The sequence below is a fragment of the Sciurus carolinensis genome, chromosome 11, assembly GCF_902686445.1.
Source record: "Sciurus carolinensis chromosome 11, mSciCar1.2, whole genome shotgun sequence".
In the NCBI taxonomy this organism is placed as follows: Eukaryota; Metazoa; Chordata; class Mammalia; order Rodentia; family Sciuridae; genus Sciurus; species Sciurus carolinensis.
The window spans coordinates 17,414,351-17,486,439 of NC_062223.1; the positions used below are offsets into that span (position 1 = coordinate 17,414,351).

General features: G+C 40.7%; 3 protein-coding genes across 3 annotated transcripts; 2 read left to right on the plus strand and 1 right to left on the minus strand.

Annotated features, from left to right (window-relative positions):
• Positions 1-4,163: 4,163 nt before the first annotated feature.
• LOC124959081 (uncharacterized) lies at positions 4,164-37,532 on the plus strand. Its single transcript, XM_047517724.1, is given in 9 exon segments — positions 4,164-4,500; positions 4,503-4,709; positions 4,712-4,793; positions 4,826-5,565; positions 18,988-19,329; positions 19,332-19,538; positions 19,541-19,622; positions 19,655-20,394; positions 37,408-37,532. Coding segments are annotated over 9 exon segments (2,862 nt in total).
• Positions 37,533-41,839: 4,307 nt separating this feature from the next.
• LOC124959082 (olfactory receptor 9I1-like) lies at positions 41,840-42,781 on the minus strand. The gene has a single exon (XM_047517725.1). The coding sequence runs from the start codon at positions 42,779-42,781 to the stop codon at positions 41,840-41,842; it is 942 nt and encodes a 313-aa protein (XP_047373681.1).
• Positions 42,782-59,663: 16,882 nt separating this feature from the next.
• On the plus strand, positions 59,664-60,605 carry LOC124959083 (olfactory receptor 9I1). The gene has a single exon (XM_047517726.1). It carries the CDS (start codon positions 59,664-59,666, stop codon positions 60,603-60,605), a length of 942 nt encoding a protein of 313 aa, XP_047373682.1.
• Positions 60,606-72,089: the final 11,484 nt, after the last annotated feature.

The window sequence follows — 72,089 nt, forward strand, 5'->3', positions numbered from 1 at the left end:
GGAGAAAACATCATTAAAAGGTGATCTGTGAGCAAAAATTTAGAGGCACCAAGACAGCAAGATATACAAATATCTAGGGGAATAGCATTGTAGGAGAGGACTGGGCAAGTGCAAAGGTCCTGAGGTTTAATAATGCCGAGTGTGTTCCAGGGACAGCAAGGCGTTCAGATTCTAGCAGAAGAATAAGCAGATGAAAAGGAACTATCTTAAAATCTACATTGTTACCTCATGTACATATATGACTGCATGATCGTTGTGATCCTACAATACATGTAATCAGAAATTAAGAGACTGCACTCCATTTATGTGTGATCTATCAAAATGTATGAATGCATTCTACTGTCATACAACAAATTAGAACAAATTAAATTTTTTTTAAAAAAATTCAATATGACACGCCATGCTGTTGGAACTTTTTGCTAATGAATCAAGGAAAGCTGTGAGAATTCTACAGAGCTGGGCTACATTGAGGATGTTTGGTATTTGCTGGAATTAAGTGTTTTTGAAGAGATGGAAAGGTACTCTGAGGTGGTCATTCCACATGATAGCTATATATCAAATGATCACTGCACTCTGTAAATTTATACAATTAAAATAATATTTTTTACAAAGAACCTGGAAGCAAGGTCCATGTTAAACAGAGGCATCTTCCACAGGACAAGTATAACCAAAACCTAACTGGGCAGTATAGGGACAGGGGTGGTCAAGGTGAACCGGATCAGATTCCTCCCCTGAAGCCTCCTTCACCTCTCCCTGGTCTGTCTCCTCTCTTCCTTGTTCTTTCCCGGCTCGTGACCTTCTGGTCGTCCACTGATGGTGAACTCTGCTCAGGGTGACCAGGCACCTGGGTCTTTGTTCCCACACTGGCCCGGCCCCATTCTTGACCAGCTAGCTGTGTGATCCCAGGTAAGTCTCTCAATCTCTGAGCTTTCACGCTCACCTCTATTTCTTTTCACTACTCCCCGCCACACGCACACAAAATATGGAGGTGATGGAGTTCAGTCACCTAAAGACAGGACGCTGGGGAGGTTTACTTTTGTGATTCCTTTCTTTTGCATCCCCCATGCAAGCAGAGGCAGGTGTGGGGATATTGTGGGTGGGCTCCCGGCTCCAGCACGGGATTCCACTCGGGTGTTCAGTCAGTGGCTGATCTAAGTCTCCAGGGAGAGTTGATGGCTGATCCTGGAGTTCCTTAGGTACAAATGGCACGCTGTAGGCTGAGGCTCCTCTTCAGTCCCCATTTCTTAAAACCACAGGCCCTGTTGAGCCATAAGAAGGTTGAACCTGAAGTTCCAGGTCTGCCTTGTCCCAGGAGGAATTGCCCATCTCCCAGGGTCATTTCCTCAGTCATAACGATGGATCACAGACGGCCACCCTCGTCACCTGTGACCTGGGAGAACAGATGCTTTGAAACCACCCACCCTTAACCCAGGGATGGCACAGTGGAAACCCATTCACCGCAGGGAAGACGAGGTCCCTTGTAGCCACCCGTTGGCCCTCTCTGGGGTCAGGAACGTCGTCAAGTTTCTCCCTTTAATCTCTAACCCAAGAGAAACCCTGGGGGGGAAATAAGAAGGACAAGAGCCTTTCCCAGAGAAGCACCTGGCAGGGTCCGCAGGCTGACATCGCCTTGCCAGCTCTCTGCGGCTGAGGAATGGTGGCAATTATTCTTAGCATCAGATGCATAAGCACTCTTATGACTTTCAAAATGTCCAGGCAAGAAAAAGGGAATGAACAAAAAAAGAAAAAAAAGAAAAAAAAAAAAGAAAGAAAAAGGGAAAGAACAAGGTTAAAGAGAAACTCCTTTGAGATAGGAGGACACAGGAAAGGGACAGGTGGGAGCCACCTACACACTCGGTCATTTTGTCATTCATTTTTCTATTGTGGCGGGTGCTCCAGTAGCCAGGACTGAAATGCATCCATAGAGAGAGACAGACAGATTTCTTGCTTCAGTAACTTTATAGGCTACCCTGAGAAGCAGGCCATCTATACAATCAATCGTTTCCAAACCATGACGGAAATCCAGAGGGGACGATTTCTAAGGAGGTGGCATTTAACCTCGACCTTGACACTGAAAATTTCAAACTTCCTGTTCTCCTTGCCCTGCCTAATTTTCCTGCATAGAAATGATCACCATCTGAAATAACATATAACTTAGTCTCTTCATTGTCTGTTCCCCTCTCTACTACATAAACTCTGACCAAGACTTCGCCCTCACTTTCTGTCCACCTCAGCCTTCCTCCTGAAGAAAAATGCACAGGAAAATTGATATGCTCTTATCAGAGTACCTTCGATGTTTCAGGACAACGTCATATCTACTGTGCCCTGAGAAGGTTTCTGTGAAGAACAGAGGTTATGTGAGTTTCCCATTCCGCTGAAGCAGGGACACAGGGGCAGGGGCTGGACGCTTACCCCAGGGTCATCCTCCTCACACCCACCAATCTTACAGAGATGAGTTAGAATCTCACAAGGCACATAGGAAGTACACAGAATGCAGAAGGTATTATTTCATTTTTCTTATGCTTTTCAGAAGGAAGATATTAAATTACCTTAGTACTAGGAGTTGGCACTGGGAACCATAATCTTCCTTTGCCTTTCCAGCTCCTTACAATGCCAGAAATTAAAATCACCCTTCACTTAGTGCCCTACCTTTTACAAAGACCCCAAAAGGTCTTTTTCCGATTTCCATAGTGTGACATAGCTGGCCTTGCTGATGCAAGACTCCCTGTCAAACCTTGCTCCAGATCAACCTATAGCATGTCTTCCTTAACCACATCCTCATACAGTCTCAAGTCAGCCTGGATGTTAACACCCTGACAACCCATCATTACAGGGATAATATTCCTATGGATCATTACAATAAACACATTCAAACAAAGCATAACACTTCTAGAAGATGAAAGCTGATTTTCTCAAAGAAGTGGAGACATTTTTACCAACGATAACTCATTACTACTAACTGGTGAAAATAATGGAATGTTAGCACATTACACAGCTACAAAGAGAATAATTGTTAGGAATCTTCAAGGACTCCTTCCTTTTCTTGTTTCTCTAAGATGTAACCCAAAAGTTCCCATGTAGTAATGACATGTGTAAATCTTAACCAAACCAGCATGATCAGGATGGAGTATCAAGTTGTCAATTAGCACCATCAGGTCAAGATCTGTATGTACCTTGAGCAAGTGAGTTGGAGCTCTGGGTGTCCAGGAGGCCTCACAGGTGAGAGAAAGAGAGCTCTGTGTGTCCAGGAAGTCTCCTAGCAATGCCATTTCAAGGAACCTTGAGGTTGGTATTGCCTACTGAAAAGGAAAGGAATCTCTGGTTAACAGTATAACTAAAGAGCTGGGACATTTCAGTTGCAAGTCACCCTAGACAACTTGAACAAGCTTGTACAACACAAAATAAATTTTATTATAAGAATATGTATATTCAAGGCAGGGCACAGTTGCACACTCCTGTAATCCCAGCAGCTCAGGAGGCTGAGGCAGGAGGAGAGCAAGATCAAACCAGCCTCAGCAACTTAGTGAGACACCAAGCAACCCTTCTCTTTATAAAACTATTTTTTAAAGGGGGCTAGGGATATGGCTGAGTGGTTGAGCACCCCTGGGTTCAGTCCCAAGTACCAAAATAAAAAAAAATGTATATTCAGAACTCAAGCCAGTGTTACAGTTGGACTGAGGAAGGACTGGAAACTGTGGGAAGTCAGGCAGCACTTTCTGTCCATCTATTATACAAATTCATTCTTTGCATATTCATTCTCTCTCTCTCTCTCTCTCTCTCTCTCTCTCTCTCTCTCTCTCTCTCATCTCCCTCTCTCCCGCCTTCTACCCATTCTGCTGTACAGAATATATAAATTCAAGCATCCAAGTTTAGATGTTTTTGGTTTAGTTGTACACATACCTCTTAACTCTCTTAATCTACTTTTAAATTCCCAGGAAATTATCCTAACTGGCTTAAACTGAGTTAAGAGAAACTTGTGATTCAACCCACTTGTGACCCTGGGTCACTTCCATATATTACAAAGTATCTGTGTGTGATTCCATCATGGTAAGCTAGAAGGGGAGTAAACACGCTGTGTTCAACATACAGCAAAGGGCCTTTTCTCAGTGGGTTTGCCACCAGAACACAGATGGCATGAAAACCATTGCTAAATCAAAGCTAAAATGGGAAAAGAAGAGACTCACATCAACATCATTGTCATCAGAGACATAGATTTAGATTCCGGGGAGTCCACCACTACTGTCCATCTGATCTACCAAGGTGGTGGAATCAACAAAAGAACCACTGAAAATTTTGAGAAGGAAGCTGCTGAGATGGGAAAGGGTTCCTTCAAGTATGCCCGGGTCTTGGATACCCTGAAAGCTGAGCGTGAGCATAATGTCGCCTTTGACATCTCCCTGTGGAAATTTGAGACCAGCAAGTTTTACGTGCCTATCATTGATGCAAAATCAGGACAAAGAGGCTTTATCCAAAGCCTGATTACAGGCCTTTCTCAGGCTGACTTGCTGTCCTGATTGTTGCTGCTGGTGTTGGTGAATTGAAGCTGGTATCTCCAAGAATGGGCAGACCCCTTCTGGCTTACACACTGGGTATGAAACAACTAACTGTTGGTGTTAGCAAAGTGGATTCCACTGAGCCATGCTACAGACGGAAGAGATACCAGGAAGTTGGCACCTACATTAGGAAAATTGACTACAACCCTAAGACAGTAGCATTGTGACAATTTCTGGTTGGAATGGTGACGACATGTTGGAGTCAAGTGCTAATCTGCCTGGGTTCAAGGGATGGAAAGTCACCCATAAAGATGGCAGTGCCTGTGGAACCAACTTGAAGCTTTAGATTGCATCCTGCCACCAACTTGTCCAACTGACAAGCCCTTGCGTCTGCCCCTCCAGGATGTCTACAAAATTGGTGGTATTGGTACTGTCCCTGTGGGCCAAGTGGAAACTGGTGTTCTCAAGCCTGGCATGGTGGTCACCTTTGCTCCAGTCAATGTCACAAGTGAAGTAAAGTCCATTGAAATGCACCCTGAAGCTCTGACTGAAGCTCTTCCTGGAGATAATGTGGACTTCAAGGTCAAGAATGTGTCTGTCAAAGATGTTCGTCATGGCAATGTTGCTGGTGACAGCAAAAACAACCCACCAATGGAAACAGCTGGTTTCACTGCTCAGGTGATTATCCTGAACCATCCAGGCCAAATCAGTGCTGGCTATGCCCCTGGACTGGATTGGCACACAGCTCACATTGCTTGCAAGTTTGCTCAGCTAAAAGAAAATATTGATTTCCATTCTGGTAAAAAGCTGGAAGATGGTCCTAAATTCTTAAAATCTGGTGATGATTCCACGTGCGTTGAGAGCTTCTCTGACTATCCTCCTCTGGGTCATTTTGCTCTTTGTGATATGAGGCCGACAGTTGCTGTGAGTGTCATCAAAGCAGTGAACAAGAAGGCTGCTGGAGCCAACAAGGCCACCAAGTCAGCCCAGAAAGCTCAGAAGTCTAAACAAATATTTCCCCTAACACCTGCCACCCCAGTCTTAATCAGGGTGGAGGAGTGGTCTCAGAACTGTTTGTCGGGGGTGATCCAAGATGGCGGCCTAGAGGGAGACTGCACCCCCAGTCGCTCCAGAACCCAGGAGTTAAGAAGGGGAGGCATTGAGAGACTCGGACTGAAATAGAGCCACGGGTGAGTCTGCCCACTGGGTAAAGCTCGGTCCGGGTGGCAGGCCCAGATAGAGGTGGCTTATCGGAGCTGGGCAGGGCAGCTAGAGTCATCCACAGGCAGCCCTGCGCACTCCGGCGGTGGGCCCCGCCCACACAGCCAGCTTCTCCAGGTTCTCAGGACGGAACTGGCCTGCTAGTGAGAGCCTTTCTGACCAGAACAAGCTCCGAGTCTCGGAGCCACTGCAGCGCAGCATACTCCGGCAACGAACCAGCGGAGAGCCTCGATCTGCAAGCAGCCTCTGGGATCAGGGCAGGGCACCCAGAGACCTCTTCAGGCGGCTCTGCCCACTCTGGCTGCAGGCTCTCTTCACGGGGCGATCCAAGATGGCGGCCTAGAGGGAGACTGCACCCCCAGTCGCTCCAGAACCCAGGAGTTAAGAAGGGGAGGCATTGAGAGACTCGGACTGAAATAGAGCCACGGGTGAGTCTGCCCACTGGGTAAAGCTCGGCCCGGGTGGCAGGCCCAGATAGAGGTGGCTTATCGGAGCCAGGCAGGGCAGCTAGAGTCTTCCTAAGGTAGCCTTCCACACTCCGGCAGTGGGCTCCTCCCACACGGCCAGCTGCATGGTGCAGGCCCACAGTGAGAGCATTTCCGCACAGAGCCAGTTCCAAACCGTGGAACCAGTAAGGGGCTAGGGGCAGTTTTCTTCGGATGAGCTGCTTTATCAGATTCCTCCAAGACATCAGGCTACTGAAGGCTGGGAGGTGATACACTGGAAATCTACCGGGACGCTATTAGCCAATAGCGGAAAACTGCAATATCTCAGGGTCCCACTGACAACTGACCAATATGAGAAAACAAGGGAAGAAAATGTCCCAAACAAACCTAGATACTACATCAATAAAACCCAATGACAGCACAGCAGAAGAAATGTCAGAAAGGGAGTTCAGAATGTACATAATTAAAACGATCAGGGAAGCTAATGAGGAGATGAAAGAGCAAATGCAGGCATTGAAGGAGGAGATGAAAGAGCAAATGCAGGCATTAAATGATCGCACCAATCAACAGTTAAAAGACCAAATACGGGAAGCAAGAGATCATTTCAATAAAGAGTTAGAGATACTGAAAAAAAACCAAACTGAAATCCTTGAAATGAAGGAAACAATAAACCAAGTTAAAAACTCCATAGAAAGCATAACCAATAGGATAGAACACCTGGAAGACAGAACCTCAGACATTGAAGACAAATTATTTAATCCTGAAAGCAAAGTTGGCCAAACAGAAAAGATGGTAAGAAATCATGAACAGAATCTACAAGAATTATGGGATATCATGAAAAGGCCAAATTTAAGAATTATTGGGATTGAGGAAGGCTTAGAGAAACAAACCAAAGGAATGAACAATCTATTCAATGAAATAATAACAGAAAATTTCCCAAATCTGAAGAATGAAATGGAAAACCAAGTACAAGAGGCTTATAGAACTCCAAACATACAAAATTACAACAGACCCACACCAAGGCACATTATTATGAAAATACCTAACATACAAAATAAAGACAGAATTTTAAAGGCCGCGAGAGAAAAGAATCAAATTACATTCAGAGGGAAACCAATAAGAATATCAGCAGATTTTTCAATCCAGACCCTAAAAGCTAGAAGGGCCTGGAACAACATATACCAAGCCCTGAAAGAAAACGGATGCCAACCAAGAATCTTATACCCAGCAAAACTTACCTTCAAATTTGACGATGAAATAAGATCCTTCCATGATAAACAAAAGCTAAAGGAATTTACAAAAAGAAAGCCAGCATTACAGAACATTCTCAGCAAAATATTCCATGAGGAAGAGATGAAAAACAACGATGCAAATCAGCAACAGGAGGCACTAACCTAAAGGAATAGCCAAATAAAGGAGAAACCAAATCATGTCAAAAACAAATATGAGTCAATTGACTGGGAATACAAATCATATCACAATAATAACCCTGAATGTTAATGGCCTGAATTCATCAATCAAAAGACACAGACTGGCAGATTGGATTAAAAAGAAAAATCCAACAATATGCTGCCTGCAAGAGACTCATCTCATAGAAAGAGACACCCATAGACTAAAGGTGAAAGGATGGGGAAAAACATACCATGCACACGGACACAGCAAAAAAGCTGGAGTATCCATCCTCATCTCAGATAATGTGGACTTCAAACCAAAACTAGTCAGAAGGGATAAAGAAGGACATTACATGCTGCTTAAGGGAAGCATAAATCAGCAAGACATAACAATCATAAATATCTATGCCCCGAACATTGGCTCATCCACGTACGTCAAACAAATCCTTCTCAATTCCAGAAATCAAATAGACCACAACACAATAATACTAGGCGATTTTAACACACCTCTCTCACCACTGGATAGATCGTCCAAACAAAAATTGAATAAAGAAACTATAGATCTCAACAACAAAATCAGCAATTTAACTTAACGGACATATATAGAATATACCATCCAACAAAGAACGAATACATTTTCTTCTCAGCAGCACATGGATCCTTCTCTAAAATAGACCATATTTTATGCCACAAAGCTACTGTTAGCAAATACAAGAAGATAGAGATACTACCTTGTACTCTATCAGATCATAATGGATTGAAATTAGAAATAAATGACAGAATAAAAAACAGAAACTTCTCCAATACCTGGAGACTAAATAATACACTATTATATGATGAATGGATAACAGAAGACATCAGGAGGGAAATAAAAAAATTCTTAGAAGTAAACGAGAACAAAGACACATCATATCAAAATCTCTGGGACACTATGAAAGCAGTACTTAGAGGAAGATTTATTTCATGGGGTGCATTCAAAAAAAGAAGTAGAAATCAACAAATAAACGACTTAACACTACAGCTCAAAGCACTAGAAAAAGAAGAGCAGACCAACACCAAAAGTAGTAGAAGACAGGAAATAGTTAAAATCAGAGCCGAAATCAACGAAATCGAAACAAAAGAAACAATCGGGAAAATTAACAAAATAAATAGTTGGTTCTTTGAAAAAATAAATAAAATTGATAAACCCTTAGCCACACTAACAAAGAGAAAGAGGGAGAAAACTCAAATTACTAAAATTCGGAATGAACAGGGAAACATCACAACAGACACGACTGAAATACAAAACATAATTAGAAGCTATTTCAAAAATCTATACTCCAACAAAACAGAAAACCTCGAAGACATCAACAAATTTCTAGAGACATATGAACTACCTAAACTGAACCAGGAGGACATACACAACTTAAATAAACCAATTTCAAGCAATGAAATAGAAGAGGTCATCAAAAGCCTACCAACAAAGAAAAGTCCAGGACCAGATGGGTTCTCAGCCGAGTTCTACAAAACCTTTAAAGAAGAGCTCATTCCAATACTCCTCAAACTATTCCATGAAATAGAAGAGGAGGGAACCCTACCAAACTCCTTCTATGAAGCCAATATCACCCTGATACCTAAACCAGACAGAGACACATCGAGGAAAAAAAATTTCAGACCAATATCCTTAATGAACATCGATGCAAAAATTCTCAACAAAATTTTAGCAAACCGCATACAAATATATATTAAAAAGATAGTGCACCACGATCAAGTGGGTTTTATTCCAGGGATGCAAGGTTGGTTCAACATTCAGAAATCAATAAATGTCATTCATCATATCAACAGACTTAAAGTTAAGAATCACATGATTATTTCAATAGATGCAGAAAAAGCATTCGATAAAATACAGCATCCCTTCATGCTCAAAACACTAGAAAAAATTGGGGTAGTGGGAACATTCCTAAACATTATAAAGGCCATCTACGCTAAGCCCATGGCTAATATCATTCTAAATGGTGAAAAACTGAAAGCGTTCCCCCTAAAAACTGGAACAAGGCAGGGATGCCCTCTTTCACCGCTTCTATTCAACATCGTCCTTGAGACTCTAGCCAGAGCAATCAGACAAACCAGGGAAATTAAAGGGATACGAATAGGAAAAGAAGAACTCAAACTATCCCTGTTCGCTGATGACATGATTATATATTTAGAGGAACCTGGAAATTCCACCAGAAAACTTTTAGAACTCATAAGTGAATTCAGTAAAGTAGCAGGTTACAAGATCAATGCTCATAAATCCAATGCATTTTTATACATAAGTGATGAATCTTCAGAAAGAGAAATTAGGAAAACTACCCCATTCACAATAGCATCGAAAAAAATAAAATACTTGGGAATCAATCTCACAAAAGAGATGAAAGACCTCTAGAATGAGAACTACAGAACACTAAAGAAAGAAATTCAAGAAAACCTTAGAAGATGGAAAGATCTCCCAAGTTCCTGGATAGGCAGAATTAATATCGTCAAAATGGCTATACTACCTAAAGTGCTATACAGATTCAATGCAATTCCAATTAAAATCCCAATGATGTACCTTGCAGAAATAGAGCAAGCAATTATGAAATTCATCTGGAAGAATAAAAAACCTAGAATAGCTAAAGCAATCCTCAGTAGCAAGAGCGAAGCAGGGGGTATTGCAATACCAGATCTTCAACTCTACTACAAAGCAATAGTAACAAAAACGGCATGGTATTGGTACCAAAATAGACAGGTAGATCAATGGTACAGAATAGAGGACATGGACACAAACCCAAATAAATACAATTTTCTCATACTAGACAAAGGTTCCAACAATATGCAATGGAGAAAAGATAGCCTCTTCAACAAATGGTGCTGGGAAAACTGGAAAACCATATGCAGTAGAATGAAATTAAACCCCTATCTCTCACCCTACACAAAACTCAACTCAAAATGGATCAAGGACCTCGGAATCAGACCAGAGACCCTGCATCTTATAGAAGAAAAAGTAGGTCCAAATCTTCAACTTGTTGGCTTAGGATCAGACTTTCTTAACAGGACTCCCATAGCACAAGAAATAAAAGCAAGAATCAACAACTGGGATAGATTCAAACTAAAAAGCTTTCTCTCAGGAAAGGAAACTATCAGCAATGCGAAGAAAGAGCCTACAGAGTGGGAGAATATCTTTGCCAACCATACCTCAGATAGAGCGCTAATTTCCAGAATCTATAAAGAACTCAAAAAGCTCTACACGAAGAATACAAATAATCCAATCAACAAATGGGCTAAGGAAATGAACAGACACTTCACAGAAGAAGATGTACAAGTAATCAACAGATATATGAAAAAATGTTCAACATCCCTAGTAATAAGGGAAATGCAAATCAAAACTACCCTAAGATTTCATCTCACCCCAATTAGAATGGCGATTATCAAGAATACAAGCAACAATAGGTGTTGGCGAGGATGTGGTGAAAAAGGAACACTCATACATTGCTGGTGGGGTTGCAAATTAGTGCAGCCACTCTGGAAAGCAGTGTGGAGATTCCTCAGAAAGCTTGGAACGGAAACACCATTTGACCCAGCTATCCCACTCCTTGGCCTATACCCAAAGGACTTAAAATCAGCATACTACAGAGATACAGCCACATCAATGTTCATTGCTGCTCAATTCACCATAGCCAGATTGTGGAACCAACCTAGATGCCCTTCAGTTGATGAATGGATAAAGAAACTGTGGCATATTTATACAATGGAATATTACTCCGCAATGAAGAATGATAAAATTATGGCATTTGTAGGCAAATGGTCGAAATTGGAGAATATCATGCTAAGTGAGATAAGCCAATCTCAAAAAACTAAAGGACGAATGATCTCGCTGATAAGCGGATGAGGACATATAATGGGGGGTGGGAGGGGCTAGCATTAGGTTTAGGGTTAGGTTTAGAGTTAGGCTAAGGAGAGCGGTAAGAATGAAGGAAAGAAGGACTGTGTAGAGGGAAAAGAGGGGTGGGAGGGGTGGGGGGGAGGGGAAAAATAAAATAAACATCATTACCCTTGTAAACGTAAAAAAAAAATTAAAAAAAAAAAGAACTGTTTGTCTCAATTGGCCATTTAAGTTTAATAATAAAAGACTGGTTAATGATGACACTGCATGGTAAAACCTTCAGAAGGAAAGGAGAATGTTTTGTGGATCATTTGTTTTTGGGTGTGGGGAAGATTGAAGTTATTAGTTTTTTAAACTCAGTACTTTTTAATGGAAACAACTTGACCAAATATCTGTCACAGAATTTTGAGACCCATTAAAACAAAAATTTAATGAGAAAAAATGAAAGAAAAGACAGAGCAAGAGCAGTGTGGAAAGGGTGCTGGGGGGTCACAATCTCAAACCTAATATTCCCAGGGAGGACTCAGGAGTCCACTTTTAAAAGAATTTTCTGTTCGTATAGAAGGGAAAGCAGTAGAGTAGAAGCAGGAGACCAAGGGAAAAGGAGGAGTGGAGAAAGGGAAGGGGAAGAACTGGGGAATAAGATGACCAGATTATGCTGCATGCAGGTGTGAACATACCACAGTGCATTCTAATTTTATATATAACCACAATGCACCAATTTAAAAATAAATAAATAGAAGGAAGACCAATAGAGTAGAATAAGGGGATCAGGAGATGAAGGAGGGGAGGGAAAGGGACAAGACTGAAGACTGAAATGGAGAAAACTATGTTATATGCATTTATGAATATGTTTAAGTGAACCTCACTATTATGAACAACTATAGTGCACTAAAAAAAAAATTCAAGGAAAATAAATGTTCTGCTGCCTCTAATCAAAATCTTCAGAGGCATCCAGGTCTTCCCTTTTTCTTCCTATATCCTTCATCTAATCTGTAGTTGTCTATTGCCACATAATAAATTATTCCCAAACTCAATGGCTTCAGACAACAACAATCATTTATTATTCCTCATGGGTTCTTGGATTAAGGGGTTCAGACAGGACATAGTAGGGTCACAGCTACAATACAGAAGGGCTGGTGGCTGTATTAATTCACTCCCTTGCATGTCTAGAAGTTTAAACTGGCTGCAGTTGAAGGACTAGCAGAACTGTGGCCATAACCCTCCTCCCATGGCCTCCTCATGTACGATAAGCTTCCTCACAAAATGGTGGCAGAGTTCTTTGGGCAAATATCCCAAGCAAAAGTGGGAGCCATGCAGAAGCCATCTTGCTGTACAGGACTTACATCATTAACAGTGTCACTTCCTCCACATTCTATTGGTTGAACTACCTACTAAGATTTGCCTGGATTTGAGAGGAAGGATCATAGACCCTTACATCTCAATGGAAGCATATATCAACATCATATTTCAAGAAGAAAGTGTGGGTGCATGTAACTTGGTATGGATATCTTTAAAAAACAAAATCAGCTATACTTTCTGTAAATCTTGTTAAATCTAACTCCAAATAAAATCTCAAACCTGACCTTCTCCATCATTACCATCCTAGATCAGTTGATTACAAAATGTCTTAGACTTATTGTCAATTGTTTTCAAACTGGTCTCTGCTCTCACTCTTAGCCTCCCTTATGTCAGTTCTTTACACAAAAGCTGAAATATCTTTCCCGTATTCCACCATCTTCATCACCTTCAAAATAAAATCCAAAGTGCATACACTCTTCATGAATTGGCTCATGACAAGCTGCCTGCAATAAGAAGATCTATTACAGGTTTGAGGGTGGAGGAAGCTGTTAAAGATTATTCAATTCTTCCAAGCTATCACCAATTTAATGGTTGACTTTTTAATCTGGATCTCTGTAATATCAGCTGTGTAGCTTCTGTATTTTCTCCATGTAGGAAGTCCTGAATGATCATCTACTTATATATCTTGTCACTTCCTACCAAAGACACAAGAAGAAAATAATACTCTAATATCCAGATATTTATACAAGACCCCTAATGTCTCCATTTCTGGGGCACAAGATTGAAATCAAAATGATTGACAATCCACCAATCCCTTTGCCAGCACCTTCCACGGAATAGTTTCTCGTCATAGGATGAGGAAGTTTCCGATATCACCATAACTGTCACAGATGATAATGCTTTGTTTTCTGAAGACCTGATTTTGCATGTTACTTCTGATATTTCTGATTACATATTAGTTATTTGAAGGCAAGAATCAGAAACAAACTCAAATGAGATTAAGATATTTAAAAGGGACATTTGTGTTTAAAAGAACTGAGGAGTATCTCAGAGGACACATTCCATCAGGAAACACTACTCCTAAAGAGCCATGAGGAAACCATGGAACCTTCCTTCTCCATCCCTCATCTCTGTTTCTCTCTGCACATCAACTTCATATTTCTTTGTGTCTAAAGAATGCTTCCTTGGCAATTCAGTCCACATGGCAGAATATGGCCAACCCCAGGTCCTGTGGCACACACTACAGGTCTAGTCCCTTGAAAATGCCAGTCTTATACAGCCCCAACTCCAAATTCCTACAAAAGGGTCTCATATAAGCCCTCCATGAATTGGGTGGCCTCCTCTGTCCTAATGATCTATGGCCATGAAGGTGGGACCACTTCGGTTACTACAAATCTATTTCTATCCTATTGGCTATGGCGTATCCATGACTGAAAATAAGCAGTGTTCCAAGAGATCTATGGTGGGCTTTGGCAGACTTTTCAAAGATGTGTGATGCAGCAGGGACTTGGATCTGAATGCATGGATAACAGACATGGTTTGGAATTGATACCCCCAGACATGGTCTATTTCTTTTAAAACTCTCACTAATAAAAATATGTAAGGCACATCAAATCTGTGCAACCATGTCCATGTCATGTGCCCCAACCTCATCTGAATGCATGGTGGACAATAGAAGTAATGAGACAGGTCAGCTGACTCATGCTTCCTTCTCTAAAGAATTTTAACCAAGAAACAGATTCTGTAGCCATTTTGGTGGTAAGAACTTGAACTGACTATTTTCATATATTTTAGGAATAGTGGCCATATTTAGGTCCTGTACAGAGGACATTGGTCAAAGGACTCAAAAAGAATCAGTGAAGCACAGATGAGTCAAACCACAACACCCCTGAGATATGAGAACAAAGCTTTGGTTCCCAGGAGCTCTTAGAATCCAGTTCCCATGATGCCTAGCTGCATTCAGCACCCTTATCCTTGAAATTGTCTATTTTATCTTGACAATAAAATCCCCCCACTGTTACCGAGGTAGCTTGAAATGATATCTATTTGCCACAACTAACAATCCCTTACTAAGAGAGCCTGAGAGGGTGTCAGGTGGAGGATGAAGCTTGAAAGATGGGAAACATCTTGTCACCAGTCATTTCACTGTGCTGGCCTTTTGTGTCCAAATTTTCCCTTTTTATATTGGATTAGGGCCAACCTAATGACCTTATTTTTAATTGATTGCCTCTATAAAGATTCTATGTCTAAATAAAGTCACATCCTGAGGTACTGAAAGTTAGGACATCAGTAAGTGAATTTTGAAGGTGACCCAATTTGGCCATTAACACAGAATTATGATTCCCCTGGATTAGCCTGCACAGCAAGTTCCTTGTTTTCTGTGGTAGACTGGGCTTTCCTAGAATCAGACCCTGAGATGGAGATTTGAGAGCAAGTCATTTACTTAAGAGGTGACCCCAAGAAGTGCAGGAAGGGAAGTGGAGAAGAGAGATATAAGAAAGGAAGGAAGTCAGAAGAGACCAGGTCCCTGAGCTGCTTCTTCATGCTGTAAACTGAAGCCCCTGGGAGCATCTGGGAGACCTCCTGGAGCACACCTCAGAACCGGACCATCCTGGGAATGAGGATTCTGAGAATTTTCCCACATCCCTTCTTGACGGCTCCTCTACCAGTCCTAGCTCCCATCCTGACGAGCTAGAGAGCAGAGAATGTCCTTGAGAAAAGAGTGAGGGGTGTTTACTGGAGGAATCCTGCAGGTGGCGTGCCCTGGGGTAGTCAATGCTGAGGGGTAGAGGCCGTGACAGCCTCTACCATGTTACTGGGCACAGCTGAGTCACACCAGGCATGATCGTGACCTCGTAGTGCGTGGACACTGGAAGATCTGTCTGCCCTGAAGGAACCGCTGCCTAAGATTCTGCAGAAAGAACTTTCCAAGAACTTCAGGGAGGAAACACTCTTCAGGTCTCAGGTCCCCATTCTTGACCAGCTAGCTGTGTGATCCCAGGTAAGTCTCTCAATCTCTGAGCTTTCACGCTCACCTCTATTTCTTTTCACTACTCCCCGCCACACGCACACAAAATATGGAGGTGATGGAGTTCAGTCACCTAAAGACAGGACGCTGGGGAGGTTTACTTTTGTGATTCCTTTCTTTTGCATCCCCCATGCAAGCAGAGGCAGGTGTGGGGATATTGTGGGTGGGCTCCCGGCTCCAGCACGGGATTCCACTCGGGTGTTCAGTCAGTGGCTGATCTAAGTCTCCAGGGAGAGTTGATGGCTGATCCTGGAGTTCCTTAGGTACAAATGGCACGCTGTAGGCTGAGGCTCCTCTTCAGTCCCCATTTCTTAAAACCACAGGCCCTGTTGAGCCATAAGAAGGTTGAACCTGAAGTTCCAGGTCTGCCTTGTCCCAGGAGGAATTGCCCATCTCCCAGGGTCATTTCCTCAGTCATAACGATGGATCACAGACGGCCACCCTCGTCACCTGTGACCTGGGAGAACAGATGCTTTGAAACCACCCACCCTTAACCCAGGGATGGCACAGTGGAAACCCATTCACCGCAGGGAAGACGAGGTCCCTTGTAGCCACCCGTTGGCCCTCTCTGGGGTCAGGAACGTCGTCAAGTTTCTCCCTTTAATCTCTAACCCAAGAGAAACCCTGGGGGGGAAATAAGAAGGACAAGAGCCTTTCCCAGAGAAGCACCTGGCAGGGTCCGCAGGCTGACATCGCCTTGCCAGCTCTCTGCGGCTGAGGAATGGTGGCAATTATTCTTAGCATCAGATGCATAAGCACTCTTATGACTTTCAAAATGTCCAGGCAAGAAAAAGGGAATGAACAAAAAAAGAAAAAAAAGAAAAAAAAAAAAAGAAAGAAAAAGGGAAAGAACAAGGTTAAAGAGAAACTCCTTTGAGATAGGAGGACACAGGAAAGGGACAGGTGGGAGCCACCTACACACTCGGTCATTTTGTCATTCATTTTTCTATTGTGGCGGGTGCTCCAGTAGCCAGGACTGAAATGCATCCATAGAGAGAGACAGACAGATTTCTTGCTTCAGTAACTTTATAGGCTACCCTGAGAAGCAGGCCATCTATACAATCAATCGTTTCCAAACCATGACGGAAATCCAGAGGGGACGATTTCTAAGGAGGTGGCATTTAACCTCGACCTTGACACTGAAAATTTCAAACTTCCTGTTCTCCTTGCCCTGCCTAATTTTCCTGCATAGAAATGATCACCATCTGAAATAACATATAACTTAGTCTCTTCATTGTCTGTTCCCCTCTCTACTACATAAACTCTGACCAAGACTTCGCCCTCACTTTCTGTCCACCTCAGCCTTCCTCCTGAAGAAAAATGCACAGGAAAATTGATATGCTCTTATCAGAGTACCTTCGATGTTTCAGGACAACGTCATATCTACTGTGCCCTGAGAAGGTTTCTGTGAAGAACAGAGGTTATGTGAGTTTCCCATTCCGCTGAAGCAGGGACACAGGGGCAGGGGCTGGACGCTTACCCCAGGGTCATCCTCCTCACACCCACCAATCTTACAGAGATGAGTTAGAATCTCACAAGGCACATAGGAAGTACACAGAATGCAGAAGGTATTATTTCATTTTTCTTATGCTTTTCAGAAGGAAGATATTAAATTACCTTAGTACTAGGAGTTGGCACTGGGAACCATAATCTTCCTTTGCCTTTCCAGCTCCTTACAATGCCAGAAATTAAAATCACCCTTCACTTAGTGCCCTACCTTTTACAAAGACCCCAAAAGGTCTTTTTCCGATTTCCATAGTGTGACATAGCTGGCCTTGCTGATGCAAGACTCCCTGTCAAACCTTGCTCCAGATCAACCTATAGCATGTCTTCCTTAACCACATCCTCATACAGTCTCAAGTCAGCCTGGATGTTAACACCCTGACAACCCATCATTACAGGGATAATATTCCTATGGATCATTACAATAAACACATTCAAACAAAGCATAACACTTCTAGAAGATGAAAGCTGATTTTCTCAAAGAAGTGGAGACATTTTTACCAACGATAACTCATTACTACTAACTGGTGAAAATAATGGAATGTTAGCACATTACACAGCTACAAAGAGAATAATTGTTAGGAATCTTCAAGGACTCCTTCCTTTTCTTGTTTCTCTAAGATGTAACCCAAAAGTTCCCATGTAGTAATGACATGTGTAAATCTTAACCAAACCAGCATGATCAGGATGGAGTATCAAGTTGTCAATTAGCACCATCAGGTCAAGATCTGTATGTACCTTGAGCAAGTGAGTTGGAGCTCTGGGTGTCCAGGAGGCCTCACAGGTGAGAGAAAGAGAGCTCTGTGTGTCCAGGAAGTCTCCTAGCAATGCCATTTCAAGGAACCTTGAGGTTGGTATTGCCTACTGAAAAGGAAAGGAATCTCTGGTTAACAGTATAACTAAAGAGCTGGGACATTTCAGTTGCAAGTCACCCTAGACAACTTGAACAAGCTTGTACAACACAAAATAAATTTTATTATAAGAATATGTATATTCAAGGCAGGGCACAGTTGCACACTCCTGTAATCCCAGCAGCTCAGGAGGCTGAGGCAGGAGGAGAGCAAGATCAAACCAGCCTCAGCAACTTAGTGAGACACCAAGCAACCCTTCTCTTTATAAAACTATTTTTTAAAGGGGGCTAGGGATATGGCTGAGTGGTTGAGCACCCCTGGGTTCAGTCCCAAGTACCAAAATAAAAAAAAATGTATATTCAGAACTCAAGCCAGTGTTACAGTTGGACTGAGGAAGGACTGGAAACTGTGGGAAGTCAGGCAGCACTTTCTGTCCATCTATTATACAAATTCATTCTTTGCATATTCATTCTCTCTCTCTCTCTCTCTCTCTCTCTCTCTCTCTCTCTCTCTCTCTCATCTCCCTCTCTCCCGCCTTCTACCCATTCTGCTGTACAGAATATATAAATTCAAGCATCCAAGTTTAGATGTTTTTGGTTTAGTTGTACACATACCTCTTAACTCTCTTAATCTACTTTTAAATTCCCAGGAAATTATCCTAACTGGCTTAAACTGAGTTAAGAGAAACTTGTGATTCAACCCACTTGTGACCCTGGGTCACTTCCATATATTACAAAGTATCTGTGTGTGATTCCATCATGGTAAGCTAGAAGGGGAGTAAACACGCTGTGTTCAACATACAGCAAAGGGCCTTTTCTCAGTGGGTTTGCCACCAGAACACAGATGGCATGAAAACCATTGCTAAATCAAAGCTAAAATGGGAAAAGAAGAGACTCACATCAACATCATTGTCATCAGAGACATAGATTTAGATTCCGGGGAGTCCACCACTACTGTCCATCTGATCTACCAAGGTGGTGGAATCAACAAAAGAACCACTGAAAATTTTGAGAAGGAAGCTGCTGAGATGGGAAAGGGTTCCTTCAAGTATGCCCGGGTCTTGGATACCCTGAAAGCTGAGCGTGAGCATAATGTCGCCTTTGACATCTCCCTGTGGAAATTTGAGACCAGCAAGTTTTACGTGCCTATCATTGATGCAAAATCAGGACAAAGAGGCTTTATCCAAAGCCTGATTACAGGCCTTTCTCAGGCTGACTTGCTGTCCTGATTGTTGCTGCTGGTGTTGGTGAATTGAAGCTGGTATCTCCAAGAATGGGCAGACCCCTTCTGGCTTACACACTGGGTATGAAACAACTAACTGTTGGTGTTAGCAAAGTGGATTCCACTGAGCCATGCTACAGACGGAAGAGATACCAGGAAGTTGGCACCTACATTAGGAAAATTGACTACAACCCTAAGACAGTAGCATTGTGACAATTTCTGGTTGGAATGGTGACGACATGTTGGAGTCAAGTGCTAATCTGCCTGGGTTCAAGGGATGGAAAGTCACCCATAAAGATGGCAGTGCCTGTGGAACCAACTTGAAGCTTTAGATTGCATCCTGCCACCAACTTGTCCAACTGACAAGCCCTTGCGTCTGCCCCTCCAGGATGTCTACAAAATTGGTGGTATTGGTACTGTCCCTGTGGGCCAAGTGGAAACTGGTGTTCTCAAGCCTGGCATGGTGGTCACCTTTGCTCCAGTCAATGTCACAAGTGAAGTAAAGTCCATTGAAATGCACCCTGAAGCTCTGACTGAAGCTCTTCCTGGAGATAATGTGGACTTCAAGGTCAAGAATGTGTCTGTCAAAGATGTTCGTCATGGCAATGTTGCTGGTGACAGCAAAAACAACCCACCAATGGAAACAGCTGGTTTCACTGCTCAGGTGATTATCCTGAACCATCCAGGCCAAATCAGTGCTGGCTATGCCCCTGGACTGGATTGGCACACAGCTCACATTGCTTGCAAGTTTGCTCAGCTAAAAGAAAATATTGATTTCCATTCTGGTAAAAAGCTGGAAGATGGTCCTAAATTCTTAAAATCTGGTGATGATTCCACGTGCGTTGAGAGCTTCTCTGACTATCCTCCTCTGGGTCATTTTGCTCTTTGTGATATGAGGCCGACAGTTGCTGTGAGTGTCATCAAAGCAGTGAACAAGAAGGCTGCTGGAGCCAACAAGGCCACCAAGTCAGCCCAGAAAGCTCAGAAGTCTAAACAAATATTTCCCCTAACACCTGCCACCCCAGTCTTAATCAGGGTGGAGGAGTGGTCTCAGAACTGTTTGTCGGGGGTGATCCAAGATGGCGGCCTAGAGGGAGACTGCACCCCCAGTCGCTCCAGAACCCAGGAGTTAAGAAGGGGAGGCATTGAGAGACTCGGACTGAAATAGAGCCACGGGTGAGTCTGCCCACTGGGTAAAGCTCGGTCCGGGTGGCAGGCCCAGATAGAGGTGGCTTATCGGAGCTGGGCAGGGCAGCTAGAGTCATCCACAGGCAGCCCTGCGCACTCCGGCGGTGGGCCCCGCCCACACAGCCAGCTTCTCCAGGTTCTCAGGACGGAACTGGCCTGCTAGTGAGAGCCTTTCTGACCAGAACAAGCTCCGAGTCTCGGAGCCACTGCAGCGCAGCATACTCCGGCAACGAACCAGCGGAGAGCCTCGATCTGCAAGCAGCCTCTGGGATCAGGGCAGGGCACCCAGAGACCTCTTCAGGCGGCTCTGCCCACTCTGGCTGCAGGCTCTCTTCACGGGGCGATCCAAGATGGCGGCCTAGAGGGAGACTGCACCCCCAGTCGCTCCAGAACCCAGGAGTTAAGAAGGGGAGGCATTGAGAGACTCGGACTGAAATAGAGCCACGGGTGAGTCTGCCCACTGGGTAAAGCTCGGCCCGGGTGGCAGGCCCAGATAGAGGTGGCTTATCGGAGCCAGGCAGGGCAGCTAGAGTCTTCCTAAGGTAGCCTTCCACACTCCGGCAGTGGGCTCCTCCCACACGGCCAGCTGCATGGTGCAGGCCCACAGTGAGAGCATTTCCGCACAGAGCCAGTTCCAAACCGTGGAACCAGTAAGGGGCTAGGGGCAGTTTTCTTCGGATGAGCTGCTTTATCAGATTCCTCCAAGACATCAGGCTACTGAAGGCTGGGAGGTGATACACTGGAAATCTACCGGGACGCTATTAGCCAATAGCGGAAAACTGCAATATCTCAGGGTCCCACTGACAACTGACCAATATGAGAAAACAAGGGAAGAAAATGTCCCAAACAAACCTAGATACTACATCAATAAAACCCAATGACAGCACAGCAGAAGAAATGTCAGAAAGGGAGTTCAGAATGTACATAATTAAAACGATCAGGGAAGCTAATGAGGAGATGAAAGAGCAAATGCAGGCATTGAAGGAGGAGATGAAAGAGCAAATGCAGGCATTAAATGATCGCACCAATCAACAGTTAAAAGACCAAATACGGGAAGCAAGAGATCATTTCAATAAAGAGTTAGAGATACTGAAAAAAAACCAAACTGAAATCCTTGAAATGAAGGAAACAATAAACCAAGTTAAAAACTCCATAGAAAGCATAACCAATAGGATAGAACACCTGGAAGACAGAACCTCAGACATTGAAGACAAATTATTTAATCCTGAAAGCAAAGTTGGCCAAACAGAAAAGATGGTAAGAAATCATGAACAGAATCTACAAGAATTATGGGATATCATGAAAAGGCCAAATTTAAGAATTATTGGGATTGAGGAAGGCTTAGAGAAACAAACCAAAGGAATGAACAATCTATTCAATGAAATAATAACAGAAAATTTCCCAAATCTGAAGAATGAAATGGAAAACCAAGTACAAGAGGCTTATAGAACTCCAAACATACAAAATTACAACAGACCCACACCAAGGCACATTATTATGAAAATACCTAACATACAAAATAAAGACAGAATTTTAAAGGCCGCGAGAGAAAAGAATCAAATTACATTCAGAGGGAAACCAATAAGAATATCAGCAGATTTTTCAATCCAGACCCTAAAAGCTAGAAGGGCCTGGAACAACATATACCAAGCCCTGAAAGAAAACGGATGCCAACCAAGAATCTTATACCCAGCAAAACTTACCTTCAAATTTGACGATGAAATAAGATCCTTCCATGATAAACAAAAGCTAAAGGAATTTACAAAAAGAAAGCCAGCATTACAGAACATTCTCAGCAAAATATTCCATGAGGAAGAGATGAAAAACAACGATGCAAATCAGCAACAGGAGGCACTAACCTAAAGGAATAGCCAAATAAAGGAGAAACCAAATCATGTCAAAAACAAATATGAGTCAATTGACTGGGAATACAAATCATATCACAATAATAACCCTGAATGTTAATGGCCTGAATTCATCAATCAAAAGACACAGACTGGCAGATTGGATTAAAAAGAAAAATCCAACAATATGCTGCCTGCAAGAGACTCATCTCATAGAAAGAGACACCCATAGACTAAAGGTGAAAGGATGGGGAAAAACATACCATGCACACGGACACAGCAAAAAAGCTGGAGTATCCATCCTCATCTCAGATAATGTGGACTTCAAACCAAAACTAGTCAGAAGGGATAAAGAAGGACATTACATGCTGCTTAAGGGAAGCATAAATCAGCAAGACATAACAATCATAAATATCTATGCCCCGAACATTGGCTCATCCACGTACGTCAAACAAATCCTTCTCAATTCCAGAAATCAAATAGACCACAACACAATAATACTAGGCGATTTTAACACACCTCTCTCACCACTGGATAGATCGTCCAAACAAAAATTGAATAAAGAAACTATAGATCTCAACAACAAAATCAGCAATTTAACTTAACGGACATATATAGAATATACCATCCAACAAAGAACGAATACATTTTCTTCTCAGCAGCACATGGATCCTTCTCTAAAATAGACCATATTTTATGCCACAAAGCTACTGTTAGCAAATACAAGAAGATAGAGATACTACCTTGTACTCTATCAGATCATAATGGATTGAAATTAGAAATAAATGACAGAATAAAAAACAGAAACTTCTCCAATACCTGGAGACTAAATAATACACTATTATATGATGAATGGATAACAGAAGACATCAGGAGGGAAATAAAAAAATTCTTAGAAGTAAACGAGAACAAAGACACATCATATCAAAATCTCTGGGACACTATGAAAGCAGTACTTAGAGGAAGATTTATTTCATGGGGTGCATTCAAAAAAAGAAGTAGAAATCAACAAATAAACGACTTAACACTACAGCTCAAAGCACTAGAAAAAGAAGAGCAGACCAACACCAAAAGTAGTAGAAGACAGGAAATAGTTAAAATCAGAGCCGAAATCAACGAAATCGAAACAAAAGAAACAATCGGGAAAATTAACAAAATAAATAGTTGGTTCTTTGAAAAAATAAATAAAATTGATAAACCCTTAGCCACACTAACAAAGAGAAAGAGGGAGAAAACTCAAATTACTAAAATTCGGAATGAACAGGGAAACATCACAACAGACACGACTGAAATACAAAACATAATTAGAAGCTATTTCAAAAATCTATACTCCAACAAAACAGAAAACCTCGAAGACATCAACAAATTTCTAGAGACATATGAACTACCTAAACTGAACCAGGAGGACATACACAACTTAAATAAACCAATTTCAAGCAATGAAATAGAAGAGGTCATCAAAAGCCTACCAACAAAGAAAAGTCCAGGACCAGATGGGTTCTCAGCCGAGTTCTACAAAACCTTTAAAGAAGAGCTCATTCCAATACTCCTCAAACTATTCCATGAAATAGAAGAGGAGGGAACCCTACCAAACTCCTTCTATGAAGCCAATATCACCCTGATACCTAAACCAGACAGAGACACATCGAGGAAAAAAAATTTCAGACCAATATCCTTAATGAACATCGATGCAAAAATTCTCAACAAAATTTTAGCAAACCGCATACAAATATATATTAAAAAGATAGTGCACCACGATCAAGTGGGTTTTATTCCAGGGATGCAAGGTTGGTTCAACATTCAGAAATCAATAAATGTCATTCATCATATCAACAGACTTAAAGTTAAGAATCACATGATTATTTCAATAGATGCAGAAAAAGCATTCGATAAAATACAGCATCCCTTCATGCTCAAAACACTAGAAAAAATTGGGGTAGTGGGAACATTCCTAAACATTATAAAGGCCATCTACGCTAAGCCCATGGCTAATATCATTCTAAATGGTGAAAAACTGAAAGCGTTCCCCCTAAAAACTGGAACAAGGCAGGGATGCCCTCTTTCACCGCTTCTATTCAACATCGTCCTTGAGACTCTAGCCAGAGCAATCAGACAAACCAGGGAAATTAAAGGGATACGAATAGGAAAAGAAGAACTCAAACTATCCCTGTTCGCTGATGACATGATTATATATTTAGAGGAACCTGGAAATTCCACCAGAAAACTTTTAGAACTCATAAGTGAATTCAGTAAAGTAGCAGGTTACAAGATCAATGCTCATAAATCCAATGCATTTTTATACATAAGTGATGAATCTTCAGAAAGAGAAATTAGGAAAACTACCCCATTCACAATAGCATCGAAAAAAATAAAATACTTGGGAATCAATCTCACAAAAGAGATGAAAGACCTCTAGAATGAGAACTACAGAACACTAAAGAAAGAAATTCAAGAAAACCTTAGAAGATGGAAAGATCTCCCAAGTTCCTGGATAGGCAGAATTAATATCGTCAAAATGGCTATACTACCTAAAGTGCTATACAGATTCAATGCAATTCCAATTAAAATCCCAATGATGTACCTTGCAGAAATAGAGCAAGCAATTATGAAATTCATCTGGAAGAATAAAAAACCTAGAATAGCTAAAGCAATCCTCAGTAGCAAGAGCGAAGCAGGGGGTATTGCAATACCAGATCTTCAACTCTACTACAAAGCAATAGTAACAAAAACGGCATGGTATTGGTACCAAAATAGACAGGTAGATCAATGGTACAGAATAGAGGACATGGACACAAACCCAAATAAATACAATTTTCTCATACTAGACAAAGGTTCCAACAATATGCAATGGAGAAAAGATAGCCTCTTCAACAAATGGTGCTGGGAAAACTGGAAAACCATATGCAGTAGAATGAAATTAAACCCCTATCTCTCACCCTACACAAAACTCAACTCAAAATGGATCAAGGACCTCGGAATCAGACCAGAGACCCTGCATCTTATAGAAGAAAAAGTAGGTCCAAATCTTCAACTTGTTGGCTTAGGATCAGACTTTCTTAACAGGACTCCCATAGCACAAGAAATAAAAGCAAGAATCAACAACTGGGATAGATTCAAACTAAAAAGCTTTCTCTCAGGAAAGGAAACTATCAGCAATGCGAAGAAAGAGCCTACAGAGTGGGAGAATATCTTTGCCAACCATACCTCAGATAGAGCGCTAATTTCCAGAATCTATAAAGAACTCAAAAAGCTCTACACGAAGAATACAAATAATCCAATCAACAAATGGGCTAAGGAAATGAACAGACACTTCACAGAAGAAGATGTACAAGTAATCAACAGATATATGAAAAAATGTTCAACATCCCTAGTAATAAGGGAAATGCAAATCAAAACTACCCTAAGATTTCATCTCACCCCAATTAGAATGGCGATTATCAAGAATACAAGCAACAATAGGTGTTGGCGAGGATGTGGTGAAAAAGGAACACTCATACATTGCTGGTGGGGTTGCAAATTAGTGCAGCCACTCTGGAAAGCAGTGTGGAGATTCCTCAGAAAGCTTGGAACGGAAACACCATTTGACCCAGCTATCCCACTCCTTGGCCTATACCCAAAGGACTTAAAATCAGCATACTACAGAGATACAGCCACATCAATGTTCATTGCTGCTCAATTCACCATAGCCAGATTGTGGAACCAACCTAGATGCCCTTCAGTTGATGAATGGATAAAGAAACTGTGGCATATTTATACAATGGAATATTACTCCGCAATGAAGAATGATAAAATTATGGCATTTGTAGGCAAATGGTCGAAATTGGAGAATATCATGCTAAGTGAGATAAGCCAATCTCAAAAAACTAAAGGACGAATGATCTCGCTGATAAGCGGATGAGGACATATAATGGGGGGTGGGAGGGGCTAGCATTAGGTTTAGGGTTAGGTTTAGAGTTAGGCTAAGGAGAGCGGTAAGAATGAAGGAAAGAAGGACTGTGTAGAGGGAAAAGAGGGGTGGGAGGGGTGGGGGGGAGGGGAAAAATAAAATAAACATCATTACCCTTGTAAACGTAAAAAAAAAATTAAAAAAAAAAAGAACTGTTTGTCTCAATTGGCCATTTAAGTTTAATAATAAAAGACTGGTTAATGATGACACTGCATGGTAAAACCTTCAGAAGGAAAGGAGAATGTTTTGTGGATCATTTGTTTTTGGGTGTGGGGAAGATTGAAGTTATTAGTTTTTTAAACTCAGTACTTTTTAATGGAAACAACTTGACCAAATATCTGTCACAGAATTTTGAGACCCATTAAAACAAAAATTTAATGAGAAAAAATGAAAGAAAAGACAGAGCAAGAGCAGTGTGGAAAGGGTGCTGGGGGGTCACAATCTCAAACCTAATATTCCCAGGGAGGACTCAGGAGTCCACTTTTAAAAGAATTTTCTGTTCGTATAGAAGGGAAAGCAGTAGAGTAGAAGCAGGAGACCAAGGGAAAAGGAGGAGTGGAGAAAGGGAAGGGGAAGAACTGGGGAATAAGATGACCAGATTATGCTGCATGCAGGTGTGAACATACCACAGTGCATTCTAATTTTATATATAACCACAATGCACCAATTTAAAAATAAATAAATAGAAGGAAGACCAATAGAGTAGAATAAGGGGATCAGGAGATGAAGGAGGGGAGGGAAAGGGACAAGACTGAAGACTGAAATGGAGAAAACTATGTTATATGCATTTATGAATATGTTTAAGTGAACCTCACTATTATGAACAACTATAGTGCACTAAAAAAAAAATTCAAGGAAAATAAATGTTCTGCTGCCTCTAATCAAAATCTTCAGAGGCATCCAGGTCTTCCCTTTTTCTTCCTATATCCTTCATCTAATCTGTAGTTGTCTATTGCCACATAATAAATTATTCCCAAACTCAATGGCTTCAGACAACAACAATCATTTATTATTCCTCATGGGTTCTTGGATTAAGGGGTTCAGACAGGACATAGTAGGGTCACAGCTACAATACAGAAGGGCTGGTGGCTGTATTAATTCACTCCCTTGCATGTCTAGAAGTTTAAACTGGCTGCAGTTGAAGGACTAGCAGAACTGTGGCCATAACCCTCCTCCCATGGCCTCCTCATGTACGATAAGCTTCCTCACAAAATGGTGGCAGAGTTCTTTGGGCAAATATCCCAAGCAAAAGTGGGAGCCATGCAGAAGCCATCTTGCTGTACAGGACTTACATCATTAACAGTGTCACTTCCTCCACATTCTATTGGTTGAACTACCTACTAAGATTTGCCTGGATTTGAGAGGAAGGATCATAGACCCTTACATCTCAATGGAAGCATATATCAACATCATATTTCAAGAAGAAAGTGTGGGTGCATGTAACTTGGTATGGATATCTTTAAAAAACAAAATCAGCTATACTTTCTGTAAATCTTGTTAAATCTAACTCCAAATAAAATCTCAAACCTGACCTTCTCCATCATTACCATCCTAGATCAGTTGATTACAAAATGTCTTAGACTTATTGTCAATTGTTTTCAAACTGGTCTCTGCTCTCACTCTTAGCCTCCCTTATGTCAGTTCTTTACACAAAAGCTGAAATATCTTTCCCGTATTCCACCATCTTCATCACCTTCAAAATAAAATCCAAAGTGCATACACTCTTCATGAATTGGCTCATGACAAGCTGCCTGCAATAAGAAGATCTATTACAGGTTTGAGGGTGGAGGAAGCTGTTAAAGATTATTCAATTCTTCCAAGCTATCACCAATTTAATGGTTGACTTTTTAATCTGGATCTCTGTAATATCAGCTGTGTAGCTTCTGTATTTTCTCCATGTAGGAAGTCCTGAATGATCATCTACTTATATATCTTGTCACTTCCTACCAAAGACACAAGAAGAAAATAATACTCTAATATCCAGATATTTATACAAGACCCCTAATGTCTCCATTTCTGGGGCACAAGATTGAAATCAAAATGATTGACAATCCACCAATCCCTTTGCCAGCACCTTCCACGGAATAGTTTCTCGTCATAGGATGAGGAAGTTTCCGATATCACCATAACTGTCACAGATGATAATGCTTTGTTTTCTGAAGACCTGATTTTGCATGTTACTTCTGATATTTCTGATTACATATTAGTTATTTGAAGGCAAGAATCAGAAACAAACTCAAATGAGATTAAGATATTTAAAAGGGACATTTGTGTTTAAAAGAACTGAGGAGTATCTCAGAGGACACATTCCATCAGGAAACACTACTCCTAAAGAGCCATGAGGAAACCATGGAACCTTCCTTCTCCATCCCTCATCTCTGTTTCTCTCTGCACATCAACTTCATATTTCTTTGTGTCTAAAGAATGCTTCCTTGGCAATTCAGTCCACATGGCAGAATATGGCCAACCCCAGGTCCTGTGGCACACACTACAGGTCTAGTCCCTTGAAAATGCCAGTCTTATACAGCCCCAACTCCAAATTCCTACAAAAGGGTCTCATATAAGCCCTCCATGAATTGGGTGGCCTCCTCTGTCCTAATGATCTATGGCCATGAAGGTGGGACCACTTCGGTTACTACAAATCTATTTCTATCCTATTGGCTATGGCGTATCCATGACTGAAAATAAGCAGTGTTCCAAGAGATCTATGGTGGGCTTTGGCAGACTTTTCAAAGATGTGTGATGCAGCAGGGACTTGGATCTGAATGCATGGATAACAGACATGGTTTGGAATTGATACCCCCAGACATGGTCTATTTCTTTTAAAACTCTCACTAATAAAAATATGTAAGGCACATCAAATCTGTGCAACCATGTCCATGTCATGTGCCCCAACCTCATCTGAATGCATGGTGGACAATAGAAGTAATGAGACAGGTCAGCTGACTCATGCTTCCTTCTCTAAAGAATTTTAACCAAGAAACAGATTCTGTAGCCATTTTGGTGGTAAGAACTTGAACTGACTATTTTCATATATTTTAGGAATAGTGGCCATATTTAGGTCCTGTACAGAGGACATTGGTCAAAGGACTCAAAAAGAATCAGTGAAGCACAGATGAGTCAAACCACAACACCCCTGAGATATGAGAACAAAGCTTTGGTTCCCAGGAGCTCTTAGAATCCAGTTCCCATGATGCCTAGCTGCATTCAGCACCCTTATCCTTGAAATTGTCTATTTTATCTTGACAATAAAATCCCCCCACTGTTACCGAGGTAGCTTGAAATGATATCTATTTGCCACAACTAACAATCCCTTACTAAGAGAGCCTGAGAGGGTGTCAGGTGGAGGATGAAGCTTGAAAGATGGGAAACATCTTGTCACCAGTCATTTCACTGTGCTGGCCTTTTGTGTCCAAATTTTCCCTTTTTATATTGGATTAGGGCCAACCTAATGACCTTATTTTTAATTGATTGCCTCTATAAAGATTCTATGTCTAAATAAAGTCACATCCTGAGGTACTGAAAGTTAGGACATCAGTAAGTGAATTTTGAAGGTGACCCAATTTGGCCATTAACACAGAATTATGATTCCCCTGGATTAGCCTGCACAGCAAGTTCCTTGTTTTCTGTGGTAGACTGGGCTTTCCTAGAATCAGACCCTGAGATGGAGATTTGAGAGCAAGTCATTTACTTAAGAGGTGACCCCAAGAAGTGCAGGAAGGGAAGTGGAGAAGAGAGATATAAGAAAGGAAGGAAGTCAGAAGAGACCAGGTCCCTGAGCTGCTTCTTCATGCTGTAAACTGAAGCCCCTGGGAGCATCTGGGAGACCTCCTGGAGCACACCTCAGAACCGGACCATCCTGGGAATGAGGATTCTGAGAATTTTCCCACATCCCTTCTTGACGGCTCCTCTACCAGTCCTAGCTCCCATCCTGACGAGCTAGAGAGCAGAGAATGTCCTTGAGAAAAGAGTGAGGGGTGTTTACTGGAGGAATCCTGCAGGTGGCGTGCCCTGGGGTAGTCAATGCTGAGGGGTAGAGGCCGTGACAGCCTCTACCATGTTACTGGGCACAGCTGAGTCACACCAGGCATGATCGTGACCTCGTAGTGCGTGGACACTGGAAGATCTGTCTGCCCTGAAGGAACCGCTGCCTAAGATTCTGCAGAAAGAACTTTCCAAGAACTTCAGGGAGGAAACACTCTTCAGGTCTCAGGTGTGATAGAAGGGAACGCCATCTCTCCCTGGCTGTGTTTTCAGCGTCCCCAGTCATGGTTGTCAAGATGCAAGGAGATCATGAAGGATTGGGAGGTGATAATGATTCCCATTCTTTTCCAACTCGCTCAGCTTTGCCACAGAGCAAAACATCCACGGCATTGATTTTTATTGCCAAGCCAAAACACTCCACTTTATTAGTGACTAATGCAGTCTGCAGACAACCCTGTGTCTCCAGGCCACTCACCAGACTGAGCGTGAAGTGCTCAGACTCTTAATTTCCTTTTCTGATCACCAAGTTTTAGTCCAAAATTGCTTTCCTTCTTTCTCTCTCTCCCTCTCTCTCTCTATTGCCACTTAATACTTTTCTCTCCTCTTAAAACTTGCTTATGTGACTTCCCCCACACTATTATTACCAGCAATTAATATTTATTGGCATAAAATGATACAGAGCAGATTAATTCCAGAAACCTTCTTCCGTCCATCAAATCCTAATTCTTCCTCCAACCTATCTGCTCTTTTCATAAGCTGAGTCATATGCTAGTGATATAGTGACACTATTAATAATCCCTCACATTTATATAGCTCAGGAAATCAGAGAGCCAAAGTGAGAGAAGTTTTGAAAGGTCATCTGATCCAGAGACCGTGCTGCATCCTATGTACCAGGCCACTATTATCTGAGCCAGGGGTCACACTCTGGTGGGTCATTCAAGAAATAAGACATCAGAGAAGCATTGTTTAGCCCAAGTAAGATTTTAAAAATCAAGAAACTTCCCATTTTTAAAATTGTTTCAAACTCTCTTTTAAAAAGAAAAACCATTTTCTTGTAGCAGGTGGCAATTCTTGGTTAGAGCCCGGAGGTGGTTGCTCCTATAGGGCAGGGTTTTTTTTTTTTTTTTTTTTTTTTTTTTTTTTTTTTCTTTTTATTGTAAACAAATGGGATACATGTTGTTTCTCTATCTGCACATGGCGCAAAGGCATACCATTTGTGCAATCATAAATTTACATAGGGTAATGTTGTTTGATTCATTCTGCCATTTTTTCCCTTCCCCCCCTCCCCTCCCACCCTTCCCGGGGAGGGGTTTTTGTTCATGATTCACCACCCTCCCTGATGGACTGTCTCAGTCTGTATCACTCAGTTGCTTGGGTTCTCTGATGTGTGAATCTTGTACAACAGCCCCCAAGACGTTGTGGAGACCTAACGTTTCCGCTTGAGCACCCCCAGGGAAAGGGAGCTTACGACCTGTAAAGACAACCCATTCCTTCTCTGAACAGTTTATTCCAGAGTTCTCTCTCCAGCTCTGAAAGTCAAAGCCTCACCACCTCCTCAACACTGGACAAAGGAACAGGCTCCCCCACCGAGTTTTCTCTAAAACAAGGATCCCCTGTTTCTGTCGCATGTGGTTTCTAGTTCCTTCACCTTCTTGGTTTTCATTTTCTAGACTGTTTGACTCTTTTTCTTGCTTTTAAAGTATAAAATTCGGAAGCGAGGCTATCCTCCTGAGGCTCATCCCTCTATCTTCTAAAACCTTATCTGTGTGCTGGAGAGCTAACTAAGGACCCACCAGGTACCTGGCGCTCTGCTGGACACTGGCTTCAGTTAGCAACAGCCAAGCTCAGTGCCTGACCCCGATGCTCAGATCCCAGGGGGAGACCGCGTCGCCCAGCAATAACCCCAGAAGGGTAAACTTGCCCTGTCACAGGTGGGAAATAAATTCCAAGAGAAATTCAAGATTTTAGACATAAAAAATGAAATTGTAAATAATATGTTTAAAAATGAAATTATAGCAAGTTTTTAACAACTAAATAATTGGATCTTGAACTTTCCTAATCACAACTTGAAATCTAGCAGCCATAAAAAATAGATAACTCTAAGTACACCAAATTTTAACATTTTCTGTAGGTGAAAAAAAAAATCACCATAAAAACTCAAAAGACAAACTTAGGGAAATATTATAATACAAATGACAAAGGACTGATTTCCCTAATACACAAATTGGTCTTACAAACCAAAATTGACAAAATACATTAAAAATTTACAAAATAAATACAAGTGATGTAAGTAAATGAGACAATTCTAAACTTTATTAATAATCAAATAAACACAAATTAAAATATTGAGATGCTTTTCAAGTAAATATTGGCCATGATATTTTAAAACGGATGTTCGCTCGTGCTGAGAACGAAGGGAAACCAGTGCTTTCGTGCATTGGAATGGCCCTTCTTTAGGAAAGTCAGCGATCGGCTCACTTTGCATGTTCTAAGGGTGTGATTTTAATTGTTCCCACGCTTCACTCTCTCATCCCATCTACCCCGAGTCACATCATGGCTTCCGGAGCTCGCTCCCACCTGCACCGCCCTGGATCTCCATATCCATCGGTTCTCTTGATGCCACTCAACCTGCAGTTCCTGGGACTCAGGCCCACTGACCTGGCCTGAGAGGATCCCCACACATCTTGTCTCTGCTCTCACGACTCCCAGGAAGTGTAGCAACCATGGTTAACTCAGTGGTCTCGCCACCAAGGTTCCTGATAAAGGAATAATCTGAATTTTCCAGGATTGTATTTCTACCCCAGCTTCCTCTCCTGCAGTGGATGGTGAGTCTGACTGGAAAAGAAATGTCAGGTCCTGGAGCAATAAAAAAATTTTAAAAAAGGTAATAGCAGGACCAAAACCATTCACATTGATGCCTGGGGTAGTTTGGTGCTCAGTAGAAAAATGGAAATAAACATTATTTCATAGGCCCCATCCTCTAGAAATATCTTTGCTCGGCAAGGACTGGCTGTCCCCCTGGTTATAGTGAGTTAATACCCATGAACCCCTGGCATCGTTCACTCATGCCCCTTACCCAGTACTTGCAGCCGGACATCCTTGCAGCCCAAGTTGACTTACTTCATTTTTATTATGAAAACACCAGTCATACTAAAGACTATTCTTCAACCTATCTTTCAGTCTCCAGTAGATCTGAATTTACCCTCTCCCAGGGAAACCACAAAGAGATTGATGCAACACCATCTTCTCAAAGCAGCCATATTTTAATTCACAAAAAGTGTACATATTTAGGGTGGGCAACATGATGTCTTGAAATGTGCTTCCACTGTGGAATGATTAGACTCATTAACATATAATTCACATACTTGTTTTTTGTGGTAAGAAAACTTAAAATCTACCCTTGTAGAGATTTTCAAGTATATCACACATTGTTAACTATAGTGACCCCGTTACGCAATAGAGCACTTGAACTTATTCCTCCAATCTCACTCAATCTGTGCCTTGACCAACATCTCCCAGGTCCATCCACTAGCTTTAATAAATACCATTCTACTCACATCTTTTATGAGTTCAGGTTTTGGTGGGAGGTTCTTGTTTGTTTGTTTGTTTTTAAGGTTCCACAGGTTAGTTAGATCATTTGGTATCTGTCTCTTCATGCCTGGCTTGTTTCTCTTAACATAATGTTCTCCAAGTTCATTCATGTGGCCACAAATGACAGGTTTTCCTTCTTTTTTAGGTAGTATTTCAGTGTGTGTGTGTGTGTGTGTGTGTGTGTGTGTGTGTACCACGTTTGCTTTATCCATGATTCATGGATGGACACTTACTTTGATTCCATAGCTTGACAATTGGGAATTATGCTGCGACTTTAAAACACAGTTGCCATCAATAAATGGAGGTGAAGAACAGAAGTTCATTGGATTAGACAAATGGGAACAAAGGGAAGGGAGAGGGCTGGGAATAGGGAAGACAGTGGAATGAATCAGACTTAACTTTCCTACGTTCATATAAGACTACACGACCAGTGAAACTCCACACCGTGGCCAACCCAAGCATGGGATTAGAATAAGTTATAAACCACGTATGTGTAAGATGTCAAAATACACTCAACTGCCATGTATATATAAAAAGAACAAATGAATTTTAAAAACCAGAGGTGCCATTCAGCCATGGTACCTGGGCTCATCTAACCTTACCAGGCTTCTCTTGCCTCTTGGTAAAAATGGAGCCAACAAGAGATGAGAAGGGAAAAGGTGAACCTGCACATGAGTTGAGAGTCCCTCCCTTGGAATCCAGTGACTTTTTATACTCTTTCCTCTCATTGTACCAAGGACCTCAGTAAAGATTAGTCGAGGGCCACATTTCAACAAACGATGCTGGGAGGCTGGTATCTGCATGCAAATGAATAAAATTAGAACCTTTTTACAATATGCAAAAAATTAACTCAAAATGCATCAAATACCTAACAATAGGGCTAACACAAAAATTCTAAAACAGAGAAAATTTTCATGGCCTTGAATTTTTTAAACATGACAGCAAAAGCATAGGAAATAAAAGTAAAAATAAACAAGTGGGATTTCATGAAAATTAGCAACTTCTGTGTGTCAAATAATGCTATCAACAGAGTAAAAAGGCAGCCTGCAGAAAGGGCAAAAAATATTTGTAAATAATATAACATATGGGTTAACATGCAGCATATAAAGAAACACGTACAACCCAAACAACCTAATTCTAAAATGAGCAAAGAGCTTGATGAGACATTTCTCTAAAGATATATAAATAACCAAGAATCACATAAAAAATGCTCAATGGCTCCAGTCATTAGAGAAATGTAATTCCAAATCCTCAATGAGTTGCCACTCATGTATACCCATTAGGATGGCTAGTAATTTTTAAAAAATACAAAATAAGTGTTGACAAAAATGTGGAAAAAGTTGGATTTCTTGTATATTGCCAGTAGAAATATAAAGTAGTGCAGCTGCCAGTGTGAAACACAAGGGTGCCCCTCAAAAACTTAAATATGAAGCCTGCCATATGGGCCAACAATTGCACTGCTAAGTGCAAACCCAAAAGAATTGAAAACAGGGATTTGAACCGATATCTGTATACCCATATTTGTAACAGCATTTTTCACAATGGCCAAAAAGAGGAAACTCCACTGTCCACCAACAGGTGAATGGATAAGCACATACACACACGATGTATTCCCTCATCAAAAGCAATGGCGTTCTGATACAAGCCACAACACAGATGAACCTCGAAAACACTGTGCTAAGCCACATAAGCCAGATACAGAAGCACAAATGTCATCTGATTCCACTTGCATGAGGAACATAGAAGAGGTGAATCCACAGAGACAGAAAGTGGAACAGTGGTTCCCAGGAGCTGGAGGGGGAGAGTAATGGAGAGTTATTTGGTGGGTCCAGAGTTTCAGTTTGGAGGATGAAATAGTTCTGGAGATGAGTAGTGGAGAGGGTTGCATGACAATGTAAATGTACTGGGTGCCACCAAATTGTATAATTAAGTGGTTAAAGTGGCCAAGGTGATCTTATCTATATTTTACCACAATTTTAACAAAGATTAAACAATCCACAGGGGAAGTTTTTGTTTGTTAATTAAGTTCCAAACTATGTGCCAAGTTCTAAGCTACCCACTGGAAATACAGTGAGTCACAAGGTCAGCAAAGTCCCTGCCCACCCACAGTGTACCACTAACACAATAAAGCAAATAGCTACATTAATTTAAAAGATGTAATTTGGGGTGGTGATGGTTGTATGCACAGATGACGTCATGTAAGGAGAAAACGCTCAGGGAACAGAGTTGGGGTGGGAGTGCTATTTTAGACGCAGTGTCCAGAGACGTCTCTTGAAGTTGGCAACATTTAAACAGAAACCTAAATGATGAGGAACAATCACTTAAAGGTTCGGAGGAGTCTGCCAGGCAGAAGGAACATCACATGTAAAGGTCACAAGGTAGAGATGAGCTCAGTAGTCAAGAGCACCAGGAAGGAACAGTTGAAAGCAGAGAGATGGGCAGATTCCAGCTCATATGGACCAAATAGGCTGTAGCTAGGAGTCTTGATTTTTATTTAGGACTACTAGGGAGTCATTGAGAGTATTTAAGCAAGAGAGTAGCATAGTCTCATGAACATTTCTAGAAGGAGACTTTGGCTACTGAAATAACCACTTTGGAATACTGACAAGCCAAAGAGAGAGCAGGGACCCCATTAGTGACAGATGCCTGCAAACTCCATCCTCCATATGCAAACAACTGAGCCAGAATAGTTCTATGCAGTGACTGATGTCGAGAGCAAATTAGAATCCAGGTCATCTGCCTCTTTGGTAATATCTACCCTTTGGGTGCTGAAGGTTCTTGCAAAGTTAAATCCATTGCTGTAGGGGAAGCTAAGCCGACTGTGCTCCACTTCAGGATCAAGAAAACTAGATGTTTCCAATCAAAACAGCCAGTGGGGCTTTCCTCACCATCCACCATTTATTTCCCTGTATTTCTCTAACCTCATGACCACCAGTTAGGCAACCAGGATCAGTTTACTGGGGCTTGGCACAAATGTGGGCTATTTTCCTCTAGTCTGAAGTTAGAGAAACCCAGAATACAATCTGATTTACCAGACTCAGCACATCATAGACCTAGACCAGGAGGATCCTGATAAGAGACAAGATCCTTGGGAGGAAAAATAGCATTAGGCAAATGATTTTCATAAAGGTTTTATCATCAGAGTCTCCATTTATTTTTATTTGTTCTAATTAGTTGCACATGACAGTAGAATGCATTTGGATACATCATACATAAACGGAATGTAACTTCTCATTCTTCTGGATGTACATGATGTAGAATTACATCGTGTAATCATATATGCACACAGGGTCATAATGTCATCAGTCTCTGAATTGAAGATCAATGTCCCTTCAGACAGTAAGCCATGCTGGTGTAAAGCTGTGAGATCTTTCTGCACATGCATCTGGTAACAACCTTTCCCCATTTTAAACCCTTCATTGACCCCCTATGGGCTGTGGGATTGAGTACAAACCTCAGACCATCAGAAAGGAGCTCTGGAGACCTGCCTGCTCTTCTTCCTCCACTCTTCCCTTCAGCAACTGAACATGCCCTGGGTGGCCCACCACTAAGTCTGTGTACCACATCAGGAATGCCGCCCACCCTTCTGCTCTCAGCAGCCAGTCTGAAGAAGAACTGCTTCCCATCCTTCAAGACACTGTAGAAATGTCTCCTCCCTTCCAAATCCTTCTTTGATCATCAATTCCCTGCAAGGAAAAGTTTATCATTCCACCCTCTGGCCACTACTCTATCTTTCATGTGAATCAATTACAGAATTTTCATGTATGTTACAAACATTTCTTTACATATTTCTCACCCATTCTAAATTACAAGCTCCGTGAGATCAGTGACCGTATCTAAATGGGCTCCAGCCCCCATTAGAGTGTCGGGAACAAAATACAAACTCAGTGAATGTTTGATCAAATTTATTATTAGAGATTATATTCAGCCTAGAAAGTAAATAATTACCTCCTAGTTCTTCATTCCAGTATTTCTGATATGGAAAGTACTCACTTAGATTGTAAGATTCACACCTCAGTTTTCCACAGTACTTCACATATTTTAACCTACTGCATACATTACTTACCATATTATTTACTTATTTATTGTGTTCAGTGTTTCTCATCTGTTGACTCCATGAGGAAGTAAACTCCACATGAACAGAGAATTTTTTGTCTATTTTCTTCATTGATATAGCTCCAAAACTGCTCCAAAACAGTGCCCAGCCCCTAAATAAAGGATTGATTTATTGAATTAAGTAATAAATAAAACATTTTAGGTTCTGTCTACAGTGAATCTGCAAAGCTACATGTGTAGATGGGCTGGCTCTTCCTATGATACCTTTCTGAGGAGTTCTGAGACCCAAAGAAGCACATTTAACAAGAGAAAAGTACTTTTTATTGCTGTAGCATCATTTTTTTTTTATTTCGTACTCTTATGTTTTAAATAAGGACAAAGGCATGTCAAGAAAAGGAAACAGACACAATGTTCTTTTCAACTATTTTCAGAAGACTTCATGACTTTTGAAGAAGCGACAGTGGAAAGCGCTGAGATTCTCCCTCCCAACAGGATTAAAGGATGAATTGTATAACGTTGTTGGTGAGGCATCTTGATCTCCCCACCTCGCAGACCCACCACAGGGAAGCAGGCAGCCTACTCTCCTTTCAACTTCTGTCAGTTACCCCCATCTCCCAGTGACTCATCCTCCTGATCACCGCCATGTCTGAGGAAGAGTCAGGAGACAATATGCTCTGAAGGCTGAATTCAGCATCAGGGAGAATGAGATTCACAGCCTACAGCTACCTTGTCTCCTTTGAACTCCACCACCAGGGAGACCTTTTTTACCAAAGTGCTTCGTTCCCTTCCTGCCCCCTGCACCCACCACTGCCAGAAAGGTGTGGGAGATTCACGGGGGAGGGTGGTGTGGCCACCAAGCAGCTCTGTTCCTGTGTCCAGTGTGCACATATGTGGCTCCATGGTGTTTTCCTTTCCTTGTAGGCTAGACAGTAGGATTTGAGCCAGGGTGGGGGAAGAAATATGAAAGTGTTTCTGTATATCCTGTATTGATCCTCATGATAAAAACAATGTGATTGTTTTGCTCTTACCTGTGTATTGTGGATCCCCCCCCAACCACACCCGTACCCATAGACAAAAGTAAATGTATAAACACACACTTCCTCCAGGGACCTATCTCGTGTGGGTTATACTCCATCGTCTCTCCTACACCCCCGTCCTTATGCTGTAACCCAGTTAATCTGTCCTTACACCTACATTCAGTGTTGCAAATTAATACACATGTACAGTGTGAGACCTTGAGTAAAGTATTAGTGCTGTTCTAAATGATGACAAGAACATAGCACTTTGGCCTCTTGCTGCATGGAGTTAAACAGGTCAGTGCAGAGTTTGAGGGTCTGCTGTCTTTATTTGGGGGTCAATTAAAGTCAAAGTGTTACAGCTAAAAACTTGCAACATCAAAGCCCAGTTCTTAAAAGAAAGAAATTCTAAGTTGAGAAGGAATAAAAAGAAAACAATTCCAAGATTACAGACTAGATTCCACTTCTAAAAGGTTATGTACAGAGTCTACTTTGAGAATAAGACTTTCATTTTTATTTATTTATTTTTTTAGGAATGAGAGCATTAATTGAGATAAAGGAAAACTCAGCATAAAACTTGACTAGTCTGAGGTAACTTAGGAATATTTTCATTCATTTATTAATATATGTAATTGTCAAAACAACATAAATACCATTTCCTCTGTGCCTTCTATATGGATCAGAAGGAAGCCTCCAAAACCACTGAAACCTCACTCTATTTTTATCTACTTGGTGCATACCTACACCAATTATATATACATCCAATACCATATGTGTATCAAACATCACTCATTCATGGGTGGAGTTGGTTGTCACTCAGAAAGTAGAAGTTGGAAGGTGAATGAGCTAACAACACCCACCACCACCAAAATAGCAAACCCTGTCTAATATTTTGCTTCTTTATTTGCTTTTTTTAATTTAAAGATGTTTTTCCTGCCTTTAAACACATCAGAATTCCTGCACAGGTGGTTCCTTAAGCTCAGTAACACAGCCCAGCATGTCATAGGCTGATGGCCAAGGAGTAGGACCACCCTGAGGAAGGAACAAATGGTGTAGCCCCTCATGTACCTGAGAACAGTCACACTGTATGGAATAAAGATGCACAAAAGAAGGGCAAGCCAACCTAATGGGCAGGCGCCTGCTGCCTTTCTCCAGCCTATGGTGACTTCTGGGATGAAGCATACAGGATTGCACAAAAGTCAAACACCATGCACACAATACCACAATTTTTATTTCCTAGACCCAGTGAGTCTATGTCCCTCCATCTCCACCTACCACGTGTCCCCTTTCCACACATCACACTGCAGCCAAAGGAAACTTTTCCACATTCAGAACTAACCGTTTCATACTTTGCTTTTGGAACAGATTCCACAAGTCCCTAAGCAAATCTGCAAGGTCCTTTGCCCTGGTTTCCTCTGAATTCACCAGCGGCATCTCACACTGAGCCTCTCTCCCTCATGCTGCTGCCACACTGGCTTCTCTCGGTTCCTGCAAGCACCCTGCTTCACAGGATCTCACCTTTCTAGAACTCTTCCTATCTAGAATGTCTCCCCAGCTCATGACTGTGGCGTACTTCATTCTTTAGGTCTCTGCTCAAATGCTAGTTCTGCAAGGCCTTGTCTAACCACACCAAACTAGGTCAGAACTCTATCAGACAATATAACAATCCCTGTGTTTCTTTTTTTGTTCTACTTTCCAAAATGATTTTTAAAAATCAATGGCCCATAAAAAGAGTTGATTCTCTGTCCATGCTCCAGGTTCTAATCTCCATGCAAGAAGAGCCATGGGTCATATTTAATACTCTATTCTGAACCTAATATCATGTCTGATGCATAGTAGATAGTCCATAAATATTTGCTGAATTGATGGATAAGACTGTGGGATCTCCATGGAGATGTTTCCAAAGTAATATTTCTAGAAGATATGGAGGTCATTAAAAGGTGACACTCAGAATTCATAGTTATCTGTCTTCTGACAATAAAGTAAATGTCCTAGAAGAGATGAAAGTAGATAGTGGTTTTCATTACTGGAGAATAAGAAATAACTTGAGTTAATTGAGGCTGGTGTCCATGAGCAATACTTCAGAAATAAAATAGAGCTTCTGACCTTTTTGATCAAGAAATATTACAAAGTTATATATATGACCCAGTTCAGCCCTACATCTATATAAAATTGTTTCCAATAATTAATGCAGATCATTACATTTTTCTTTCATTCTACAGTATCTTAGCCTCTATGACATCTTGGGAACTAGGCTAATATTCTAGTTGAACATTCTGAGATCACATTTCCTTTCCTTTCTTTATTTCTCCTTATGTTTACTGCTTGTATTTTTCATAGCAAATACCTAAATTGGATATGACCAAATGTTAGGAAAAGTTTCTTTGGTCAAGGTTGATATCCATCCCATCATCTACCACCAAAGAATTTGACTGACTTTAGTATGTAAAAACTGAGCTATTGTTTTATAATCATTTTAGAAAAAAAAATGAACCTCATAGAAAAAAATTCAAACTATACCTGGAAAAAAAACATTTAAATTATACCTAGAACAGGTAAAAAGAATGAATCTTATATTTTATAGCATGTTGTTATTTACATAACTCTTTGGTATTCCCTCTCTCTTGATCCTGGCTGAAGATCTCTCGACCTTTGGTCATAGCAAGGCATGACTGAAGAAACTTTTTCTGATAAGAAAACTGATGCAGAACATCTCCAGCTCAAGGTCATACAACTAATAAAGTTCCAGAACCCAAAATTCCATTTTTCTGCTTCACTGTATCTTTATAATTATGAACTCCAGTTTATGCATTAAGCGAGTGAGACAAAAGTTCAAAGAGTGACTAGCAAGAACGTCTAGCCTGATGGAGCTCCAGCCTTACTCTGCTTGGGAAACCCTCACTCTTTTGAGGACTTTCTTCAGAGCTTCCTTCACTTCCTTGTTTCTCAGGCTATAGATCATGGGGTTTAGCATGGGAATGACCACAGTGTAAAACACTGACACAATCTTGTCTTCCCAGAGGGATTTGCCCATGTTACCTTTCAGGTACATGAATATCAGTGTCCCAAAGAAAATAGCCACCGCTGTCATGTGAGAGGTACAGGTGGAGAAGGTCTTGGCTTTACCTCCCGCCGTCCGAATCTTCAGAATGGCCCATATGATGAACGCGTAGGATATAAGAATCACTGAAATGCTGGTTGTGATGACCAGGAATGCTAAGAGGAAGATGACCTGCTCCCGGGGCCTGGTCTCACTACAGGCCAGCTTCAGCAGCGGTGGAAGGTCACAAAAGAAGAAGTCCACCTGATTGGACTTACAGAAGGAGATGGAGAAGGTACACCCAGTGCGGACCACAGAATTCACCATGGCGCCAGCATACGCGGCAGCCACCAGCCCCAGGCGGGTCTGCGGAGTCATGGCGATGGCATAGAGGAGCGGGTTACACACAGCCACGTAGCGGTCATAGGCCATCACAGCCAAAAGGAAACATTCGGTGCTAGCATAGAGTGTAAAAAAGAAGAACTGCGTGGCACAGCGCTCATAGGTGATGACCATCTTATCCGTCCTCAAGGTCTCAAGCAACTGCGGGACAATAACAGACGAGTAGCAGATGTCCAGGAAGGAAAGGTGGCTGAGGAAGAAGTACATGGGAGTCCGCAACTGAGGGTCATTCTGAATTAGCAGGATCATGCCCAGGTTGCCCCCCACGGTGATGAGATAAAAGGCCAGAAACACAAAGAACAGACATAGCTGCAGCCCTGCATGAAGCTGGAACCCAATCAAAATAAATTCCATCACGCTGGTGCTGTTCTCTGCCATGAAGCCAAGGTCGCCTGCTGAAACAAAATAATAAGTCTCACTGAGGATCCATTAAGGTGACCATCGCTTGACTTAATCATTGCTCAGTAAAATAATGATTTTTTTTTTAGATTTGTAAAGCACTTTATATTTTTCACAAACTCCATTTCACTGGATCCTTCAGAAACCCTTGGAAGCACATGTTGTTAATCCCATTTTTGACAGAAGAATATGAGGGAAAAAGAAGTGAAGTGATTAGTTCAAGATTCATGGTAACCAGGCAAAGCCAGGGTTACAATTTGCTTTGTTGCATACTTCCACACCCTTGTGGGTTCCACACTAGAAATCTCTATCAGTGTCACATGGAGTCATAAAACACTTCATTGGAGAAACCCTAGTGTTACAGTATTAAGGACTAGGTTTTGAAATCACTAGGTTAACTCACCTGCTTGAACCTAGGCCTCCTTCCTGGTTTAATGGGATTACAACCCAAAGTCTCAATGTTATGGTGAAGGACGTATCTGCATACTGTGCATGGCACTTGATCTCACTCACACTTAGAATTACATTTCCCAAATGTGGCATACATACAATGAAATACTATTCAGCTATAAAATACTGTTCAGCTATAAAAAGCAAGGGAATCCTGCTATTAGTGAAACATGGATGAACCTGGAAGACATTACATAAAGTGAAATAAGACAAGTACCACATGTTCTCACTCATACATGGTATCTGAAAGTTGAACTCAGACAAGCGGAGAGTAGAATGGTGTAGTGGGGTACTGGGGTGGTGTGGTCAGTAAATTCAGGACATCTACTGTACAAAACAAGGTGACTACAGTTAACAGCAATGTACTATATACTTAAAAATTGCTGAGAGTAGGTTAAACTGTTCTCACAACATAAAAAATGTATGATACATGCTAAGTATCTTGATTTAGCCATTCCACGATGTATATATATATTTCAAAACATTATTATAAACACTGTAGATACATACATTTTGTTTGTCTTGTTAGAAAATAAGAAATGATGAAGTCAAACAAAATTTTTTTCTGAATTCTAGAATAATGGGAACGACACACTCCTAAATGCAGTCTGGAATCTTCTTATCCCCAAGTCCACAGCCCCCTGGAGTTTTAACATCAACTGTCCCTCTCTTTGGGTGCTGTGTTTGATGTGCACCTGAGCACAGTGGACTTAGATGCTGGACGGAGAGCCATAAAGAGCAAGCACAGTTAGAACCTCCATAGCCTGCTGCCTGCCAAGCCACTTTCTCCTCTATGCTCCTGCCAAGCAGTATGGCCTGGTTTCCAAGTATGGCCTTCTTATTTCCAAGGACCTGCCCCATTTAAAAAAAAAAAAAATACCAGATCATTATGAATCAGTGAGATGCATGCATCGGGCCATTCCAGAATTAGCCTGCAAAGCTCATTAAGGGACAAAGCCGTCACATTGAGTTTACAATTCTAATACAGATGCCGTCCCTGCCAGGTATGATCCTGTCTCTGTGCCTGTAGATGCTAATAATTTGGGGAATTGAAAATATGGAATGTGGACTTGAAAGATGATTCCTCTTATATTCATTTCATCCTTGAAACAAAAGCTGAATTTGAGAAAAATCTCCTAGTACACTTCAGATAAATAATAAATAAATCTTTGATCAGTGTTTGGCAACAATGCTCTAATGGTAGAATAAAGATCAGTGTCTGATGGGGATTTTCCCCCCACCAAGTTCTTAATAGTATAAATATTTAGAATGTTTTCCTGTTCTTAAGGCTAAATCTTATCTTGATCTTCTCCCAGAACAATGACTTGCTGTGTTCTTCAGAGTTCAGTTCAAGTAAATCATCCTGACCTGATGAGAAAAGAATTTGTATTCGTGTTTTTAATTCAATAAGAATCTATGAAAGAAAAAAAAAATGAGAGATTTATCATCAAAAAAAAAAAAAAAAGAATCTATGAGAACTTACCCTGTACGAGGCATTTTTGCAATTGCTTGGAACAAAACAGACAAAGAAAGATCCCTGCCTGTGGAACAGACCTTGTAGCCGAACCGTTCGTATACAATATGCTTTAAAGAGAAGAAATATATTCTCTACCATGATAGCAGATGATAACTTCTATGAAAAGAAATGCAAGAATTGGGAGTATGGAAGTAAAAAGGATATTAAATAGGACCATCTTAAGGCTCATTGAAAATGGAACATTGAGCAGAAACGATGGAGATCAGATAATGATTCACATTTACTTGCACACACTATTTGCCCAAAATAATATTTTAAATGACATAAAAAAAATAGCCATCAACTTTCCTGTTCCCATTACAAAATATGTGGAGCTTTTTCAAGTCCTTTTGAGACATTTTTAAGGCAATGTTGTTCAAAAATATTATCCTTCTAAGAGCAAAGAGAAACCTCTGAAGTATGGGAGGTTTTCCGTAATGAGCCCAGGATCACCTCATACAAAGGTAGGGCTGGATTCCAGAAAGAGAGCATAGTGGTAAGAAATGGGTCCTGAAGATAGACCAAGCTTGTTCCAAACTTGGACCTGGCCATTTCCATTTGCGTGACCTTGGCCAAATTCCTTGACCCCTAGGATCAATTTTGATACCTATAGCACTGCTGTGCTGTGAGGAGAAGATAGAATTCATGAAAACACACTGTGCCTAATACAGAGTACCTCTGACACACGAAATTGTTACAAAAATGATGTGTTTAACCCCTAGGTTCTTCAATCCTTCAGAAATTTCATTTATCGCTGCTTTATCACTGAGTAAAATCAATATCAATTTGGATAAACCAGTCTCTCAAAACCATGCAGTTAATACAGAGCGTCAGGGCTTCCACCTCTAAACTCACCATGCTTTCCACTAAGCTGGAGAAGTAGGACCCTGCTGCCCAGCATCAGCCAGCCCCAGCTGGAGAGGCCAAGTCAGGGGACCTCCTCCGTTCCATGATGGCCCTGAGAGACACTTTCTGGCTCTGCTGCTGAGGGAGCTCTTTTCTTGGGGGAGGGTGTGGCACCGCCATAAGGCAATGGCAGATCATCTTGATAAACCAGACTATGTGGTAAAAAGACTGAAAGCAGCACCGGGAAGCCAGCATTCAAGTTCAGATCCGCCCATAAATCTCTCCCCTCTGGGTCTGTATCCTCACTCGAATCAACTGCATAGAAGAACCTCCAAGGCTGCGTCCTGTTCTGGGAGAGGAAAACAATATCTATTGATGCTGTTAAAGGAAATATGCATGGGAGGCCATTGGTTGGGACTGAGCTCCTGCACTAGATCCAACCAACATGACTCACTAGTGCTCAGGTCCCACCTCTGTGTTTTAACCTTTATACAGAAAGTACCTTGGAATTGACCAATCTGATGTTTGCTTTTTCTGAAGCACTTTTCTGTCTATAAAACCAAACTCTTCTGCTAAACACTTAGGAACACTTGTTCTATTCTATAAAATGAGGTGCTGCCCAGTTTTAAAATTAAAAAAAAAAAGACATTAAAACTAAATTGATTGTACTTTAATCTTTTGATAAGAATTATAATGACTGACATGAAGAGAGTATACACTGTATGTTAACTATTTTTCTAGGTATTTCATATGAACTGCCTCATTCATTTCTCAAGATACCCCAACATAGCCCATCTTTTTATTACCCTACTTACAGACAGGCAAACAGAAGCTGTCAGACATTAAGTAATTTGATTAGGTGGGGATTTGAATCATGACCTGTGAGACTCCAGGGCCATGCTCCCAATCATTATCCCATTGTTCATGAGTGCAATAACAACGAGAGTTACCAGACTATGAACACTTTTCTTATGCCCAGGACTTTTCCAGTGGTTTTACAAACATTACCTTGGGCAAGGAGAAGATTAACATTAAATAAAAATCTTGGCAAATTATCTCAATTCTGAGTTGGAAACACTGCCTATGTTCTCCTTCTTGTGACCTCACTTTGCTTTGCATATCCTATCTGCAAGAAGGGGGCAGGCAGGAGAGGTGCTCAGGGTTACTATCACCTCTAGCACAGAATTAAGCTGCAAGATGACAGTCGTGTGAACCAGCCCTGTTCCCAGTCCTTATTACCATCTGCCCATAGATACTCCCCCTTTGCCCAAATCTCATTCCTCATTTTTAATTTATTTTATCTTGCTGGATGTGGTGCATTTTTATAAACCACTTTAAATCTCTTTTGGAAAGAGGTATTGATGAATAAATAAATACAAAATAAAATTGCCCATTTGCTGGATGCCAGGATAATCAGAATAATTATCCATATCAGCATCAGACCAATAACAGTGCCGCCAGAGGACTCTGCCAAATGGGTTCTGGAAAGAGAATGAATGCACAGTCGTTCAACCTAAATCAGACTGATCTGTGTATGGATGATAGAGACAGGCAGATGCTCAAGCAGAAAATGAAAAGGCTTAAGGAGGTCTCCAGGTCTGCAATACTACAACCAGTTCCTGAACTCTTCAATCAAAATCTTGATATACCTCCCTAGGCCTTCATTTTGAGAGAGTAAAGAGCATGGAGTGTGGAGAGAGGGTGTCCCAATCCATAGCAAACCAAATGTGATCCTTCTGAGCATCAGCTATGTCCACTTAATGGGCAGAGGAAAATTTTAAGGGAAACCAAGATTTCCCAATGGTTACTGATCTTCAGAAGAACTATATTTTTTCCAAGAGCTGTATCACCTTGCAATGTGATGCACTATCTAAATTCCTAAAACAGTGCTGAATGATTCATAATTCTAGAAGGAAGAGCCAATCCATTTCCTAATGATTAAGATTCAAGAAAACCACAACTCCACATAATATCAAGGTGGGAAGAAGAACCATGGATGTGTGTGGTCGCAGAGGAAAGTATTTGGTCCCAGGCATTCAGATTAACTAAGTTGCCGGGGAAGATTGCATGGAATGCTAAAGAATCAGTTTCCTGTTTTTGAAGACCATGAATTGGTTGAAATCATTGGTTTCTAAGGACACACCAGAAGTGAGTCTTGAATGCTATCCTCCACCATATTGAGCAGCATCAGCATTTAGCATTTTCGGCAATCTGTTATCAAATTGTCGATCCCCTGTGGAAACACTTCACTTCTGGAGGCCCTGCTGTGATGCAGCTCTGTAACACAGGGTCACCCTCCCCCACATTAGTAATGTCTGCCCAAGGCTCACAGCCTCATTTCTATATCAATCAGTGATACACACACCTGAGATATGTGATCCTCACTCACTCCAAAGCTAAAGGACATTGTCTGCTCTTTGAGATTATTAATGCTCCCCAATCCTCCTCCTAGCCTCAGAAAACTGACAGGGGTTTCAGAAGAGAGAAAGTCCAGTGGGCTTGAATAGGCTCCATCTGTCATTCTACAGAAGAAAAAGTGCTGGACTAAAGAACCAAGAGGAGGCTGCTAAGAATCAAACAAGAAAAAGATGATTCTAAAATTAAAAAGCTTGCACTTCCAAGGGATTTCTGTAAGTGCCCAGAGATCAGCTTTATAATAGCACATGCTGTGGGAAATAAATAGTCATGGATCTGAAAAGTATTTATATAGCTCAGTAAAACTAATCCACTTAGATCCTCCAAGTCCGTTTAAAGTTGTTTTTAAAGGGTGACATGTAAAGGTGGCGTTCTATGCCTGAAGTTATGTAGCCAGTTCTCTCAGTTGGAGTCATGCAACAAAAATTTACAAAGTCTCTGCCTGTGAACTCTGAGTCAGGCAGTAGGCTGGACACCAGGGACTTAGTGAGAAATGTATAGAACTAAACAGACATGGACGACAGTGATTTGCTCTCTGCCCCATAGTCAAACTGGTATCATCTGCCTGTGCTGTCTTAAAGAGGAAAGAGGAAGACGGAATGAGCTACAATGCATTTTGGCTGCCACTTGGTGTGACAGGGACGACGTGGAACCTCAAGATGCTTAAATGATGGGAAAAATATGTCTCTGCCTTCTGCCATGTTTGAAATGGTTCAACTTAAAGATGAAACTATTTTCTCTTCAAGAGCTCCCTGTTGCTCTCAGAAAACTTTAGTTGATCATTTTCTAAATGAATAAAAACTCATAAAAGACATGGAAAAAAATATTTTCTGGCAATATATTGCCCTGAAAATAGCAAAAAGGCAGAATCAGCATGGTATCAAGGAACCAAAATACTCTGAAGTTCTCTCACAGTGGGGTCAAATCCCAGCCAGTCACTTAAAGTCCCTGGATTTCAGCTTTTTGTTCTGTAAGATGGTCATGATACGACCTAAGCCACAGGAGTGTTGTGAGGGTGAGTGAGATGAAAGGATGGTCCTGTTGCAGACAGGAGAAGCTGTGAATGCTCTCTCCCAGATACTGCAAACTACTCGTAATCCCTCACTTTGGGACATTGTGTGACTGCTACCTCATTTGACCCTCACACAACCCATTTTCAGATAAAGAAAGTGGGACACAGAAAGTTCAATGGACTTGTCCAAGGGTCACACAGCTAGGAAAGCAAAACTGCCAGAACCAGGACCCAGACCCTTTCCACCACACCACAGGCCATGGAGAGAGATATGTGTACCCTGTATGAAATAGCCAGGGGAGGGGACGGGAACCTTTGAAATCTTGAGACTCTTCCTCACTTTGTGATCCTGCAGCAAGCTTCTGTAATGGCATATAAAGTCTGTCCAAACACTTACCCTTCTCCTCCTCCAACCTGCTCACTCTGACCTAACTTCTTCCCAGATTGAATGCAGTAGAGTTTGGAACTTACAGGAGCCTCAGAAGGTCAGAAGCTTCCAAACGCCTGCCTTTGGATAGATGAAGTAGCATTACCTCCATCTAGAGATGAGGAAAGATAAGCCTGAGTTGAGGAGCGTCTTACCCAAATACGATCAACCAGCAGGAAAGGTTGGGGTGAGCAGGTCTCCTGCAGCCTGATGAGCTCTTTCTGCTGCCAGGGCTGCTCCTCCTTACGAAGAGCACAGCCTTTCCTATCCCAGAACTACTGCCCTTCTATAAGGGGGATTAGAAGGGGAAATAAGGAGCTGTGAATGAAGCTGGGAATTCTCGACAGAGCCAGTCTTATAAAGCAGGACTGTGGACATTGGTCCTCCTTAGTTCTACTGGAGCTCATTCACCCCTAATCTCCTTGAGTTTCTCCCAAAGTCAGCATCCAGCTGACCAGTTCCTAAAGGAGAGACTTCAATTTTCTCTACTTAGAAATGACTCAGTCAAGCACAGAAGTAGCTCCACAGATTCTGAACCACAGGGATCTAAGACTCAACTGCCACCCCAAACAGAAATCCCTCTCCAGCCTCACTGACAGATGATTTCTAAGCTGATGGTGATCCTTTCTGACCAGTTACATTTATGGGGCCTGAACAATTTCAAGGATGGAGAAATTACTCTCCCAGGAAGGAGCTCACTCTGTTTTGGAGCCTCCCTGTGACTTCCAGGCCTCTGTAAGGTCAATGCCATCACACCCCTGACAGAGTTTTACAAGTGTCTTAGATATACAAGATCTGTCCTTACTCTCTCCACTTTCTCCAGTACAACTCTTTACATCTAACTCGCACCCTTACATTTTCATGAGATCTCGCCTACTTCATGTCTTCTGATGCTACACAATCACCTAAAACACATTCGAGAGACATTATCAGTCCTGAGTTATAGATGAGGAAACTGAGGACCAATGATGCTCAGTGCTTTGCATTGCTGCAAGAAGTGAAGGTGGTAAGTCCCAGCATATTATACTTCCCAGAAAAATCACACTCAGCATTGACCCTACTTTATAAAGAAACAAAAAGAAAACCCCACTTCAGAAGAGAAGAACCCAAGATTCAGACTGTCAAGTGCATTTCTAATCTGGACTGTGGTTCATTTTTCTCTCTGATTTACCACAGCCACACTCACCTTCAGCAGGACCAAGAGGCCCTCCCTGGTCCAGAGGCCTGAGTGAGTGCAGGAAGAATGTGGAGATTAAGTGGGGCTTCGGGGAGCTACAGAAATGCCCATCTTCAGCACCTGCAGCTCACGAGCCCTGGCACACACAAGAGCAACCATCCATAGGTGCTGGACCTCTGCCCTATCCTAGGCTGGATCCTTCACCCCAGGAAGGCAATTAGAAGATGGAGACAGGGGGATTGCCATTGACTAGGGTTTCTAATCAGGCCCTAAGCTTCTAATTAGGCTTCTCCAACTCCCAGAGGAAAGAAACCTTCCAAAAATGCCCCTGCATTGTTAGCATTCTCAATTCCTCCTCAACCTAGATCCCCGCTGTAATTCAACCTCATCTTGGGGTTGAGGAAGCTTCTTCTGTGTTCTGCTCTCTGAGGAGTTGTCAGGAACCCAAGGTGACCCTTTCTGACCCATCTCATTTATAAGACAGAAGTGAAATATGTATGTGAAGTCCCAGCAGCCTGCTTACTCATTTATTCCACTAATATTCAATTAGCTATATAAATAAAGTACCCAGAACAGTACCTGGCACACCATGTTAATTTTATTTATGTCTAGTTTATTGAATCACCAACAGAAATCCTGTGAGGGAGATGCTGTTGTTATATCCTACCAAAGGGTGAACTGTGAGTTAGGGAGGTGGAACAGCAGCTCATGCAGGAAGGGGAGGAGCCGAGACTGCAACCAGGGCAGGCAGATCCACATGCCTGACTCCTCACCACCATGCTGGCCTGTCTGACATCACTTAGCTGATAATTAACAAGCTTCTTTAATACAGAAAACTTGGGCAATGTCCAAAAGGTGTAAAGGAAGAAATGGAAACCACTATAATCACACCATTCCAATAAACCCTGTTCCTAGTTGGAGGGACATGCACTAGAATGTGCTTACTGAACACTTAAGCTCTAGAAGTCGACTGCATGGGTTTAAATCCTCCTCTACCTTGTGAGTCTAAGGGTGTTATGGCACCTCTCTATGCCCACCTCTAGGAGTGGTTATGGAAGTTTTGAACAAGATGATACATATAAACCACTCTGAACAGAGTCTGGTACTATTATATCACAGTATATGGGAGAACATATATACAAATACCAGACTATTTTATACAAGGGACTTCAGCATCCATGGACTGGGCCCTGGAGTCAATTCCCTGGGGAAATCAAGAATAACTCTGTATGTCTGTGTGTGTAAATATATATACATACAGACAAATGGATACTTATAACAGATTTAATTTGTGAATTACTAATATATATATATATATATATATATATCTTAACCTCACACATGACAGACAAAATTTATATTCCCAAAAATGTATACTACAACTGGGTACAGTGGTGCATGCCTGTAATCCCAGCAGCTCCGGAGGCTAAGACAGGAGGATTGTGAGTTCAAAGCCAGACTCAACAAAAGTGAGGCACTAAGCAACTCACTAAGACCCTGTCTAAATAAAATACAAAATAGGGCTGGGGATGTGGCTCAGTAGTCAAGTGCCCCTGAGTTCAATTTCCAGGATTCCTCCCCCTGCTCAAAAAATGTATACCCCACATGGACTGTCATGCTGCATCTAACACCAACACCTGCCACCAGTGATCCAGCTCTGTCCAAAGGAAGACCTCTCCTTCCTTCCTTCTTGATGGATTCCACTCTGGCTTACTCCCCACCCAGAACTGCCGAGGGTATTTTATATCCCTGGACCTCTGCACATGTCTGACTTTGAATCTTTTATCTCAGGGGAAATTCCCCAACTTCCTGTGTAGATAGAGGCCCACCAAGAAATAACAAAAGGACAAAGACTTCCCTCTATTGTCTCTATCACATTTAATATATCTAAATTTTTCAAGTAAACTCTTACAGTTCAACATTCTCTTTCCAAATAGCCAATAATTCCACCATCAGTGGCTCAATAAGAATTTCTTTTTACAACTGATGTAACACAGCAGCTGCATCATATGCTAGATTCTCATCTATACTTGGATATGCATCCAAGCTTTGCAGTTTGTTATATTTATATATTTACAAATCCTTAGGTCTGAAGAACACTATTTTGTTAATACAGTTTCGTAGTAAGTTTGTATCTGGCAGATTACTTGCTATTTTTATTTTTCCAGTTTTTCTTAACTCTTTTCACCCATTTGCTCTTCCTATTGTACTACAAATACAGAAATATTTTCTTCCTGACAATGTTATTTTTCTAACAAATCTCCAAAGATAATGAAAGTGATATCCTTTTTATAAGGCCTAGTGGTACTCATTTTGACAGATCGATACTCTTCTAGTTATTCTAATGCCTACATAAATATACAAAACAATAAATACCTTAGCTTGGTATATATTCTTCTAAACAGTTCTATGCCTATATAAATATATAAAGCAATAAATACCTCAGAGTTGGTATTAAAACTTTTTTCAGCTAAAATGCTTAGAAAACCCAATAAAATTTATTTACGAAATAAAAAAATGAAATTTGCCAACTCATGAAACCAAAAACATTTGATTCCAAGGTCTTCAGGCATGATTTCTCCAGAAATTCAAATTTTCTCATCAGGCCACATCTCCTAACTTTCCCTCTGATCCATTTCCAGTAACATGGTGGTATCAGAAGCCCCAGACATAAACACTCAAAAGTCTATCAGGAAGAAAGATCATCTCTAAGTACCCAGCTCCCAGTTTCATATCACCTGCAGCTCACCGTGAGCACCAATGGCTAAGGGCTCACAGCTATCGTCTTCCCTGGAGTAAGGGTTCATTGTTCCTAGAAATTTCTAGGAAGCCACATCCCTACTGTGGGCATTTTAAGGGCAATTCACAGTCAGTAAGTGAGTGATATGGACTGCAAAAAAGTCAAATCCCCTACCGGAGGCAGAACTAAGTCCATGGTGTAATTAGCAGGAAGTAGGAAGGGTTCGTAATTCAGCTGAGGAGACAAGACTAACCACTACAGAATAGCTATGAACAATGGAAGACCAGAGGAAAGTAGGGTCACATTGTGTGGTTCTAACAAAGAATTCATGGGTTTCAGAGGCCAGGGAAGAAATGAGAGCTAAAGTAGCCACAGGAAGTTGACTATATGAATCCTGGAAATGAATCTGCAAGGAAGGTGAGCTAACAAGCCACCCAGGGTACATGCAATTGAAGTGTCTGTGAACTTTCCTGGACACATAATCCCTCCTCACCAATAATCATTCTTCTTCATGAAACACTGAGCAGACAGTGCAATGAGGCTCTAACCTCTGAGCTGGGGCTTGACAGCAGGACCAAGGATGGGTGTGCTATAAAGAGAACTCCACCAAAGGTCCACATCCAAGTTCCAGTCCTGAGAGCACTCATTGCAGGACAGCAGAACATGAGGACCAGTGATGAAAAGAATCGAGAACTTCCCTGCAGAAGCTGCAGTTGAGCTTTGAGACTAACAAGGCCACAAAATCCCAAAAGATTTGCTTTTCTCCTCTAGGATGTGTGGAGAAGATGGATAATGAGCTCTGCTGAAGTGCATTCTCCCTGACAGGGCTGACTTTTCCCAGGGGCCCTGGGGTGTCCCAGCTGCTGATTCATGATCCAGCAAAAACCTCTGGAGTCGTAGCATCTCTCCCACAAAACCACCTCCAAAGCATTTTAAATACCCACTGGTTTGCTGAATAAGAAGGAAACCTAAAATTGGTCAGCTACATTCATTTATCCGAGCAATCTTAGCTGCCTTTTATGAATTGCTTGAGAAAACTTAGATTGGTTTGAATCCAAACTCAAGATGACTCCAACTGGATTATTGCACCAGGTAATAAAGACATAACTATCATCCTGAAAATCCTAGGCAGATACTGGCTCTGAGGGAAGGTCCATGCACACTAGAGAAGGTGGTACTAGGCAGAAAATCTGCCTTTGCCATCAGAACTTATCATCTCATGGAACCATGTCCAGCCTCAGATGTCAGCTCTTATATGATATATGAAAGTAAGACTGGAATGATTTTTTTTAACCTACAGCTTTAATCTCTCTGGGCTTATGTGTCACTAGGTCAATTTTAGAAAACACAGCTTCATGGGCAGTTGATATTAGAAAGTGCAGAGTTTATAAAAGACTTGTCACTGTAAATTACTATGTTTTCTATATCTATGCTGGTAGGGGAGCTAACTATATGTATTAAAACTCTGGCTCTGGAATACCATAAACCTGGGTGAGATTCCAAGCTTTTGTACTGACCTGTCACATGATTTTGGGTAAGTTACTTAACTACTCAGAGTCTTAGTCTGCTCCAGTACAAAATTTCACAGGATCATGAGGTTTTTATTAGATGATATGTGTAGAATATATAACACCATGATTGACATTGAGCAGATGTTCAATGGCTACCAGTATTTGGAAAAGTAACACAGCATATTCATTCAACTGGAGTCAGAGAACCAGGGCAGAATCTAAACATCTTTTCTTTCTGGCTATGAAACCTCAAGCAAAATACTTAATGATACTAATCCTCAGTTTCCTCATCTTTAAAATAAGTACAAATACCCCTAAATCATAATGTTCTTGTCAAGTTAAAAGGAAATAAAGTCTTTAAGTGCTTAGCATCTATCTGAATCAAAGGAGGAACTCAATAAACGTGTAATGATATTTTTGAGACATTGCTTCCAGTAGGGTAAGGAGGGTTAATGCCATTGAACTCCTTCATTTTCCCCTAGGGACTCAACCTTTGGAAATAAGAGAAGGAAGAATTTGAGAGAAGGTTGAAAGTTAAAGTAAGTACAAGGTTTAAGGACCATCTCTTCTCTGAAGGGTTCTTCCTAGATAAAGCATCACTCTTACTCTGTGCCCTCCAGAGATTTCATATTCTTCTATGTTGCATGTTATCATCAAAGCACATTACAGATAATGATATCCATAAGTGCCCCTTGGACTTCTTAAAATGTTCACTGGCCATAAATCTTTGCTTTTCTTTTTGTAAGATGTTTGGGGTTCAGGGAGGCTATTGCCTCTATGGTAGGTGTTACCATAAACACTTCTTAAATAACATCATACAAAACCAGGTATCACCAGCCAGGTCCTGCAATTTGTCCTTCTGGAAAATATCTTGCAAATTTCTTTTTGAAAATAAGCAAACTCTACCATTAGATAAAAATCCATTCTAAGTTTTCAAAAATCATTATTTTGTCCTCAGTTTATTCTTGGAGAAATTGAAGTTCTAATTGGTTAAGAAGTTTTTCTAAAAACACACCAAAGAGAGATATGGTACAACTAAATCTGTTCTAATCCCTAAAAAAGGAGGAAGAAGGAAAAAAACTTAGATCACAAAAAAAAAAAAACTCTAAAATCAAGCTTAAGTTTCTCCTCCCATGGAAGTTCAGTTTAGACCAATTAATCTCCTAGAGGTTTAAATTCTTCTTTGGTAAAAATAGATAATAAAGACTGCTTACAGGTCTATTTCAAGGACTAAATAAGATAATACATGCAAAGTATTCAAAATCTTTAGCAGAATGGATCAGTTAAATATGTGGTAAGGATACCAAGGAAGATAATAATAAAATCACAAATAACAAATTAGAGTTGCCTACATTACATAGAAAAATCACAAAAGTATGGTTGATGTGAAAAAAATATTAAGTGTGATTAGTATCACACCATAATACATGTAAATTTTAAAAAATATCCAAACCACCATATTTTTAAATATATATATATATATTTCTAGATACATATAAAAGGAGTAAACATGGATGGATATATATTTTGGTTTGTTTGGGGAGTTTTAATATTTTTAGTTGTAGATGGACACAATATCTTTATTTTATTTATTTTTGTGCAGTGCTAAGAATTGAAGCCAGTGCCTCACACGTGCTGGGCAAGAGCTCTACCACTGAGCTACAGCTCAGCCCTATATTTTGAAATCAGTAGAGTGCATACCCACAAGGACAGGGGAGGGCATGGGAAAGGGGTGAGAAGTAAGGAAACAATAAAATAAAATGAAGACCAGCCTTGCAGTGAGCAACGAGGACCGCCATCAGGAACCAGGGGGTATGAGTCATTCAGATCAAACCTTAGGTCCCACAATATTGTATTTAAGTAACTACAAATCACTTGGAATAGTGACTGCCCATTTTATCTAATCAGTAATTAGTAACTAAAAAGTGTACATATTTCTCATAATACAGATATTAGGAAGCCCATCCAAGAGCCTCCTTTAGCCTGTACACTTAGTCATAAGATCCTGGATTGTAAAGGCAGAAAACCCTAATGATCATATCATCTAGCTCCACTATTCTTCAGAATAGAGTGAAGCCCAAGGAGGAAAAGAAACCCTCTGAAGTTTCCTTCTCTGGTCAGTGCCTATCACAGAGATGGCAAACTGGGCAGCTTGAACAATCCCAAGACAGGCTTCAAATGAGACTGACTCAGACCTGGACCCTCTGCTGGGGTGGCACTGAGGGTACATTTTATGTGATTGTCAATGTCTCCCTCTCACTAGGGATCCTCAGTTAGACCCTGAGGAGGCTCTGGACTCATGGACAGCTTCCACTCAGCCCTCCATGAAAATGTGTTCAACTTGAATCTCTACCATGTAATCCATGAAGCTACCATTCTATAAATGCCCACGCTTGTTCAGGCTCTCATTGCAAGTTCAGAACCTGTTGCAGGAAGATCCCAGTGGAACTGGAAGTACAACAGCACTCCCTCGGATGCCAGAAGACCTGCCTGCTCTCCCCAGGTCTGCGGACAACTAATTCCTTGACTTTTGAAGAAGTCATTAACCTCTCTGGGCATCAGTTTTCTCATCACCAAAATCATAACAGTATCAATCATGTCATTTCACAGGATGTGAAGGCAAGGACAGATGATTATGAATATAAAAATGTATGAAAGAAAGTAAAAAAGAGGTATTATGATGAGTACGTAGTTTTTATTATTGTGGATCCTATCAAAATGGCAATCCCATGTTGTAGAGCAACTAATAGTTGTACTAATGAAAAAGAATTTATTAAAAACCCAATTTTGATATTTACAAATCTTGTTATAGATTCAAGAACTCAGAACTAGCAGATTCCAACATGAGAGAGTTGAGAATATGGTACTAGGACAGGGAAATGGTTCAGGGGAGCAGAGTGGGATAAAGGAATCAGGAGTCCTGGATGAGGACCCTGGTCCTCCACATGTGAGGTCAACAGGTAGCTTTACATGACTGGTGTGTTTCTCACCCACAAATAACACTAATGTCACTTGTCCGGTAGGATTGTTGCCAGGGATGTATAAACTATTGCACATGGAAGGTTCTAGAACAGTAGAGATGCCTTTGAAGAAAGAAGGCATGAATCCTGATTTCCAGGCAAAGATCTCAAGTATCACTTAGACTTTAGGCACTTTAATGGGGATCCTGGATGGACTTGGAAAGTGGCCAGCAGCAAGCACGCACACTCTGATGTGACCCGGATCTGTGCCCTATGGCAAAAGAAAATTATAGGGAATTCAAAAATTTCCATGACTCAACTATAAAGCAAACTATAGTTATTTTGAGCATCTGGTAAAGTATAAGAAAAGAACATTCACTTCACTCGATACTTGAAAGCTTGTCCTGATGCAGAAGTTTAGTGACATTGTTTCCACTATAAGTCATATCATGCTATTTAGTCTTTTAGGGCATGGCATGCATGTAATCATAATAGAGAGATATCTCTTATTATTTTCATAATCAACCCTTAGATAAGTATAGTAGAGCTAATTAGGATAGTAAGCATTGTCCCATGAATAGAATGAAAGATTAGTTTGTTTTAATGGGATAGAAAGGAAAAGAGAAGAAAGGCTAGGAGAATGACTTTTTCATCTTTCTGAGTCCAAACGTATACTCAATTATTAAAACAAAAAACATATATTTGCCCACATGTGGATATATAGAGAGACAAATATAATATGTAAAGAGACATACAAAGAGCAATATAACAAAATTTACTTGAGGAAAATGCATTATCTTTCAGATCAAGAAGTCAATAGATACATTCTAGACTGATGATAAAAGCAAAAATAATATTAGCTTGCCTTAGTTAGCTCTTTCTCTGTGCTGGACTCTGTTCCATACCTGTTTCAGGTATTAACTTATTTAATATTCAAAATAACCCTATGTAAATCATAGGCACATATTTTCTGCAATATGGATAAGAAATTGAGGCACAAAAGGGTTAGGTAACTTTCCTAAAGCAAAATAGCTAAAAGGTAGCAAGACCGTAAGTTTGAATATATTATTTATAATCATGGTGTTATAAATGATGAAAAAAATTTAAACAGTATTATGAAGATGACGACCTCTAAAGCTGAAGTTGTAAAGATTAAAGCAGAGAAAAAACTTTTATCTATTAATTATTACTAACTGACCAGGAAATTTCAACTGCCTCCCTGAATAATCATATAACAAGAAGAAAAATATGTCAATGCATACAATAAGGGATTGGTCAACATGATGAGCTGATCATCATCTTCCACCTTCTGAACAGATTTCATGGTAAGAAGGGATTAAAATTGTTGTGTGTCTGGAAGGGAAGAAACTAAGGTCAGTGGGTGGAAGGTACAGAGAGGGAGAATCCAGGTCCAAACAGAATTACAGGTGGAGCTGTCTGCAGATGGAGGCTCATGTAGCAACTAGATGACCACATGGGGTTTCCGGCCCCAGGTGGGATTACAGTAGATGTCGTTTTGCTCCCTTCCAAGCCTGAGAATCACATGTCTCATATCTCCACAGAAATTGACAATGTAAAGCAGAATTAATTTGAATCAGAAGCACCAACTGAAGGTTCAGCTCCATACAATGCAGGAGAAGCTCAAGAAGAATCAGCCAGGTTCACGATTTCTGAAAAACAACTCCGTACATAAATTCAGAATTATAAACTCAGCTTCTACTATAGAGAAAGAGATTCTGTTATTTGATTCTAAGAATTTTTTTTTTACTTCATTCTCATCCTCAGACCAACAGTCCACCCTGAACCCATGGCCAAGAATAACCTCACCACAGTAGCTGAGTTCATTCTCACAGGTTTTACTGGTCATCCGAACCTGGAGACGCCACTCTTCCTACTCTTTCTCAGTTTCTATCTTGTCACCCTTCTGGGGAATCTGGGGATGGTGGTTCTTATCCAAGTGGATGTCCAGCTCCACACTCCAATGTACTTCTTCCTGAGCCACCTCTCCCTGATAGATGCCTGCTACAGCTCAGTCATCACCCCTCAGATCCTGGCCACACTGGCCACAGGCAAAATGGTCATCTCCTATGGTCGTTGTGCTGCCCAGTTCTTCTTCTTCACCATCTGTGCAAGTACAGAGTGTTTCCTGCTGGCAGTGATGGCCTATGACCGCTGTGTTGCTATTAGCAACCCACTGCTCTACGCAGTGACCATGAATCCCAGAATCTGCTGGAGTTTGGTGCTGGGAGCCTATGTCTGTGGGATGTCTGGGGCCATCCTGAGAACCACGTGCACCTTCTCCCTCTCTTTCTGTGAAGACCAGATCAACTTCTTCTTCTGTGACCTCCCGCCCCTGCTGAAGCTTGCCTGTGGTGACACAATGAACGCTGAGATCATCATTGTCTTCTTTGGCAACTTTGTGATTTTGGCCAATGCCTTGGCCATCCTCATTTCCTACCTGCTCATCATCAAGGCCGTTTTGAGGGTGAAGTCTGCAGGTGGCAGGGCCAAGACTTTTTCCACATGTGCCTCTCACCTCACTGCTGTGGCCCTTTTCTTTGGGACCCTCATCTTCATGTATATACGAAGCGGCTCAGGCAAATCACTGGAGGAAGACAAGGTGGTGTCCGTCTTCTACACTGTGGTCATCCCCATGCTGAACCCTCTGATCTACAGCCTGAGGAACAAGGATGTGAAAGCTGCCTTCAGAAAGGTCACCAGTAGATTCCAGGTGTCCCAGAGTGGGTAGACACAAATGAGAGGACTTCTTATCCTGGTCACTTTTGTTTCCATAGCAACATATCCTAATAGGCACCAGCACTATATGCATCCTATATGCATGAATGGAGAGAAGACAGACCCGGTCCACCAGGCACATGAGCAAAACTACAAAAACTGTGAAGGTTTAGCCAGCAACTCCACAGAACCTCCTTCTCCTCCCCTCTCCCACTTCCAGCCCATTCCTTGTCACTCAGCAGTCTTGCCACTCTCGGACATCATAACTTAGAAATCCTGAAGTTCAAGGGGTCTTGAACTTATTTCACCATCCCAATGCTTGCTACTCCTTCTTGCTCTTTTGGGTTCCCATCAACATTACCATGTTCTTCATGTGAAAGATGATATCTGGGGATCCCTGTGAATTGTGCTAATTGGGCTTCCTTTTTCCTCTTAATATGCAAATCAATGATCACTTTAATTAGCAGGAGTACTATATAAAACAGAACTGAGACTCTAACTGACCCAGGGAAGGACATCTTTGAGATACAGGCCTCCCTCTTCACCATTAGAGTGCCTTTCCCCTTAGACTGTCTTCCTTCCTACTCAGGCCAGAGTGGAATTGGCAAATGGCCTTGTCAGCTGGTAACTTACTGGCTCTGTGGTTCCTGCCCCAGTGCTATGCTGATATCTTCAGGAAGAACTAAGTCATTTACCTTTGGAAGGGTCTCCTTGAGGGCCAGCTCTTGCTGCTGAAGGACACTGTGCTGCCTCTCCTCCTCACCCCATTGCCTACCTCCTCAACAGTTCTCACTTGCAAGCATCCTGTTTCAAAAAGCACAGAGGGATATAGAAGACAGTCAAAACACACATCACCGTCTCTAGCAAAGATCTTGCTATAAATTTATAAAGACTATTACTATTTAGAAATCTGAATTTTCTCATTACTTGGTTCACATTTTGAAAAATTCAGAGAAAATTTTTCAGAGCCTCAAAGAAAATTGTATTTGTAATCTCATGCTTCAGAAATAGGAATAGCAGAAAGAGTCCTTGGAGACCTACTAGTTAGGCATATCCCAAAGCATGAATTCCATACCTCTAAATTTCCATACCAAAAAACAAAAACTTTGTGGCTAAATAAAAATGGATAATCTTGCCTCAAGGGAAGAACCTATTAAGCAATAGAATATAATAATATATTCGTGCAACAATTCAATGTCTACACTGGAAATTTCCAAAATGAGTTATGGACAACTGTAGACAAGATGACATACCAGATTGAGTGTGTGACAGCTGCTTTGTGTCACATAACTGTCTGTGGACACAGCAGGCAGTTAATATTTAAGTTGGTTACATTCTTTCAACTTTTAAGTTCATGTACTTCCTTTAAAGAAAAGACAGCTGGATGAATCTAATCTCTTTTTAAAGCATTTGGAATAAGATCTCCATGAGATCATGAGCCACAGCCTTGTTCAAGTCAAAGTTAGGAGCAAGCAGAGGTGATTAAAAAAAAAATGGTGGGAAACTCATTGGAAAGATAATGGGAGCACAGAATAATCACAATAATAGCATAGCGGTGCTCAAGGAAAGACATAAACTCCTGCTCTTAAGGACTCCAGAATTTTCTTAAATTTATTAATATAGGACTTACTTCTGTCTTTGGTTTTCATTAGTCTCAAGTCAGTAGCATCAGTTCAAAGAAAAGGGGAGCAATGGGGGAAATCAGGGATGTCCGTACCAAGCTACCACTAATCGATAGATTTGGTGTGCTAGTCCTGAGTGACAAGATGGCAGAATAGAGGGACCCACCTCTTGCCTCATTGTTCACTAGCTAAAACCAGAACAATAGATGTGTAACTGTATGTTGAGATGGGTGGCCACGGGAGAACACTGGAATTCAAGAGCAGAAAGCTGGATACCTGGTGGAAACGTCGAGACTTTGGGTAACAGAATAGCAAGAGAAAGAGTGCCCAGCACCTATCCAATGGCAACAGGGACAGAGGAAGGGGGTACAGGTGAAAGAGGGAGAGTGCTCACAGCTCCATGAGCACAGAAGGCAGCACCTTCCCGGCACATGGTCTAAACCAGTAAAAGACCTGGGATCTGCACAGGGAGCTGGCTTCAGAGCAGGAGCTTGACATACCCCTCACAGAACCCCAGAATGCTTTAATCCAGAGTCATCTTGAAAAAGGCCCTGTGGTCTGATCTTGAATCACTTTTGGGGTCAGAAACACCTGAATTTTCCTCTCTCTGTGACCCTGCAGCCATTCAACTGCTCTCCCTTGATAACGAACTTCCAGGAGACTGTCTTGGCCCAGGGTATGGAGTGACAAAGAACTGCTAAGAGTTCTATGTGGAGTGCGAGGCAGAGGGGAAAGGAAGGCACTTTGTTTTACCATCAGCTGATCAGAGGCCCTGCCTGCTGAGTTCAGTGGAGTGAAGAGCCACATGGCGTTCCGCGTGGGCACCGAGTCTGATGGCAAATGAGCTAGGGTGGCAGCTCTCACGGATCCCACCACCCCCATCACAGCCCAGATCTTTATGGCTCCGTGGCCTTCCCCACCCTCAGAACCATCTGGGAACACACCACAATGCTGGTGTCTGTCCTCCCCCACCCCCAGCATGCAGCCCATAAGGCTCCAGAGGAATCTTTGCACGAGGAGTTCCACATTTCAAGTAGCTTACTCCAGTAGGCAAAGCCCCTGAGAAAGATTGAAACTGCCTTCAGTCACAAATCACTCTTACTAATCCCTGGGGGGCTCCACGACTGAATAAAGGGGGTGGGGGTGAAAAACCCGTAGCCATAGCTTTTTCCACAGGAGCACAAGACCAGAGAAGCTTTGATCAATTGTTTTTTCTTTTCTTTTTTTCTTATTATTTTTCCTTGTTTAGCCTTTATTTCTTCTTTCTTTTCTACATTTTTTGATTGTTCTTTTTCTGTTTTTGCTTAAAGGTTTTTTTGGAGAGCATCTTCTTATTTTACTTCCCATTTTTCTTAACTGTCATTGCTGATGTTGGTTTAATATTTGGTTTCTTATTTATTTATTTATTTATTTATTTATTTATTTATTTATTTATTTATTGTGATACTTGGGACTGAGCCTGGGACCTCCCACATGTTGGGAGGGTGCTCTGACACTGAGTTACATTCCCAGCCACAGAGCCATAAAGATCTGGGCTGAAAGGAATTGTGTTACGCCACCTGCAATTCCCCTCAGTGCTTGACAAGGATTCCACTGAGTAATAAAGGTGTTTGCAAAGTCTCATCACCTTGAGAATCTGGGTTGTGGGCTTTCCTTCCTTACTTGCTTAATACATGTAGGTTTACTATTAATATTTTATGTGTTTTCCCTGAAAACAGGGGTCTTAACAGAACCAAGGTTAGAACATAAAAACCAGACTTCTTATGGAACAGTGATTTCAGATTTACTCATTTGCTATGAAACTCTGAGTAGCCAAGATTGCTATGAGAAAATACAAAAACAGATTCTAACTGCCAATCCCCTGTTGACTACTCTCAGATGACCTGAAGCACATAGGCAAATAATTCCAACCCCATCAGGAAGGAATAACAGGAACAGAAGTAATAAAGGGTTCCTCAATGTTAAGTTCACACAGTAGAAGATGATATCATATATTTGTTAGATTCAAATGTCTAGCATTTATTAACTACAGCAGTAGTCACACAACTGACATTTACTCAACCCTGCTGAACTTGCTTTAACCTTTATGATTAGTTAAGCAATATTAATATGTCTTATTGTTTAGTTATAGGTTAACACGAGTAAGCAATTACTAAAAATAATTAGAATACTTCATTGCCTGGTCTAGTAATGATTATATAAGATATTTTTGTTATTTTTCCTTGTGATCTTTTTCTGTTCTGGAAAAACATATGTAACTGTCAACCGTTTAATGTATAAAAAGGGGGCCGGGAAAAATAAAATTTTGAACTTAGCATCCATTCCTTGAGTTTGTGTTGCTTTGTTCCCCACCTCGCTGATGCCTACTCCATCACCTGTGACCACTACGACCCCTGCTAGGGCTGGACCCTGGCAAAACTGTACCCACTCCAACCATGACCTAGTCCTTCTCAAACTCTAACAGATATTTCAATTTGAAGAATAAAGCTTAAAACCTAAATAAAAGCTCCCAGATAATGACCCATCCCTGGGTGGGCTCAGCTGGTGGTGGAGGGGTGCGGGGGAGAGTCCTGAGACAGAAAGTTCACAGTAACAGCTCAGAGATATCACACAGATATGGTGGCCATTGCACCTATGAGGGACTTCAGCACCCCTGATTCCCACGCTCTGTCACATCACATGTGGACAAGACGTGTGTGAGTGCCACAGAAGGGGAGTGTTAATTCCAGTCCCTTAGATAAGGGACTCCATGTGAACATCAGGAACTGCACCAGTGTCTACACAGAAGATAAGAGCTGCAGACCTTTCTCCATGATTGGAGCAACCAGCAACAAAACTGCTTTCAAGTGGCAGAGTCCAGATAAGCAGTGCCCACCCCCGAGAGGGGCTTCCACTTCCATCGTGGGAGTAATTCACATGCTCCATTGCCTACACCACACCTGCCTGGGTTACCAGAGGGTCCTAATCTGGCAAGACATACAGAGAAATTGTGCCCCCCAAATAACAAAATGGAGCACATTATGTCAAAACCCACTAATCACAGCCAAAGAATACACAGGGGAATCATACTGTGAAGACAAATTGGAAATAAACTTAACACAAGCCAATTACCCCAAGCCACATCATCAAGAGAAAGACACTTACCAAGAAGACCATCACATAAAAGTGGAAGAGATATTCATTCCAACAAATGTGCAAATTGTAACATATAAATAAAATAAATATGGACAAACAAGGCAATAGGACACCTCCTAAGATTCACAAATCTCTGATAACAGATTCTAAAGCTATTGAAGTGGATAAAATGCTAGAAAAGAATACAAAAGAATGAGTTTTTAAAAGCCCAATGAAACTCAAGAAAATAAAGATAAATAGAATGAACAGGGAAGATAATGCAGGATATGAATGAGAAGTTCAGCAGAGAAAGATTTTAAAGAAGAATCGAACAGAAACATTGGAAATGAAAAGCTCAAAAGTCATATAAAAACTCAGTTGAAAGTCAACAACAGACTAAATCAAGCAGAAGAAAGACTGTCAGAACTTGAAGATAAATCTTTTGTAATATTATACCAAGAAAGAAAGAAAGAAAGAAAGAAAGAAAGAAAGAAAGAAAGAAAGAAAGAAAGAAAATGAAAAAAACTTACAATTTCTCTAGGACACCATTGAAACACTGAACATCCAGCTAATCAGCACACTCAAGGAGGAAGAACTACAGGATAAGGACATAGAAAATTTTATTCAATGAAATGGCAACAGAAAATTTTCCAAACCTTGGCAAAGACATGCACGTCTAGGCATAGGAGACACTTAGAACCCCAAACAGAATCAATAGAAGAAAAGAAATAACAAAGATAAGGACATAAATAAGTGAAATAGAGATAGAACAATACAAAGGATCAATGAAACAAAGGGTTGATTCTTTGAAATGAAAAGATAAACAAATTTAAGAAAACTTTAGGTAAACTAACTTAAAGAAAGGGAGGGAAGATCCAAATAAATAAATAAAATTACGGTTGAAGAAGGAGGCATTACCACAGTTACCACTGAAAGTCAAAGGATCATTAGGGAATATTTTGAAAAATATATGCCTAGCCAAGCACAGTGGTGCACACCTGCAACCCCAGCAGCTTGGCACACTGAGGCAGGAGCTCACAAGTTCAAAGCCAGTCTCAACAACTTAATGAGGCCCTAAGTAACTTTATAAGACCCTATCTCAAAGTTAACAAATTTGGGAGTTGAAGTTGTGACTCAGTGATAGAGCACTTGCCTAGCATGTGTGAGGCACTGGGTTCGATTCTTAGCACCACACATAAACGGATGAATAAAATAAAGGTCCATCAACAACTAAAAAAAAATTTTTTTTTTAAATTGAAAAGGGCTGGGGATGTAGCTCAGTGGTTAAGCATCCTGGGTTCAATCGCTGGCACCAAAAAATAAATATGACATAAAATCCTAAATAAGCCCATAACAAGAATACTATGGACCACAACCAAGCTGGCTTCATTCCAAGGATGATTCAACATATGCAAATAAATCAATATATCACATAAATTGAACCAAGGATAAAAATCACATGATCATCTCTATAGATACAGAAAAAGCCATTGATTAAATTTGACGTTCCTTCATGATAAAAGCACAGAAGAAGAAAACTTGGTACAGAAAGATCAAATAATAAAGGCTGTGTAAGACAAATCCATAACCAACATTATACTGAATGGAGGAAAGTTTAAAAGTATTTCCTCCAAGATAAGAATTAAGATAAGTGTGTCCATGCTCATGGCTCTTATTCAACATAGTACTAGAAATCTTAGTCAGAGCAATTAAGCAAAAGAAAGAAATGAGTCATAAAAATAGGAAAAGAAGTCAAATTTTCACTGTTTGCAGATAATCTGGTTCTATACATGATTTCTATGCATATAAAATCCTAAAGACTCCACTAAAAGACTATTAGAATAATAAACAAATTTATTAAAGTAGCAGGATACAAAACCAACATACAAAAAGCAGAAATTTTTCTATACACTAACAATGAATTCATGAGAAAGAAATCTGAAAAATAAACCCATTCACAAAAGCCACAAAAAATAAAATCAAATACTTAGGAATAAACCTAACTAAGAAGGTTTACAATGAACATTACAAAAAGTAAATAAAGAAATCAAAGGAAACAGAAGATAGAAAGATGTTCCATCTTCATGGATTGAGATAGTCAATAATGTTAAAACAACCAAACTACCGAAAGTAATCTACAGATTCAGTGCAATCCCCATCAAAATATCATGGACATTCTTCACAAAACTAGGAGAAAACAATCCTGAAATTCATGCAAAAACACAAAAAACCCTAAATAGCCAAAGCAATTCAGAGCAAAAAGAGCAATGCTGGAGGTATCTCAATATCTTATTTCAAAACATGCTATTGAACCAGAGGAATAAAAACAGCATGATGTTGGCATAAAAAAACAGACTCACAGACCAATGGAACAGAATAGAAAATCTAGAAATAGACGTATGCATCTTTAGCCAACTGATGCTTAACAAAATTGCCCAAAATATACATTGGAAAAAAGCCGACAGTCTCTCCATAAATTGTACTGGAAAATCTGGATATTCACTTGTTTAGAATGGCTATTATCAAAAAAAAAAACTGACAAATGCTGGTGAGGGGGTGGAGAAAAGGGAAACATTGTACACTGTTGGTGGGACTGTGAACTAGAACATTCCCTTTGGAAAACAGGATGGAGGTGCCTCAAAAATAAAAAATAAAAAACTACAACAGATCCGTGCAATCTAGCCTTCCTGCTCCAGGTGTGTGTCCAAAGGAAATTAAGTCAGCATACAAGAAAGACAGCAGCATGTCCATGTTTACCATATCCCTATTCACTATAGTCAAGCTGTGGAATCAGCTTAAGCACCTATCAACAGAGAGGTGAATAAAGAAAAGATGGTATTTAAACACAATGGAATGTTATTCTGCTATAAATACCAATGAAATTCTGTCATTTGCAGAAAAATGGATGGATCTAGAGACCATTATGTTAAGCTAAATAAGCCAGATAAAGAAAGACAAATATTATATTTTTATATGTGAAAGTTTAAAAATAAGCTGAAAGTAGAACAGGGATATTACAGGTAAGGGAGCCAAGGGGTAAGGGAAGGATGGGGGAGAATGTATGTGGACATGATTGATGCTCAACAAATGTATGGGTGGAAATGTCACAGTGAAACCCATCAATTTGTATAATTAACCTGCAAACATATGTTAAAAATTATAATGTTACAATAACTAAAAATTATAAGGTTACAATAACTAAAAATTTTTCAAAAAGATATAAAATATAGACGAATACTCTTCCACCCCATAGTGCACTGTAGCAAAACAGCTAATAGATCATAAACAGGGGTCTCCTAAAATCCAATGTCCAGTAAAGAGAAAGCTTTGCAACTGAGAGACCTCTATCACAAAATGAATAGTACGTCAGTCAGGAGGAACCCAAGATACCTGCTTGGTGGTTGTGTCATAAGGCCCTGAATAGCTCAAATAAGTTGGGTGGCAGATTTCCTACATTCTTTGATCAAAACAATAAAAGTCAGATACTTATAAACTGTGACAGTTTAAAAAAAAAAAATACCTAATGTCTTTTAGCAGTAGGGCTGCCTTGTGAGAGAAGTGGACCACAGGAAGAGACCTGCAGGTAGCATCTAAGACCAGCCCTGGCTGACAGGAGTCAGAAAATGGACTCCACAACCATTCAATGACCAGGAGACTCACTCTACCAACAATCTGAAGGAGTTCGGAAGAGGACCACAAGTCTCAGCTGAGATGGAAGCCCTACCCAGCAACTTGATATCATCAAGGAAAGCCGTGAGCAGATATTTCATATCCTGGCTTCTGACTCGTGGACATTACCAGCTTTGTGTTGTCTTAAGCTGCTGAATGTGACCTGTTATTCAGCAATAGAAAACTAATACCTGACACTCTCCCTGTATTTCTTGTAAACTAAAAGTTAAGTCTATTGGTATCAGTTCTTCTTTAAAGGTCTTGTAGAATTCAGCTGAGAATTCATCTGGTCCTGGGCTTTTCTTGGTTGGTAGGCTTTTGATGGCTTCTTCTATTTCAGTGCTTGAAATTGATCTGCTTAAATTGTGTATGTCCTCCTGGTTCAGTGTGGGAGCATCATATGTCTCTAAAAATTTGCCAATGTCTTCGATATTTTCTTGTTTGTCAGAGTATAGATTTTCAAAGTAGCTTCTAATTATGTTATGTATTTCAATGGTGTCTGTCATGATCTTTTCTTTTTCATCACAAATTCTAGTAATTTGAGTTTTCTCTCTCCTCTTCATTAGTGGGCTAAGAGTTTATCAATGTTATTTACTTTTTCAAAGAATCAACTTTTTGTTTTGTCAATTTTTTTAATTGTTTCTCTTGTTTCAATTTCATTGATATCAGCTCTGATTTTAATTATTTCCTGTCTTCTACTACTTTTGGTGTTGATCTGTTCTTCTTTTTCCAGGGCTTTGAGATATAATGTTAAGTCATTTAGTTGTTGACTTTTTACTTTTTTAATGTATGAGCTCAATGCAATGAACTTTCCTCTTAGTACTGCTTTCAGAGTGTCCCAGAGATTTTGATATGTTGTGTTGTGGTTCTTGTTTACCTCTGAGAATTTTTTTTTATTTCCTCCCTGATGTCTTCTGTTATCATCGCATCATTCAGTAGCATATTATATAGTCTCCAGGTGTAGGAGTAGTTTTTGTTTTTTATTTTGTCATTGATTTCTAATTGCATTCCATTATGGTCTGATAGAATACAAGGTAGTATCTCTTTTTTTTTTTTTTTTTTTTTTTTTATTTACTAATGACTTCTTTTTGGCATAGCAAAAACTCCTCAAAGTATTCCAGGAAATAGAAAAGGAGAGAACCTTTCCAAAATCATTCTATGAAGTTAGTATCACTCTGATACCAAAACCAAAGACTCATTAAGGAAACAAAATTTTATACCAATATCCCTGATGAACATAGATGTGGAAATTCTTAACAAAATTCTAGCAATTAACATACAAAAACATATTTAAAAGATAGTGCGCCATGATCAAGTGGGGTTTATCCCAGGGATGCAAGGTCAGTTCAATATCCAGAAATCAATAAACAATCCATAATATCAATAGACTTAAAGTTAAGAATCATGATTATTTCAACAGATGCTGTGCAAGCATTTTATAAAATGTAGCACCCCTTCATGCTTAAAACACTACAAAAAAATAGGAATAGTAGGAACATACCTCAACATTGTAAAGGCCATCTATGCTAATCCCACAGCCAACATCATTCTAAAAGGAGAAAAACTGAAAACATTCCCTCTAAAAACTGAAACAAGACAGGGATGCCCTCTTTTACCACTTCTATTCAACATCATCCTTGAAACATTAGGCAGAACAATTAGACAGACCAAGGGAATTAAGGGACATGAATAGGAAAAGAACTTCTTTTCAACATCATTCTTGAAACACTAGCCAGAACAGTTAGACAGACCAAAGGAATTAAAGGGATACGAATAGGAAAAGCTATCACTATTTGCCAATGACATGATTCTATATTTAGAGGATCCAAAAAATTCCACTAGAAAACTTCTAGAACTAATAAACAAATTCAGCAAAGTAGCAGGATATAAAATCAATACACAAAAATCTAATGAATTTCTATTCATAAGTGATGAATCCTCTGAAAGAGAAATTAGGAAAACCACTCCATTCACAATAGCCTCAAAAAATAAAAATAAAAAATCTTGGGAATCAATCTAACAAAAGAGGTGAAAGACCTCTACAATGAAAACTACAGAACACTAAAGAAAGAAATTGAAGAAAACCTTAGAAGATGGAAAGATCTCCCATATTCTTGGATAGGCAGAATTAATATTGTCAAAATGGCCATTCCACCAAAGGCACTATACAGATTCAATGCAATTCCAATTAAAATCCCAATGACATTCCTCATACAAACAGAGAAAGCAATCATGAGCTTCATCTGGAAGAATAAGAGACCTCGAATAGCCAAAACAATCCTGAGCAGAAAAAGTGAAGCAGGAGGTATCACAATACCAGACCTTAACCTATACTACAGAGCAATAGTAACAAAAATGGCATGGTTTTGGCAACCAAAATAGACAGGCAGACCAATGGTACAGAATAGAAGACATAGAGACTAATTCACAAAAATACAGGCCCCTCATACTAGACAAAGGAGCCAAAAACATACAATGGAGAAAAGATAGCCTGTTCAACAAATGGTGCTGGGAAAACTGGAAATCCTTATGCAGTAAAATGAAATTAAACCTCCATCTCTCACCCTGCACAAAACTCAACTCAAAATGGATCAAGGACTGAGGAATTAGACCAGAGACTCTGCACCAAATAGAAGACAAAGTAGGCCCAAATCTTCATCATGAAGATCATGATGATCAGACTTCATTAACAAGACTCCCAAAGCACAAGAAATAAAAGAAGGAATCAATAAATGGGATGGATTCAAACTAAAAAGCTTTTTCTCAGCAAAGGATACAATCAATAATGTGAAAAGAGAGCCTACAGAGTGGGAGAAAATTTTTTCCACACACACTTCAGATAGAGCACTAATCTCCAAAATTTATAAAGAACTTACAAAACTTTACACCAAAAATACAAAGAACCCAATCAATAAAAGGGCCAAGGAACTGGAAAGACTCTTTACAAAAGAACATATGCAAGTGATTAATAAATATATGAAAAACTGTTCAACATCTCTAGTAATTAGAGAAATGCAAATTAAAACCATCCTAAGATTTCATTTTACTCCAATAAGAATGGCTATTATCAAGAACACAAACAATAATAGATG

What these genes read in the sequence shown, in the direction of transcription:
- LOC124959082 (XM_047517725.1), bottom strand. Translation starts at nt 42,781, where the DNA reads ATGGCAGAGAACAGCACCAGCGTGATGGAATTTATTTTGATTGGGTTC.
- LOC124959083 (XM_047517726.1), top strand. Translation starts at nt 59,664, where the DNA reads ATGGCCAAGAATAACCTCACCACAGTAGCTGAGTTCATTCTCACAGGT.